A 72,089-nucleotide genomic window follows, 5' to 3' on the forward strand; every position below is an offset into this window, starting at 1 on the left:
TATGGTTGAAAGGACCATGTATGGCATGGTGCACAGTGAATGTAGGAGAGGTCGCATGTAGCACAAACACTGTGCTTTGCTCACATATACAGTAAAATGCCAAGTATAGCAAACTGGGACACATGCTGTTGCTGGATGGGAGCCAATGAATTCCATCTGATATTCTGACGAAGGGCTCTGCGTATGAAATATTTCTGTACATAGCCAGGGGAGTTAGTGGGAGACACAAAGTTACGACATACAAGACAATGGATATTCTATAGGTATGATCCCAGAGAGAAATACAAATATTTGTATATGCAACATTTTATTCAAGAATACAGAATCACCTATCGAACTTAATAAATACAACTGTACAGGAACCAATAGTTCAACACTTTACAAAAAATGAACATAAAATTAATGGCTGACAATCTGTAGTTTTTAATAGAAATAAAATTAGTTAATGTAAGTTACAGAAGAATAAAGGACAATAAATGGATAAATAGATTCAATACCATGATACCTGAAGGTGTACATAGAAAGGAGTGATTGTTACTTCATTAACTGAGCAGCTCAGAGCCTGAATTTTTCAGCTCCTTTAGATCACCAATGAAATCCTCTCTGCAGCGCTCAGAGCTGCTCGGGGAGCGGAACTGAACGTGCCGTTAAGTGTGTTCTTTCACAGAGCTCCTCGCTTATAAATTACAGCACAAGCACATTAATATATTGAAATAGAAATGTAGTTGTAGTTACCATGGCATCAAAAGCCAATAAGTACTTCCACTGTTTATTTTCAAACACACTTTCTCTTAATAATGGTATGCTAAACATAGTTTAAGTTGGGTCTTTTGAGCAAAAACATTTTTGTATATACAAAGATTTGAGGACATGCAAGGTTGAAAGTAATGGTTCTCTGGTAGAATTCTAACTCTGGGAATTATAAGTATAGTATAAATGCAATGTCCTCACTACAAAATTGTATGAGTGTTATGTTTTAGTGTGGGCGTGTATTAACTGCCCACATATTGCTTTTCTGTGTTTTTCTTGTTTTATTTTTCAGTTTTGGAATTGTCTTCATTATATTTGCAGCTCATTAGATGAGCACAGTGTAATCCATGGAAACAAGAAGTGTTGTCTGTAAAGCATATTTTAATGCTTGTTACAGCTTGTTCTTTTGTTCGTGATACAGATCAATGAGTATCCTGCCAAGAGAAATGCAATGACATACAGCACAACAATCAAAGACTAACTTAACAGTGAACCATCCATAAAATTGGGATGTCGACATCACTGGTGCATTAAAGATTGTGTAAGAGTGTAAGAGTTGCTGCTGAAAAATAGATGATGTGACATCAAGACACAAAAACTAATTTAAACTCTGCTGCTACTTTTGTGATTTTGCACCTTACTCAAATGAAAAAGACAAACAACAAGTGTTGAAACAATATGATAAACTGCTAAATAGAATATGCTAAATGTGATCATATATCTGCCTATTCTGAAACACCTTCAAAATGCTGTTTACACTGGGTATAGAAGGCAGATCATTCTGATTTTATGGTCCCTTCAGTTCTGCAAAGTACTTTCCATAAATTAAGCAAAGCAAAGCTCTGCATTCATAAATTAAGCAAAGAGAAGGTTCTGGCAATCGTCCCTACTACTCTATGCAACTCCTCGTCCAGGCCCTTGTACTCTCCCGTCTAGACTACTGCAACTTCCTCCTGGGTGACCTTCCTCCGTCCGCCACCCATCCGCTCCAGCTCATCCAGAACTCCGCTACTCGCGTGGTGTTGAATCTTCCTTGCTTCTCCCACGCTACTCCACTGCTCTGCTCACTCCACTGGCTCCCGATCACTGCTCGCATCCAGTTCAAGACTCTTGTACTCGCCTACCGATGCCTTGACCAGACTGTACCCAGCTACCTTCAGACCCTCATTTTTCCTTACACCCCCACCCGACCTCTCCGCTTCGCCTGCTCTAGAAGACTGGCTGTACCTCCACTACGCTCCCCTGCCTCTAGAGCCTGCTTCTTCTCACCCTTGCCCTGCAGTGGTGGAACGACCTTCCTACGGATGTCAGGACTTCCCTGTCCCTGACCACCTTCCGACACCTGCTCAAGACACACCTATTCAGACAACACCTGTAAAACTCAACTCTTCCCTTCTGGACAATATAACACTCTGCCTTTAATGCACTCCCTATTTTAATAATAATAATAATAATAATAATAATAATAATAATAATAATAATAATAATAAACAGTATGTCCAAGGATCGACAAGGACTTATATTTTACCTCAATTCGCTAAGTTCATGGTGTGCACCCGAGTTTGCCTCCTCCCCAGCCTCTTCCTGCTTTTTTGACTTTATCTAACATGGGAGGGCAGCTATCCTGCCCCCCTGTCCATGCCTCCCCCAAAACCAGCATCTCAACTTATTGGCAAGTGAATTTATGGGTAGGGGTACCTTGAAAGGCGTAAAACTGAAAAGGTTTGTTTTATGAGGATCTTGCCTTTTTCCAAAATTTATAATGTATGCAGTAGTAGATTTTCATTTTTTTTCTTTCTCTTATACTGTACTGTTTTATAAAACAATCTCACATACAGTACAATCACATGTGCTTATCTTGCAACTCAGTGTATTCCATACACACACCTGTTTGTGTACTTATACATACAGTAGCTGTTCAGAAAAATCTTACGACTTGAACTAGAATCATAACAATTATTTTCAATAATAATTCTTATATTGCTGTAATTCACATAAGTGGCTCATTAAGGACATGGTTAAGAATACAAATCAAAAAAGTGTTATGCCATGTTTCTGAGATCATTTACCTTGTGATCTTGACAGAACACATTTAAAATGATTTTTTCCACTGTCCTTCTTAATGAGCCAGAGTAAGAAAATGCAAGTAAATGCAATAAGCAAGTTCAGAAAGTCTAGCCTAGGTCATTTCAACATGAGCAGAAGACTTATTAGAAGGAGAACAATTTCAATTAGGATCACCACGGCACACGTACAAAGCATTAATGGAACAACTTCAACACTAGATACAGCAGAATTTGGCCAAAAAAACAAAAAAACATAACAAAAAACCTATCACGCTATTTCAGGCTCTGTGTGACCTGAAACTAACATAACTCTCCACAGCTTTATTAGTGGGAGGAGAGCAGACAAAGTGCTTTTTTTTTTATTTGGAAATCTCTAGTCTAGAAACTTAAGAGCTTTTTAAGGCAGCATAATGCTGAACACTTCTTGCAGTCAGGCAATGATCAACAGCTTTTAAGAGCTGCTGGGTAGAGAAAACTGGCTTCTAACACTTGGATTGCTGGAATCCCATCATGAATGATATAAAACTTGCGCTCCTTGGAAGTGAGGGAGTTGGAAAATCAGGTATGTATTATTTATGGTTACTGGGTCCAATATATATATATATATATATATATACAGGACCAGTGTAACCATATAGGCGGCCACCCAGGGCGGCAAATTGAAGGGGGTGGCAAAAACGGTACATAATTACATTTTATACTTCACATTTCTTTAGTCATAAAATGTTCAATATCTTAGATCACTGTTTCATCTTCTGCGAAACTTATTGCTGATGTTATGGAACCATATCATGAATAGGTGTAGTCCTAAATCTGGAAGTACGGGAACGCTGGGGGTGCGGGCGGGGTGATCATGCTGGTGCGGTGTCATGTGAAATCTGGTCTCCACTGGGAAAAGGGTCATGGTTGTTGAGCCGTTGCTAAGCAAAGGACGCTTTGAAGTTTCTTGCGTATTCAAATGGGGTGGGGCATTATTGGATTTCATTTAATTACCCTGACAATGATTCTTATAAAAGGACGTTGCTAATACAGGATAATCAAAACATTTTACCAATTTTATATCTTATAAAATATTAGAAATCACAAGATTTGTAGCTAGTTGATTTTGACAACAAATCTCACCAAGTCAGCCCTTAAGTCACTAGATTTGGCGAGAAATTTACTAAATTGGCAACACTACTTGAAGGCACAGAAAAAAAAAAAAAAGATTTCCAAATGGCTTATTATTGTCTTGACATAAGAAGTAAAAGAGATCGCTTCATCGGTGCCCAGGCACTGAAATTAGAGCGGTTGTTGCCATTTAAGCATTTTTACAACACATCGGTAAAGACTGTTTAATTCTTTAAAGTTAATTCTTAAGTCAAGGATCTGTCTATAGAAAAAAGTACCGGATGATTTGCTGTGCATGATCGTATGATCACTAACCTACACGTTGGATACCAGTTTTGTAGTAGTTAAAATAAGGTACAATGAAGTTTAAAGTTAGCTGCGTATCCTGTATGAATTGTTATTTATAACTCTAAGCTCATGCATGGTGGTAGAATCCACTGATCATAAGTATTGTCACTGTAGAGCTCACAGTAGATGTCACTACCGTTTGTAACTAATGTTACAATTATATATATAAGGGTGGAAAAAATCCTTGCACTGGCCCTGTATATATATGAGAGGGAGAGAGAGACAGATAGATTGAACTTATCTCCAGTTTATTCAACTAAATTTGTTTTAAATTATTATAAACAATAGTGCATTATAAAATGGCTTATATAGACCTTTTTTTTACACATCTGTTTTTACTTTGTCTCTTACAAGGCATACAAATACTGTAGACAAGGAAGAATAATACTCTCTAACAGTACAACAGGCTTTCTTAAAGATGTGTAGACAGACACATTAGCCTGGAGGCTCTGTGTCTGTTTTTCCTCTCAGGGGAGGCCAATTACATATAAAAGTAAAACAATAGGAAATTAAGATAAATGGTACCACGATACTGTGACTGGAAACTGCTTTAGTAAGAAACCGTTCAGAACAAACCAAAAATCTTGGAAACTACTGTATGCAACAGAATGCAATAAAAGTCACTCATTGAAATGTTGGTACTGCAAGCTGAAGTCATTATTAAGAAAGCACATTCTTTAAGATACTTAGAAAAAAGAAATACCCCCTACACACAACTAGCTTTGAGTAGACTGGTAAATAAAACTGCAGGCTATCTCGTTTGTCTTGACGTATTTTGTGTGGGCACCTTGGAAGTCTACAAATGCCTTCATAAACATCCTTTCACAGAATATACTGTAAATTGCATTTTATGAGGCAATGGTTAAATCTGAAGGGGGCTGACATCATATCATTTATGACATTTTTTTTTTATCACATACAGTTTAGAGCATGTTTAGAAATGTAAAAAATGTAGGTCCAAGCTCTGGGTTGCAGAGAACAATGGGATGGTAATTGGAAACATTAAATACAATATTTCCTTTTTGACATCTATATAGTAAACTACACTAACAATATCCCACCTTTTTAATGATACTGCATTGAGTGTTACAGTACAGGCACAATGCTTGGGAGCTGTTGATTTTTTTAAGTATAGAACAAGCATGGAGAAGAATAGAGAATTATGGTGAAACTTGGCAAAAACATGGCAAATTGTGGTAAATACAAAGTATATATGCAAACTGTGGTAAATACAAAGAATAACTGCTTATATGGTGTAATAATGTTTTATTTTCTCTTGTACAAATGTTACATTCTGTGGAGAAATATGATTGCAGTAGTATTTTCTTATATTTATATTAGCTTCTGTACCACAAACTTCAAATAATTAAATAAATAACCATAAAAACCTGAAATGCACTGTAGGCCACCAATTTTGCTGAAAGAAATGTCATAGGTTTATAACTACCTCTCACTCATCTCATTGGACACTACCTTAAAGGGCATTAATTTTAAATATCCGCAGCACAACTGTCAACACAACTTCAGTTCATCTGAAAAAGGAATCTTTTAATTTATTATCAACTTCTATGCACCAGAAACTGAATCTGAATACTCTAACACTAAACTATGTTTCACCTTTCTAGCTGTCCTGGTAAGGTTCCTAACAAAAAGATTTATTGGAGAATATGCCTCAAATTCAAGTGAGTATTTGTATACAACTTAATAATAATAATAATAATAATAATAATAATAATAATAATAATAATAATAACAAAATGAAGGAATTCAAAATGCAACATTATATTAATAATTTAACAGAATTATAAAACAAACCACATTATTATTATTATTATTATTATTATTATTATTATTATTATTATTATTATTATTGTATTGCTCTGTAAATAACTGTTCATTTTAACTGGCCTTGCCAAAGGATTAAAATGCATAAACTAGTTTGGAATTTCTTTAGCATTTTAAATCTGCTTTGTATGTTCTGTTGAATGTCAAAAAGACAACCTTTAAAACCGAGAAACTCTGCTTTTATTTCTTTCATCTTTTTTTTATAAAGGTCCTTTGTTTGCCTGCTATTATTTAAGTCAAGCGGATTAAGCTTTACAATAAGAAGACGTCATCATTTGAAATTACAGACCATAGCGAGCTTGTCAGTGCAGAATGGCAGTCACTGTACCTCAGAAACATGTTCAGTGGGATTAACATTCCTGTCAGCAGAATCAACCCTTTATAAATTCAAAAGTGTGTGTTCCGTTACAAGTTTTCCATGAATCCACTGCTTTTCATTTCTAATAGTAATTGTTTTATAAAACAGCTGTCCTCGACATGCTTCCTTTATAAATTCGCTCTGCCACACTCTTCAACACTCGTGATTCATTGGTTTAGCTTCCAGTGGGTGCAGATACAGGGTTAAAGCATATCATGGGAATTAATTTATATATGAAGGGACTATGAGCCATGTACTTTCACTGTACTCTACTGGATACCGTGTACATTGCAAAATATAAATCTCAAGTACTTTTCAGATAATAATATTAACCACGGGAAATACCCATTGATTTAAAGAAGTAGGAAGCTAGCTGTAATGCAGTTTTTTTTCATGACACTATAAATTGTGTTTGAACCATTGCAGATTCCTTATATCATAAAAGGCTGTCGATTGATGGAAGACAGTTGAATCTGGAAATATTTGATCCATGCTCCCAGGTGTGTAAAAATAAGGATCAATATCAATGCTAATTATTTAAATAACATTTTTAAAAGTATGTGGTGTTGCTGTTAACAAGGCGCCCTATTCCCAAAACTTTAATCAACAGTTTAGTGGGGCCTAATAGGCCTTAAGGTAGACCATTGGCCTGATCCACAAAAGAATGGAGTACATCTTGGTAACTGCAAAATTGAAAAATGAAATAACCTTTTCATTTTAAACATCCAAACTACAAACTGAAAGGTATTAGAATTAAACACTAGCCATTTGTATTTGTTTTTAATCTCTTACTTATGGCTATGTTTCATATTTAAAAAAACACCAACAGCACGTTGTTTGATTTCATTTAGCTTTATGACTTCTCAGAGCAGTTAGATAATGGGATACACACAAAATTTGATTTCAACAAACACCACAGATAGGAAATCACAGTTTACCGTGCAACAGCATCGTAATAAAGTATTCAAAAAGTATTATTTCCTAAAATGAATATCTTTGCAGTTCAACTAATGCATAACACATATCTATAGCTTGACACCCTGCAATGGAAATGTGTGTTATTCTTTACCAGAGCAGTGCAAGTCGATGTATATTGGAGGAACCTGTGGAATGGGCAGATGGTTTTATTGTGGTTTATAACATCAGTGACCGTGCATCTTTTCTCAATGCCCAAACCATTATGCGCCAGATCAAAGAAGCACGCATCGAAAACAGCAAAGGGTAAGCAACATAATTAGTCAAGTTATTAGCAGGGTGTAAATGACAAATTGAGCTTTAATGCATTCATGGATGGCATCCCTAAGACAGTAACTGGAAACCATCCATTAAAATCTTGGCTTCATACTGAAAAAATACCATTAATAAAGAAATAAATATGTTTTTGTATAAAAGTAAATTAATAAGGCAGCTGTCTGCACTTGAGCTGTTGCCTTAAAAGTCTAATAAACTGATTTGTAGGATTTAGTTGCTCTGGGCACTCTAAGTTAATTAAATGTTTAAATGGAGTCTTCTACTTAATTAAGTCTTGTGAAACACTCTTCTCACTGCTCGTATCCCATTCTCCAGCTAGTATTAATGAACATATTTTCAAATGTAATGAGCTAATCAATTTAAACCCTGAAAAAGATACAAATGCTACAAATGTCTGGCATTGTTTTGGAACATTATTAATATCCCTAAACACACACACACACACACACACACACACAAAAATCTTACATAATAATTCTTACTTAATTTTAATGTATACAGAGCATCCAAATAAACTTATCACTATTATAACACATTTATTTTTGATATATATAAATGATGTATAATATAAAAGGTATATAAATGATGGACATTGACAAAATATGTTTGGTTTCTTTTTAATTACGCGATCATCCATGACATGCTTGAGTAACTATAACTGAAATGTATGCACTTAATCACCTAATTAGTAATTGATTGGAAACTGGATATAGAGTGATTTCAGCTGTTGAATTGCAAACTTGAATAAAAGCAATAAAGAAAATCATAGAAAGAAACCAATATGCCATGTCTGTCAAGAGAGCAGCGCCTTCGTGCAATTGGCATGTTGGAGGCTGGACTAGGGCAGCGTACTGTGGCTCACCATCTTGCGCGCTCACAACCAGCAATTTCAAACCTTGCATAACAGACACACTCTGTCAATGAAGGAACCAGGAGACCAAAAGTCACAACACCTGCCTGAGATCGACATATCATTTTGCAGCATCTTCGTGATGTCAATTGTTAATCAGCACAATTAAATGTCACTGCACCTGGTCTAAAACAGAGTTTGTCATTTTTCGATCACATCTAGTGAATTTTATCCAAATATAAGTGATATGTTTCTTTTGATGCTCAAATGTAAGTGATACGTTTCTTTTGATACTCAAATATAAGTGATAAGTTTCTTTTGATGCTCAGTATATGTTCTTTGTCTGTTTTTATACAACACAGTGAAGTGGAAGTCCCCATCTGCCTGGTTGGAAACAAACAGGACCTGTGCCACGCCCGGCAGGTCTATGAAGAAGAAGCTCACTCGCTTGCAGTGGAAAACAAATGCCATTTCCAAGAAGTGTCTGCAGCAGAGCACTATCAGGAAATTCTGACCATTTTCATCAAGCTGATCCGGAACGTGATGGACCATCTGAAATACAGAGCGGACTGCCGGAGGTACAGCGGGTCCAAGTCCATGGCGAAGCTCATAAATAATGTCTTTGGCAAGAGAAGAAAGTCTGTGTGAAGAATGGCGACCGCAAAGGTCACTAGAAAAATTCAGCCTCTGCTTATGTTCTTACAGGGGCCGTGGAAAACAGTTGTAGTCAAAAGTTTACTTACCCCAATGGAAATTTATAATTGCTAGAAACTTCACGAAAACAAAAAAAATATAGGAAAAATCTTTTGTAGAAAAAAGTTTTGCCTTTGTGGATAAGGAAAAAATTACAGAAAATTTAAAAGTTACGAGAAATTATTGGAATAGAAAACCTTTCTGCAGTATCACACTAACTAGAAGATAACCACAAATAAGCCCTTTGTACATAAGTTTTCTTTTTACATGCCCATCAGCAGGATTGAATGCTCCATATTAGATTACTCAAACAACAGAGCCCTGATTGGAAGGCATTACCGTCTGTTAGTTGGCTGTGTCAGGAAGTAGAAAGTCAATAATCAGGGTTGTGTTTAGAAATCAGTAATCAGCACAGTTATTGGTAGTTTAAACATTGATTAAATTAAAGATCTGTTTACCTTTTAAATGTTTGCTTTCCTTTTCTGATTCCATGTTTTAAGCTTAACATGTATTCTATCTAAATGTTCCATGGTCACCCACCTTGTGATGGAATTGTGAGGTTTCTAATAATTAGTTTTTTTTTTTTTTATCATCAGTTTGGCAACTGTTTGTGAAATGTGTTGGGTGCAAGAATCTACCAACCATATACAAGTTTGGCACTGGTATGGTGGCCAACAATAAAATGTGCCAGACAGTGCTGTCAAAGATGTCCACATTATACAATCCTGTTGGCCAATTTGGTTGCTACAGTGCTGTCCATCAGAATCATCTCAGATGGAGGTGGCTTCAGAATCTTAGTTCAGTTTTCAGATTGCATCATTGTGGTACCTGTCTCAGCCTAAGAGTATAGACATACAGGCAGGTTGACATACTAACATATTCATATGGAATAGGACTGCAATATATGTTATACATATTGTTTCTAAACCTAGATCTATCCAAATGACATGCTAAATGGAACACTTATCTAATCCCCTTCCCAGGTACAATGTAGCAAGATGGATGTATTCCTTGTTTGTAACACTGCCGTACAGTAGACACACACTACAACATTTTCTCTCTGTAAACTGTAAATATACCACTATGTTATGTTTATAATTCATACAGAAAAAAAGCTAAAGGAATAGCCCAGGTATGGTACATTCAAGCTATTCTGTTAATTAGTATTCACAACATTTGAATGAAAAATATTGCTTTTCGCTAATATTGTTACATTATATAATTGGTATTTGTTTTTTGTTTTGTAACTGTTTTGTTTTTTTTTCCTCGTAACCATCCAAAGTGTTGTTAAATCTGTATTAAAGCCTTTTTATACCAAGTGTTTTTCATTTGTTGGGAATACCGCTAGGAATTATTGTGTTATGTATTGTGTTTGTGTATAAGCTGAACTCAGACCCATGAATATGGAACAGAATGTTACTTCCAAAAATATTGTAATTGTACCCAGATGGTACACCTAAAAAAAAAATGCATTTTTTTTTTTTTGCGCAGCATCTAAATTTGTCCCTTCAAAAACATATTTGGACTCTATTTTAATGATCTAAACTAGGACATATCTAAATACTATGAATCTCTATATTAATCTGGATGGTGGTGCCCCCCCTCAGCGGTGACTTATTGACCCCCGCTTTATTATACCACTAAAGATCATAAAGCACTACAGTACATTAGAACAGATTTACTAGTTGAGGTATTTGCGATATTAAGATCCCCCACTGTTCAGACTAGTTATTAGCTTCAGCAAAATACCCTCCTGTACACAATATTTCATTATTCACATGATGTCACCAGCTTCCTCTGGAGATGATTATCCAACTAATAGAAGAGGCTTAGGGTAACAACCTGGCTTTCTCTGTCTGTAGGGCAGCCAACATGGACTGCAGCTAAGGTGAAGCATTTTGACAGAGACATATCTCCAGTATAAAAAGATCAGATGGTGAGAACTAATGCTCTGGGCCAACAACACAACTCAATAGTTGGTTGTTAAATTAGTTATGACAAAAAGAGCTTCAAAATAAAAACCTGTCAAAAATGACAACATTTTCTAGTTATCAGCTCCCTTACTAGTATCTGGAAGTATCCAGTATTTGAGAAAATGTAGAAACTGCTCTCATACAAAAACCTGCCTTGATCACGTGGCTTACACGTTTCTGTACTGCTGAATGCATCCTCATTTCAAGAAGTCTGATTCTCAGCTGACATTGCCAAATTTACTGCAGAAAGTGCAGATTTGCTTTGCTTATGAAGTAGGCCTTGCAATGAGTATCAATCGCCTGAATTTGTATAATACCAGATAGAGTTTGAAACAAAATTCATTACCTATAGAAACAAGGGCAAGCACTGCTCTTTATGTTTACAGACATGGGGGGGCTTTTGTGTGCTGAAACTGTTCAGTCTGCCAGAGTTATGCTAACTGAAGCTATATGTGAATACAATTCAATTCTAGTTTTATGTAAGGTAAGATTTCTAATCACGATAATGAACGATATCTTAATAATACTTAGCTATGAACTGAACACTAGGGGAATCCAGAATCCAAACAGTACAGTTGTGTGTTTTTTTCTTCTTATAAATAAAAAGTAATTTGTACAAAAACTTATTGAGCAAAGAACTGCCAATTTAAAGGGTTTTGTTTGGACCCAAAAATTCCTTTATGTATTCATTGCGTTCAACACAATGTGAAAAAAAGAAAATCTAAATGTGGGTTTTAAGCAACAATAAAAGATATACATGACAGTGAACGCTTGAACTTTTCTCTTTATAAACATGTGTTTTTTTATCTATACCTTCTGTTGTCTGACTAGTCAATATTTTAGAACACAGTTCCATTAGCTGGGGGACGGGACGGGACGGGACTATTGTCTGAAACCATTCCCATTTTTTTTTTGTCAGGCATTAACCACTACAGCTACTACACCGCTTGTAGTTTATTGCATTCAGAAATGCAGAACAATGAACTGAGTAATCATTCCCAGATCCTCACCAATCTCTATTTTTATTCATAAAATAGCATCTGAATCTGCAAGAAATTCTAATAAACGCTGAAGTGCTGTCTTCATTAATTCAGTTTAACGAGATAAACCAGATGGATAATATACAGGAAGTTCTTTGTTTTCTTTGGCCCTTAGCCCCTCACGATCATTAACATAAAGACAACTAGTAAGAAATAAAACAGAAAACTAAAATAATCGCTGTTCTCAAAGGTAATTGACATTATTTATTCAAAAATGGATTGCATACTTACATCACATGTGCTTTTATTTAAGAAATAGTTTGTTTTTTTATACTGTATATATATATTATATATATAATATATATATATATATATATATATATATGTATATATATATATTTGTATATGTTACTATCATTTGAAAATACCTCTGTGTCAGCTCATTTGAGCTGTTATTTATTTAGTCATTTGTATTTTAAAATATGTAACAGTGCAGATATGTAACATTTTTTGTGTCCATCTGTGCAGTGTTTCTTTAATAGTTCTTTCACATTGCTGAGCAATGTTATAAGGCTTTTTTTTAAATAATGTTTACAGTACAAAACATTTCTATAAGACAATTAACCTGTATGTAAGTTCCCTTTCAATTCGAAGATGACCACCAATGTATACTTTTGGGACATCGCCTGCCTTTGGTAGGTGCTTCTGAGCAATTTGTGTCAAAGCTGCTGATAGGCCCTTCTGTGGAATGACACCGTGGATAAGCTATGGCATAACTAACCTTTAGTGTTGTGTTGAGTCTTTTTCAAAAAGAGCTCTCACTCTGAGTTGGCCTGTATCTCCCCTGCGATAAACTTGCTGGAGGTTGGCATAGCCACTTCCGTGGAATCAGCCACTCCACTATCTGAGCTTCTTCCTTCTTACTTCTTGGTCTGCTTTGCTTGTGTCGCAGACATATATTTACAACTTAACTGTATTTCTCACTATCTGTATTCCGCTATTTGAAAAAAAAAAATAGAGAGAAGGTATCTATGTTGATCCTCTATCAGGGCTCAACTTGCCATGTCCCCGCTGTAGAGCTAGTCCGCCAGCTGCTCGCAATTAGTGTACAGCCAAAAAAAAAAGAAAAAAGGGGGGGGGGGTTAATATTGTTGTCTTGTCCACTGTACAGTACTCTTATTGTTACCAGCTTGTGTTGACCTAGTTCGTCTACCCTGTTATGTGTTTTTTTTGTAACTGCACTGCAGTAAAAAAAAATAATAATAAAAAAAAAAGACAACCATATATGCAGCTTGCTCTTAAAGTGGCCCTGCTGTTGAGCTGACCACGCTGGCTGCCCCAGCTCAACCACCTTGATGCTTTGGGTCTAAAAAAACAAAACAAAACAAAAAAACAACACTTTTTTTCTTGTATGCCCCATCTCTGTTACTGCATTACTGTTGCACAAGCATTCTCGCCCACCGTGGCTTACAAGTCTGTGTGTCTCCTTGGTGTAGGCTGCACGCTGTCAATCGTTAGATCACACGCGATCAGGGCTGCACCTGCCTGCTCACCCTCGATGCTTGGCCTGCCCATGCACGGGGTACTTAGGTGCCTTGGTGCAATTGGTGCTTGGTGCTCCCAGTGCCCTCGATACTCAGGTACCTCAGTGCACACAGTGACCTCAGTGCACACGATGCCCTCAGGGCATACATGCTCCCTGTGCCCTTGGTGCAAACAATGACCTTGGTGCTCCTGTGCATGCACTCTGTGCAGTGCTTCAGAGGCCCAGTGCTCCTTTTCGAGGGGTCACAAAAACATTGTGACAGACCCTCTCCAGGCTTCGGTACCGAGCAAGCAGGCCATCCATCTCGTGGACCCACATCTCCCACAGCACTCCCTCCACCGCTCAGGCGGTCCACCCAGCGTCGACACCTTAGCCCACAGGTGGCCCAGAGCGCTGCTTACACATTCCTGCCATGACCACTGCTCCTGGCCTTCCTAGAGAAGGTCCAATTCGAGAAGACGACGGTTTTCCTGGTTGCCCCTCGGTGGCACAGGAGAATCTGGTTTTTAACCTTGTGCCAGCTCCTCCAAAGCCAGCCCTGTTACATTTGTAGCTTTAATACAGTCACACACTACATATCTACAGTACGTACAGTAGCTACCAATTCAGATTTGATCTACACAAAAACACAAACACACGCATGCATGTTCGACCAATGAAGTTGTTATATATGATTGGTCTACGATAAATCGCCCATTCCTTTTAGAACTTAGTGAATATTTAGATTTTTGGCAGTTCTCCAAATATATCATCGATATAAGTCAGAAGATTCAGTAATAAAGTATATTATCACTTTTTTTTCACAGTATCTTTATTATCATTATTTAAGCAGTAATAGTTTTTCTTCCTTATATTTGGCTGATGTAGCCTTAAGTTCGTACAGAGCTACATCAAGGTCTATGAAGTTAAAAAAAAGTTGGCCACTGTTTCATAATATATATATATATATATATATATATATATATATATATATATATATATATATATATATATATATATATATATTGTTTTTGCTATATCACATCAGTTTCGCTTTCGACTCGAAAGAAAGTTTGTCCCCCTGCAGAACCCGTTGCACAGCGCTTTCATTCTCTCCAGTGCGAAAAGTTTTTGAAGTCTGAGACTTGGGAGAGAAGCAGTGGGTGAGTTAACAAACGGCAGTTTGAAATTATTAATTGAAATTAATAAACTGGACAAGTGGAAAATGTAACGGTAATGTTATATATCAATTTAATTTAGAATATATGTTTGTGTTTGGAGCGATAGGGAATTCAGTGAGAGCGACTTCACTTGTTGCCATAGCAACGACACACGCTGTAGACCGATACATTACCTTTACATCCAACTACAATTAAATATTGACAAAAATATACATTATTTGTGAGATGAAGTTGAAGCCAGATATACTATTTCTGTGATTTTTTTTTTTTTTTTTAATTATTATATAGTGCAAGTATTTTGGGTTTATTTTTTGTTTTGTACCCGTCAGTTCAACGAACCTCATACCTACCTACTTATGCAAGTTGCTATTGTTTTTTTAATTTTTGTTTGGACACGAAGATCCTTTTATTTTGTACTAATGTAATTAACCGACCAACAGTAAAATATATGTACTGACAGTTATTGATTTAATTTTGTACACTGTGCATGCAGCAGCAAACTAAATTGCAGTAATTAATTACTGTAATTAATATGTACAGTTGAGACTCTCAAGTTTCATATCATGGCCTTGTTACAGAAGCACCACATGGATGTAGTTTATTTTAGTTTTGAAAGTATTTTCTCATTTGATATATTAGAGTATATAAATGTGGAACATGTTGGTGACAGTGAAAGACCCCTGGCGATCTGTGTTGCATGAGGCGTTGGAAGTTATGAGGAAGAGGTGAAATTGTAAAAGAGTCACCCGTTTCACGTGAAACACATGGGGCAAAAAAAAAAAAAAACAATTTAAATTTGTTCAAAACGTTATTGCAAAAGCCACCACAAGGTTACATTTTATCAGTGATTAAACCAATCCGGTCTGTTAGGCTAATAGGCTCCTTGAAACTCCTGCTGATTGCAGACTTACTTACAGTATTGTCTAAACCATTATTGTCTGTTTAGCCTTCATCATTAAAACATATTTGACACTACATTTCTTTGTGAATTAATGTGATGTTATGCTTGAATTTGGTTGCATTACATTAGTTATTGAGATCATTAATCTCAGTTATAAGTAGCAACTTTTAAAACATATTTTACACGTATCTACATAGCTGGTATTTTCAAAATAGTCTTATAAGGTAACAACATCTTGAAAACTAAAACCTATGAAACACTAAAATACAAATGTAAATTAAAAACTAAACTGACTGCATATTGTATTTCAAGTTATCTTTGTAGAAAAATGAAATGAAAGTTGCTGTCTTACTTTTGTTAATGGTTTGTTTCCACTCCAGCACTGTTACTGTATGGTCCCCCCACTATCGAATCAAACACAGAGCCCCTCTGCTCTTTCTAAATCTGGTCTAAAAATGTTTTTGGCTTGTTTTAGCGTGAGGTTCTGCCAGATGCATATTCTATAAAGAGCAAAACTACTATTTTGTTTGATTTCAGTTAATTGAGTCCTTAATCTGGGAAACCCAATTGCCATGCACGCACTAAAGACAGAGGGCTGCTCTCCATCTCTCTAGCTAAGCACTTGAGGGTTGTACATAATGTGTGTTCTCAAGCGGAACTTGTAGGCACAATCTCTTTTGGACTTACTCCATTCTATGCAGTTCAGGGCCTCCTTTAGGTGAAGAAGAAATGTCAGATGGCCACATAAATTTGATTGTCATGTAGGCAACACATCTTATCCCTGACTGATTAGACATCCTCAGCTTTTCAACCTGTGATTCATGGACAAAACACCTACAATCCAGTAGTAAATTAAGTACCGTAGCTTTCATTTCCACTGTATTGGTTCTGCATTACGTATCAATTCATACTGCTAGGAAACCATGTGGACTGTAATACAACAAGTTGTAAAGAACTAGGCTACTATGTACAATGATACTTGTGTTGAGGAAAAAAACTAACAAATATGTCTTTGAATTATGCTGGTAAATACTTGCAGCTTTCTCTGTTTTTATTGAGGACATTTCATTGCTAAGGTTTTTAAAGGTGATTGATACCACAATTAAGCCTGCCGTTGCTATAGTACTTTATATCCCTTCAACACATCTCTAAATGGTGGTACTGGATAGCTGTTGTTTATAGATTCTCATTTGGGAAAAGGCATTCAAGTTGTCAAAACGCTAATAACCATCTGTTGAAAAATGTAGCATTTTAAACAACTGTGTGTTACAGAATTAATGCAATTATTTGAAAAGCTAATACACTGCTCAAGTGGAACATTAGTCAAAGTTATTGAAATAATCACGTAGTGTGGTGCTGGAGTACGATTTCATATACCATTTGTTTGTAGTGAGGTATTTTTATTTATTTATTTATTTTTTAAATAGGCTTGTGCTGTATAGCAATGAAACTATTTTTGTTATCAGAATTCCAAGGCCTATACAATACTGTATTATTTTCCTGTACTTACTGAATTGGGTCCATATGTTACCTAATTTAACTAGAGTAATTGGATGTTCTACTAGGGCCCCTTCTTTCTTTCTTTCTTTCTTTCTTTCTTTCTTTTTCTTCAGAGCAGTCCGAAACGACTCTTTCTATCAATCCAAAACTACTGATACCATCTTTTGTTCTGGTAAACTAATTTAGAAACTAATCATTTTAATGTCTTATCTTTTGGCTGCATAAAAAATGTTTTAAATACTGTAAAAGCATATTATGAGAACATTAAGTGCAACCATTTTATTTTTAAAATATTGTTGTTTTTACATTTTTTTTAAATGTATTTGCTTAATTTAATAATAAGTAAAAAATTGGCAAAACTTCTTATTAAAGAGCTTGAGTGTTTTTTGGTTACCTTCTTGGACAGCTTCCATTTACTAAATTAAAACAAATGAAGCCACAAAACTGTAAAACCCATAATGCCAAGCATTATTTGATAACTTTGTGTGTGTGGGGTTATAGTACCAGGTTCATTATGTGTTAAAGTAAAATAACTTCTAAAGTAAAGACATGTATTTTATGATAAAGGAACCCACCACTGTTTAGATTGAGATAATTAAAGTCATTTCAAGCGTTATGATGTACTGTAGTGTCTTACTGTCCCTTACTATACCTGCTCCAGGATTTAAACCAGATTCCTTTTTGTCCCTTTTTTCCGGTAATGCACTTTTAATTATAAAGAAAAGCACAGTAGAATTTGGAGTTACAGTATGTTTACTTGTAAAACCTTGTTTATTACTGTGTAATAAATTTTGCTATTATGGTTCTATGTTATCCATTGTGCATTTTTGTAAAAAGCTGCGATTTTGAGGAACTCGTTAAAAATAAAGACTTTAGATGATGTTATAAAAATGTATTTCATCCTCATCTGTTCTGCATTTTAAGATGTGTGAAGTTAGTTAGTGTATTATGTTTTGGATTGGCAAATTAAAAACAATGCCATTTACTACTGTAGAGCTAGAATTGTATCACTATGCTTAGCTATCGTCTAAATTGTGAACTATTGTACATATTCACAAAAAGGGTAAAACTACAACTATTAGAACTATATTATAGGTTGTCATACCTTAAAGAGTAAGTAGCGAGATTCCAAAAAATATAGTTACATGTCCACATGTGTTACTTCAGCTGTTTAAATAATGTACTGTACATGTAATTTTTCTTTTCATTGTTAATATCCTGACAGCTTTTTACCAATGTATAACACTATATTTTTCGGAATCCCACTACTTACTCTTTAATATTTGTTTAAATAATTGATATAGACCTTGGAGCCACAGTAGTGGAAAATGCAAGTACTATACTTTATTTTTCTAATGTCATTTCAGTAGGACCACAATTACATGAGATGTGTCTTGATGCAGAGGAGATGTACAATATCATGAGTTAAGTACTATAGAGCTAGTAGCATGTACAGTAGCATGTACAGGGTTCTTAAATGATGAATAATATAATTAATTGAGATACAGGAACATGTCCCACCATATCTTATTAAAGCCTATTACCACACAATCTGTCATTAGCAATCATGTTATCTGAGTACTAAAAAGTAGTTCCGTACGTCTCTTTATACATTATGTGGACAGCCTGTCTACCCGCCTCACCAAAGTTATAGGAAAACTCATGAACTAATTTACAGTGTTTGTTTGTTTTTTTAATTGCTGTAAAAACCATACACAAAATGTATAAGAAGGCTACAAAAAATATTGTAAGGAAAGGAGAATTTGTATAGGATCCAAACGTGAGGTACTGCAGAATGCCGTATCAGACGTGTGTTGTTGCCCCCTGTCTTGATTTAAGTGTAAACTGATGTCTCAGATGGTAAGAATCTTTTAACGAAACCTAAGCAAGCACTATATGTGTTTTAATGATAGGTGGGTTAGTAATAGTTTATGTAACCCACCGTGGAGGGTGGGTAAATCAGTCGGTGCTGAGTGGGATTGTTTAAAATGGTGTCAAACAGAACAAGACACTATGAAGTCAAAAAACCTCAAAGTTCTTAAAAAAAAAAAAAAAAAAAAAAACTAAACAAAACAAAACAAAAAAGTACTCAAAGTTTATAACGTATTTATTCGAAAACACACCCCTGTATAATTGGTGTGAAAAGTAAGCCTTGCTGCGCAAAAAGCCCATGGAAGTGAGTGCAAGAGGCATGTAGAGGTGCTTAAGAGTAACCTGACAATTGATAGTATACTGTAGCTTCAAGCTGTAACATTTCCTGTATAGTACATTGTGATATTACTGTAACTGTATTGCACCATGAGAAAATTATATCCATAGAGTGCTATTATGATTTAATGTATCAGTTCTCCTGTGTACAGTGAAAAAAATCAGGTTATGAGAATAAGCATTGATAACACAGGCAACCCTAGGCAGTATAGAAAAGCTAGCAAACTAATGACATGGTATTAACTGCTTACTGTCTAATTCACACCATAAACCTGATCTGTTTTAAAAGTAGATCTGCTGCCTGTGTAATCTATGAAGGTGTGTCAAGCGTTTCATCATCAAGCCTGGTTAATGCCTGACTGGTCTGCAAAACATACGGTACGCTTGATACGTTTGTGGTACATATAAATTGGCCATTTTGTTATCATACTTCAACTCTGAGAGCATACTGCATTTCAAACATCACCAAGCATTAAAACACCTATTATTATGCATGGGTCATGCCAGATAATTATATTGAGCTGGGGCAGGTCAAGGCAAGTTAATTGCTGCTTGTACAAGGCTTAAATAATATTATAAAAGAGTGTCAAGGCAACAGTGTGTTTTGCAGTTTTTTTAAAAGCCAACAAAAATGATTACTATGGCTTGAACAGCCACATACATGGACTGTGCTGTGACAGTCACATCATTATACAGGCCTAGGAATAACTGTAAATAAGTTGCCATGTCTTCTAAGGTTTTCACCACTACAGTATGGTATCTCTAATAAATTCCTTGATCTCTACAGATATACCCTCGTTTGAGGTTTGTGGGATGCATTTGCTTTGATCATTTTGAAGCCTAATTGTCTGTTTACAAACCAGGAAACTAACTTTATCCGTTGTGGTGTTATTTTGCCCAGGCATGCGCCAATGATTTTAACTCAGAAAACGGACACAACCATCTGAAAGGGGTACTTTGTACTGAGTTCTGAAGTTCTTTTTATCATTTTTTTTCACAATTCAGCAAATGTATGTAACTTTAACTGATGAGCAACAAATGGGGTTATCTAAAACTGTAAACATATACGATTTTGTAGGAGAACTACAGTTTGTCTTGCTTGTAGTCATTGGTACAATAGTCAATCACAGCATTTTTGGTGTTAAACAGGGACGCGTACCACATTCTGACGATGCACCACTTTCCTGGCCTACTCCAGTAATGTTTTAGTTTTACAGTAAAAGGTAATACCAGATACAGCATTCAGATTTCACTCGTTCAGTGCTGTAATCCAATTTTTATCTGGACAGTCTGACCGGCTATTTTTGAGGGAGGGTGTTGTTTGGATCCAGTCGATGACAGAATTGTGGACCGGTCGTGTCTTCCCTGTTGGTTTGATGTCCAGTAGCTGCGAATTGAGCCTTTGTTACGGTGTCCTATCACAGACATGATTTCCCTTGTCTCTAGACCAGCGTCAGAAAGTATGTTTAAGTAGTTTTTAATGTTATCAGATTAGTTGTAGATTAGAATGTTAAGGGAAAAAACAGTATTTGTGCGTGGATTGATTTTAAAATATAATTCACAGTTAAACACTTCAACATTCCAGCGGGCATCTATGCAAAATAGAAGCCCGCCAGATCTGGAAGTTGATTGGCTGTTTGCACTCAATCGTTTTCTAATTCAATTTTTATTTTCAGCCCAATTTAACTGTGTCACATGAAACATAGCCCATTTGCCTGTGTCTCGATTACAACACTATAACAAACAAACATGAGTGACGAGTTTTTAAAAACATCTTAAATACATTTTGTTGGTTTCACCAAAGGTAAGAATGTTTTTAGTTAATTAAAATTGACTTGAAGGAATTATCGAAACAATTGTGAGATAACAAACAGCAGCGAGTTAGTTACTTTAGGTGTTACCAGAAACCTGCATAAAAAATAGTCATAACTGCTGCGGTAAAGTTCATGGTTTTGTGAGAGTGCTTTAGTTAGGTGGATAACAATAGGAAAATGATGTACAGTAGTCTTTGAATAATATTAGTATTTCCACTGAGTATTTCTTTGGCTTCTGATAATAAGTGCTTGCTGGGGTGTATATTTTTCTGAAGATCTTACATATTGAGTAAACTAATACAAATGCTTTCCAATTTGTTAAGATGTGTTTCTTAGCAACAGTTTGAGACCTTTTGTGCTGTACATGACATTCATTCTGTGTTTGTCAGTATTTCCCCATACATACCAAGGCACTGATTGTTAAACGTGTAGTTTGCTTAAGATTTTCTTAAACATAATGCTTCCTTTGTCTACACCTGCTTTTCAATTTTAGCAAACAAAAAATGAAATAGCTGCAAAGGTTATTGAAACAACTTACAAAAGTGTTACAGAAAGTACAATATGGGGCCATTTGTTGTTCTGTATTTATAAATGTAACAGAAAAATATTTTTTTTTTAGTAGGAGCATGATGAGAACTATGTTTTAATTTAATAGCAAGCAACACTAATCTTTACACTTTGTACAGTATGTTGTACATGTATTCTGATAGTTGTTTTAGACAATCTGGTTGGTTTTGCAGTATACTGTAGTGGTGCACAATCAGAATATTTCCAGATGCAAGCGTTAAGACCTGCAGTTACTGTGTAGTATTTGTGCTACATGTCAGAAAGTATCGTCAGTTCAGTCAATGGCAGAGTTACAACACCTGAAAACGTCACTTGCTGCCTCCTCCAGCCATGCTGACAAACACCTGGAGATGACATCACACTTGCAATATCCATCAACAACTAGAACACAATTATTTAACATTGTTACAGATTGTTAACTAGCATTGCATCCACTAGTGTTGTCAGATTGTTGTGAATGGTGAAATGGGTTTAAAGGGCCAGATTAGTCATAGGGTATGCAGAGTTTGTACAAAGATTTATTTGAGAGCACTGTGGGTTGGAGTCTGGGTCTATTCATACCCAGGCAGATTGATACCATCTGTTGTGTCTCAATGAAACCTTACTTGATTTAAGCTCTTTTCCTGACAGTGGTAGTGTTTGAATTGGAATCGAGTCTGGCAAGTGCACAGTAGAAATCAAAGGCAGACGTTTAACTGAAGTAATCACACTGACCTTGTAGTGGTATGTCGTTAAACTACATTTTTAGTTATTATCAAACTTTAGCCTTGCTGTAAAGTGTTTTCTTTTTTATACGTGTGAATAAGAAACAGAGCTTATTAAGGCTAAACTCAAAGGCAAATTAGCTGTTGGATTATTGATTATAACATTCATTACAACATTTAATCACAGTCTTTTTATCTCCACTTTAGGTGATAACGTAATTTATCACATAAATTGGACAGCACAAATCTTGCTGTAGAATAACAATTGCCCTCTGGTGGTAATTTAACAAAAGTAACACAGCTACAGTACAGTACACCCCATAAAGACAAAGACTAGATACTAGACCAATTTATGAAACATGGCATATACGGAAACAAAAAAAAAAGTCTTATTAAACTGTAGCATCTACAGTGACTGGAGCACTGCATTCATAGATGAATGATTTTTACTCCTGGCCCTGAAGAAGTTAAAATAATTCCACAAAGCCCTGATAAGTACATTTGCTTTGTTGAGATTATTTGTTAGTTTTTCATAAGGAAATTGTAATGCACTTCTACTTTGCAAAATGATAACAAGGATCCATACATTTCCAATTTCTGTGGCGCTACCGAGCTTGTTTGTGGTCCCAAACCTTACTCTCCATTACATATCAGAGTAAAACAATTACAGTGCTCTGCTCCTTTACTTTAATTGGCACTTAACAATTTAAATCTATAAGTGCACCCTGTTCTGCTAGTTGGAAAACGATATAACTCTTACTGTTTTATTATGCGCAAGGAAAATAATGGAAGTTGTAAAGTTAATGTTCCACATGGCAGAAAGCATTGTTTACAGTTCACTGTTGCTACATAGAGAGACAGCCAGTATCAGAGCCACGCACTGAAAAAGGAACTACCGATAGCTGGGATTATCTCTGTCTGCCCAGACCTCATTCCAGCGTCACATTTAATTTGTGTCACCACTGAAACACAGCATCTCTTTTGCTGTCTAGGAAGACAATTGGTGCTTCCCTTTTTGCAAACAACAGTATGTATAAATCATTAATGGGGTTTTGACAATTTTGTTGCTGAAGTGAAAAATCTGAGGGATCGATTGCTGACATTCTATCTGCTATAATTACTTACTGCTAGGTGCTTAACCGAGATCTGGAAAGCCAGAGGACATACAGTATGATGGAGTTTACGTGGCTGTGAAATGGATCCATTTATTTTGCTTTCATTTGTTACCTAATCTACGGTGCTGATATGGTCTGATGTTACTCAATTTTCTGTACAGTAGGATGAATGATTTCATTCTTTACTTGCTTTTTTGAAAGTGGAAATGTAGTCCATATATCAGATTACAAAAATACATTTTTATGTTTTTTTTTTATGGTTGTGCATTTTCAATAAATCTTAAGCGAGCAGTAGAGTAGTAGTACAGTATTTAAAATAATTTTAAATAAAAAATTACTTTAACATGCAGGTTTAACTATTACAAGTCTCTTAGGAGTTTTCCGGGATGTTTTATTTTTTAAAAGATTTATTTCATCTTTCATAATGGCATCCCATAATGAAATTTGCAGACATTTTGAAGTACTGTGCTTTGTTGCTCTTTAACTAATAACTCCTTTTTATGTATTACAAAGTTGCTTTAAATAATAACTTCATATGTGAATTATTAATGTAAGAACTCAAATACAATTTCTAACAAAGTACTGTAGTACAATACAGTTAATCAAATGATTTCTCTTTTCACTTGCTCAATAAAGGAACCCTCAGTAACTACAATACTTTTAAAACAGCGAGATCACTTTTGAGATCATTTAAAATTTGTAGTGATCCATACATATTTAAGAAGGCTGCAACTTTGTAGCACTTGTTGAGTATAAACTCCATACAATAGGTGTTTCTTGTAAAAAAAAATAGGCTATACCACTTTAAGAAAATAAGCCCCTATTTAAATTGCTTTCTCATTAAAGCACAGAAGATGCAGAGCGTGCATATTCGGTTCACAGAGTAATGTAATGGTAAGCAGGTTAAGCTAAAGAAAGGGACTATCCATGCCTGCTTTTCAGTATACATTGTAAAACAGTTTGTGTTACTATTAGCAACAGAAGCCAGAGGGATAAACACAAGGATTAGAAGAGTAAAGAGTTCACTGTATGGTGAAATCTGGTACTACTGCATGCTACTGTTTACTTACAGAATTAAATGGCACAGCTACAGTGGGGTGGCATCATTTAGCAGGGTAATATGACTTGCTATCTTTTCTGAACAAATAGCCCTAGATAAAAGACTGCTTCATTATACCATGAGACAGAAGCACTGCTGTAGCACTGTTGTGATTACTCTGTCAAGGATGTACACAGATAATACCGTAGCCGTTCCACCCATTTAGTTTTTAATTACATATTATTTTAATAACCCATTCAACTTTGTTCCTTTTTAACAGTTATATGTTTGTGTAATCTGATTTAATTTTAGTTTAAAACATTAGATTTTTTCTGTGCAGGTTTTATTGCAATTACCGGTATTATTGTTGCAGAAGCCCTTCTTCTGAAGAACCATTGCAACTCACATTAAGCACATGAAGGTAAGATTATTTGTCTAAGGCTACACTGTGACACACCCTAAGGATTTTGAGTCTTTGCACCAATACAAAACCATAGTAAGCAAACTACTGCAAAAGCTTGCAGACTATATTTTAAAACCAGAATTGATTTAACATGCTTGTACACTATGTGCATGTGTACCACTGGTAGTGACATAGATATTTGATTAAAAACTGAGGGTTATTTAATGTTCCATATGGTTCGTATTGGTACAGTTAGACATCGTAAACGATCAGAGGATTTTGTTTACCCTCTTTATTAGAAGCAGTGTGCAATTTAAAAAAAAAAATGTCAAAGCCTGTTACTTTGTTGAGTTAATGTATTAAACTATGCTAGTTCTCTTTTAGCAGGTCATTCAAAGTACTTTTCTTTCATTCTTTGCAGATTTTAAAAGCAGAAGGGAAAATGTTTTGATATGGAAGGATCTTCAGTTCTTTTAAAAACATTACAGGTAAGTCTGTATCCTACTTTAAGTAACAATAGAACATATATAAGTACTTTCTTGCAGCACTGACCATCTCTGTTCTTTGTAGTACAGTAGAACACCTAATACCTGTATCGCCTATTTAAAATGAATCCTCATTTAAATAGGTTGTGATTCAGGAATGACTCGCTTACAGTTGGGGCATCGAATGAACATTTATTATTAAACACACAGAAAGTGGAGAAGTAGGATTGTAGAAACAAGATTGATACTGGGTAGTCTATTTCTGTTATCGCCGTGAATGTCATTATAACTGTCTTAAACTGTTAAAGCCTCCATAAATACAGTTGGATATACTGTACTGGGATATCCTCACTAAGTGGTTATAGAGATATATACATTTCATTTCATTTGCATTTATTTGATCAGTTTTCATAGTTGGGTTATAATATTTAATAACACCGTGTAAAAATGTTTTATTTTTTTTTTTGTTCCTGGGTAGTAAGTGTTATTTCCTAATTGCTTATGCCTCAAAAGTATAGAAAATGGCTATTATTCCCCACAAACTTTGCTTTTGTGACCAGGACAGTGATATTTCAAAATATCACTATTTCCAATGGGAAAACAGGCAAATGTGTGTCTTTTCGTTCACATAAAGTCAGAAAAAAACAACATATGAATCCAAATTAACATGTATTTATACTAAAGTAATACAAAAATGACTACAAAAGATTTAGAAATGAGTAGTTTTTCGAGATTTACGATTATACTGTAAATACACTTCTAAATCTTTTGTAGTCATTTTTGTATTACTTTAGTATAAATACATGTTAATTTGGATTCATATGTTGTTTTTTTCTGACTTTATGTGAACGAAAAGACACACATTTGCCCGTTTTCCCATTGGAAATAGTGATATTTTGAAATATCACTGTCCTGGTCACAAAAGCAAAGTTTGTGGGGAATAATAGCCATTTTCTATACTTTTGAGGCATAAGCAATTAGGAAATAACACTTACTACCCAGGAACAAAAATTGTGTTACATAGTGATAATGAAAGCATATGTATTAATTTGATTACGTCATTCATGCAGCGTCCAAAATAAACACCACCTTAGTTGTAAAAGTTTAAACAGGCTTCCCACAATGGGCTTATATAGCCATTCACCATTTGTTTACACAGGTCAAGTTATACATAGTTTCATACTAGCCAACAGCATTACATTCAGCACTATCGGATGTGTAATGCAATTAAAATTGAACATTAGGGCAGGTTAACTGGGTGGCAAATTTAATTACTTCTCATGTGGCTATAGATCTACAATATGGTATTAAGAATGATGAATCGAGGAATTTGGCATGTGTTGGTTGAGTTCACATGGCTGTTCTTGGTTTTATCTCAGGCCCTTTAAAGAGCTGAACTGTGCAAGCACTGGAGCTTCTACAGTAAACCGGCTGCAAATCTGGAACACACAGGCTGAAGGGTGGTAACATGAAGCTGATTTCCTGCACCTATTAGCTGTGATTGAGGATATTTAGATTTTCATACTGTCACAATAATTTTGATTAGCAAATAGATCTGAGGTAATTTAAATGACAGGCATGTTATTAAAGGCCTGCCTGTGATAAGATAATCTGCCAGAGTGGAGGGTAAAGACACTGTTTCCTTGTTAATAATTAATTGTGCTTTCCATGTGGTAGATTCACTCTAGTGCTTTAAGTCAACACCTGTTCATTGCTTTACATTTAAGTTGGCTTTCATAGTACTTTTCAGGTTGACAAGCTTGCACTTAGTAGCAGGTTTGATGTGTGTTCTGTAGGTGCCAGGGTTTAATTCTGCCAGGTTAGATATGTAAAGGGGTTTAGAAACTACTAAAGTGGGTGAAGCAGGAAGCTGTGAAATGACTCAAAGAAGGTGCAGTATATGAAACTTTTCTGGAGCATATCTGTATGGTGTGCCATTTGTTAAGTTAGATCTGTTGTATCCTGAGTCATCAGATTGTATGCTATTACTATATTTAATAAGATGTTCTGTTGGCTTAGTTTATAGAATGTTTCATTTTAAATGTAATTCATGTTGTTATAACAAAGTCAGACTGTATATAAGGTAGCAGAGAACAGAGCCAAGGTCAAATGTGAACTGGCGTGCCTTTTGTTTTCCTTTATAAAATGATCGTTGTTGGGTTGAAAATGCTGATTTGTTTGTTTCATTTTTTTTTTTTTTAAGTTGGAAATAACCATTGTTTCGAGTTTTCTTTAGTAATCAAGCTGAAAAAGTGCAACAAAAATATCATAAAACAATTGTTTACATAACAATTACAAACAATTCACTCAATCCGCCTTTGACTTCTTACCTGCTTTTACTGATATAGTACATATGTCCTTGCATCAAAGATTTTATGTTGTGTCATAAGTCTTTTTAATATCACTGGTAAAATGTTAAGTTACCAGGGTACAATACTATATGCTTATATACAAAGAAATAGGGTTTTAAAAGTAACTTGCTTTGAAACTGTGCTAATGCACAGTATGTTACACATTGCAGGGATCTGGGATCATTGAAGAACAAATAAAACACAATGTTATACTGTATACAGTTATCAAAGTTATGTTCAGTAATGTTATGCATACAGTACTTTTTTTTGTTGCCAGGCATCTTAATTATGACGTATTTAACAGCTCTGTAATAAAGCAGTACACTCTGCCAAGTGTTGGAAAGGGAGTTTTTCCTTGTGTCTTGTAACAATTTATAGATGAACCGCATGGGTGAAACTGCTGTATGTTGATTCGTTATCGACAGGTTTATCAATATGGTGGTTTCCTAGCTACTAATCCCTTAGCTACAGTGTCTGAACCAGGCAACGGCATGCTGCACTCATTTTAATTGTAGGGCTAGTTGCACGCAAGCTTGTTGCAGTTTACAGTACTCTAGGTATATGTTTGTGTTTGGTGGCATTTCAATGTGGATGCCACCCAGACTAAACTATTACAAATATTTGTCTTATTCCTTGTACAGTGAGGGCTTGATTCTCATATATTTGAGTTTTTTTTCACAAATTTTAGGAACATAAATTCTTATTGTCAAACAACTGTTGTGTGTTTATACAAATTAACAAATGATACAAGCCTGTATTGATTTACAATATGTTAATCATCTAATTAAGCATTTAGGTTTACTCAATTCTGTCCTGATAGAAATTACATATTGCCATAATGTTGTCGTAATAAGGGTCAATCCTCTCAATATGTTTGTAGGTGTGAGATACATTTTAAAATAAGCAAGTAAGGGAGAGGAAAAGTTTAATACACTTCAGACGCAAAGTGGGCAAACATAACTTGCTAATAGTTTGGGAATGAAGCCCTACGTGCATATGCAGTAATACAACACATAACAATGCAGTATAGAATTATCACTTACTCTACCACCAATGGGCAAAAAGCATTGAACCTCTTGTTTTAATGCATGGTGACCCTTTAGGCATCTCCCACAAATGCTTTCTTTTGCAATTCCTAATGTTTAGATGCTGAAGGGAGAAGTTTCAGAAGCTGGTAAGAAAATGGCCTGCCAGTGGATTCGTTCAAGCAGTGCAGAAAACAAGGTGCCACATACTAGGATGGAAGATGAAGCTGCTATCCAGGTATAAGACATCACCAGTAGTGGCCCAAGCTGAATCAAAACACATTTCATGGATTGTCTTGACAACATGCAACCTCTTGTCTTAATCGTTAGTATAATGTGAAAATTATCTGCACGTGTCAATTCAGATTGGCATGGAATCTGTAACTTGTTGAAAGTTCTCGCCCAGAAACTTTCACTTCCAAAACCTCAGACAAAAGTGTAGAATATTGCAGATTTATGTTAAAATATGATGCATGTAGCTTACATTAATCCTATTTCATGTTCTAACACTGACATTCCATTTCAGCAAATCTACATATTTGGAAAGAAATTAGGTCAAGGCAGCTTTGGGGTAGTTTACGAAGCCACACATAAAGAAACTGGAAATAAATGGGCAATTAAAAAAGTGAACAGAGAAAAGGTAATTACTTTCATACTTTTGTGAATAATACCTAAAAGAATAATTTTATATCCACTGGATTGTCATTTTTGTGTTAAAATACTGAACTTAAATGTTTCTTTGCCAAAGTGTTTACTCTTGTTACTAAATTGCATTTTAGAGGAAAAAAATCTAAAGACAATTTTCTTGAATGTTTCTTTAATTTAAACAACAGAAGCAAGCAGTTATGGTGCCGCCACACTCCTGAATTGCTCTGTTGCTTGTGTTCTTCAATTTAGGCAGGAAGCTCTGCTGTAAAGTTGCTGGAACGGGAAGTCAGCATATTAAAGCGTGTTAACCAAGAGCATATAATACACTTAGAGGAAGTGTTTGAAACACCAAAGGTGAGGGGTCAAAAATCAATTACATGTAATTAGTTGGTTAAAACATATGTCTTTCTTTCTTTCTTTCTACCTTTTATTTTTACTCTTTAAAATGCAAAATCAGATATTCTAATCATAGTTTTCTATATCACTGATTGAAATGTAACTTTTCTCTGGAATTAAATTGAACTTTTTTCTTCACTTTTAAAGTTGCTTTGATTTGATTAAGTTCCTGTTCACACTGGGACTTTTTCCCGTACTCAGTATGGTTTGGTTTGATTTGAAAAACAGTGTGAACAACAAAGTTCGATTGGTAAACGAACTGAACCGAACTGAACTGAACTGAGACCACCTCTTCAGTATTTACTTAGTTACTTTGCCTTGTCTGTAAGTCTGACATCTTTGGGGCGGAGTCTTTGCAGGTCTGCAGTGTTGAAAGAGCTAATAATATCAATAATAATCCAGAAGCGGCACAGCTGCCAAACTGTTAGGTATACCTTTCCCCAAGTGAATATATAACATTTAGTTCACTTTTTTTTTACATTTAAAAAAAAAAAAAAAAAAAAATATATATATATATATATATATATATATATAAACATATATATATATATATATATATATATATATATATATATATACATAGAGAGACACTATGGATCTTTTTTTGTTTTTTATGTTTCCAGCGGATGTACCTGGTGACAGAACTATGTGAGGGCGGAGAACTGAAAGAAATTCTTCAGAGAAATAAACGCTTCACAGAGAATGAGACCAGGCACATAATTAGCAGTTTAGCAACAGCTATTGCATATCTACACAAAAAAGGTAATGCCATAATATGTAGAAGTCTTATTAAAAACAATTTTTGCTGTAGAAAATTCTCTCTTTAAACAACAAAATACTTTATAAGCATTGATCATTACATTATCTAAGTCTTGTGAGGTGAGAGTCAAATTGAGGCTTTTACTGTTTCAAAATCAAGTTCCACTGTATAGCGTTCTACCTTGTACAAATCTAGTCCAGGTAAATGTTTTTAAAATGTGGATGTTATAGTTGCAGACAGTGGTTTCAGTAGTTTTATAAATTGGGTTGAAACTAAAAACCTGGACTGTGGTATCCCTAGGATAAGATTTGTAGAAGGCAGATTGATTTGGGATGCTCACTGAGTACTATGTTGCAGCCTGATACTAAATATTTTCATAAATATAAATATTTCACCTTGCAAATACAGCACTCAGAGTCTCTTAAATAGTATAGCATCAAAGGTGATTGCACTTTGAGCATCAGATTTAAAAAATAAATGTAGAAAAATAATCTTGGATTGTTAAGGATACCCAAGGAGTACTGTTGAATTAAATACCGTTGAATGCTGTGTATTTTTGCAGGCATGTGATACTATGACTGGTCTTTGCAGACTCTTTGTGCTGTTTTTAATAAAGAGTTAAACATGTGCATGAGTTAGCCAACCAGTTTTAATTAAAGTAGTAATTTGTTTAACAATCGCTTTTATAGCTGTAATTAATAAGTTAGTTCATTACAACTGCATATACATTAGTACTTTAAGATAATTTAAGATAAAAACTGATAAAGTGCCTTGTTTGTAGATTATAAGCAAATTAAATCACCAACATATATACATTTTTTTTTTATTAAAAAAATTATCTTTATTAACACTTTTTTGTATTTTGAGAAACCCTGTCTGTGCAACTCAAAATAACCACAGTAGATGAGTGAACATGAATGCTCCGTGTCATTTTCCAGCCAATTGTGTTCTTCTTAACGTAGTGCTGCCTGCCGAGACTAAAACTGCTTCTGCACTTAAGAGATAATACCCACTTAAAAGCTTTATTGACTATTCTATATGTTTAGAATACTGCCTTTTAAACCATTACCATATTACTACCTATACTGTACGTATTTAATTCTTAAAAAAATAGACTTCATGCACAATTCCCAGTTAGTTTATGTATAAAGATGGGGGAATTACACTTATGGTGTGTCTCCTTACTTAGCAACTTCCTGTCCTCTTGTTAAAATCTATGGCAATAAAGTGACTCCTTCTTTCATTTTATCACTTTTTACTGTAGACGAATCCCCAGAAAAGCTGTTAGTCCAGATTGCATACTTAAGCATTTGCCTTAAGTTCGTTTTGAAACTATTGTCTTGACTACATGGTAAAACAGTCCCATGATGGACATAATTTGAGTGCCTGAGTTATAAAAAATATTGAGTTATAAAAAATAGTTTTAAAGGATTTTTTTTTTTCATGCAGCGTTCCTTTTACATCTGCTCTCACAGATGCTAATGGCATCAGAGAAGAGATTGAAAGACTGCCATTTTTCAATCTGAGGCATCTGGCTTTCCTCCTTCACTTACAGATCATCTAAATGTATACTATTCTCTGTGGTTCAGATGTCTTATCTGTATGATTGATTGTGTTCCTAGCAAGTTTCTGTTACATACTGTTGTGTTCTGTATTTTTGTGTTTTCTGTTATATGCTTAGATATTATTCCTATTTGTGTGAAGTCATGCAAAGTATAATGTTTACTTAAGTTTGAATCCATTTATGAGCTTGCCTGTTCATACATATGCTGACTATGAATTTATTATATTGGAAAAGTACATTTTGATGCGGCTTCTGTGCTGTATATCATGTTTTGTTCATTTTGCAAAAATAAAATGTTTGAAGAAGTACATTTATTTTATTCTTTAGTCAGCAAACTGTTCTTCTCTTTCAGACATTGTACACCGGGACCTAAAACTAGAGAACATCTTAGTTAAAAGTGATCATAGTAATCAAGGAAATGAGATGATCCTTAATATCAAGGTGAGAAAAAAAAAAACACTTGCAAACATATTTAAGAAGCATCGATTAGCACGTAATAGAAATCAACCACATAGAATTAGTCTGTGTAAAAATATATAGAACATGTGGCACAATTGTAAAGTTTAAAAAAAAAAAAAAAAACGATTAATATTCTTTGCACGAGGTAATAAAACATATTCTTAAAAGTAATTTTGTGTGTAGAACAATTGTTTAAAATCCCAAATTAAATTGACACCTTTTAGTTTTCTTTAGTTTTTTTTTGTTAGTCTGGTTTTGTTCATTTTACAATTTATTTTTCCAGGTGACAGATTTTGGTTTAGCAGTGCAGAAAGGTGGCGTTGGTAGTGAAAATATGCTTCAGGCAACTTGTGGAACACCCATTTACATGGGTAAGCAAAGCTTTATGGACCAAGTGCAATTTTTTGTGACTGTTAAAATAACTATTCTTTATTTAAGGACTCAGAAGTGTGTCTACTTTGTTTGTTATCCATCCTATCCTGTAACATTATTTGTTTTATTTTCCGTTCAAAAAATAGTTATTGAAAAGGTTTACAATTGTAAATAATAATAAGCATTGCTATCAGGAGTTGACTATGCTTGGCTGTGGAATCAAGTTGAGATATAATTTTCTGCCAAATGTTGCTTTTCTAAAGCCTTTAAAGTCTGTTTTCTGTCTTGGAATGAATACACGAATACCTTCTATAGATATTTTAAATGAATTGTAATCTTTGTTTCTCTGGCAGCTCCAGAAGTCATCAACGCTCATGACTACAGTCAGCAGTGTGACATTTGGAGTATAGGGGTTATCATGTACATGTTGTAAGTACACTGTGATTAAAGCATTAATGAAATGCATTTCATTTTTTAAAGTTGTCTTGGTAATAGTAAGTGATCACCTTGCTTTACATTGTTATCCATCATTAATGTGCCGCAGCTATTACTGTACAATAGTCCCTTCTTGTGAGCAGGTTGGCAAGCGCGCTTTGATATAGCAGTAAAACTACAAAGAAACAACACAGGTTAAAGTTTCCCAGGTGGGACTACTGCCAACTCAGAGAGCAGGGTTGTCTTGTGTAATTTAGATCTGCAGTATTACTAACAGTAATATTGTTAAGCAGTGTATGTTTGAATTTTCCTGTTTGATTCAGTCAAAGCTTGCTGTACATGTAAAGCAAGAAAAATAAACACATTAAAAGGTTTCTCATTTTATGCTCTCAGATTATGTGGCGAGCCCCCCTTTATTGCAAGTTCTGAAGAAAGACTTTTTGAGCTGATCAGAAAGGGAGACCTGCACTTCACAGATCCAGTCTGGCACACCATTAGTAATGCTGGTATGTTTTAGAAAGAAATAAGTCATAAAAACTTATGTTCAAATTGTAAAGGTATGCAACCTAACCTCTTTTTTGTTTTATGTTTTTTACAGCAAAAAATGTGTTAAATTGCCTTTTGAAGGTAGATCCAGCGCACCGCATTACAGCCAATGAGTTACTTGATAATCCTTGGATCACTGTAAGTTACCCTTTTTATGTGCAAACTTGTTGAAAGCTAGGTAAGAATGCTAAATAAGTGGTAACATTTTGATTTGTTTTTTCTTGCCACTTGCTTGCTAGTAACCTGTTGCCCTTTTTCCTTCAAGCCTCTTTTTTTTTAAGGTTAGAAAGAACACTTTCCTTTTATTAGAAGGCAGCCATTGTAAAAATGACAATATTGCATCTCTCTGTGCTTCAAGTTGAATTACACATCCCATTTGCTCTGGGTTCAGTTTTTTTTAAAATAAAGAGTTCATAAATTGATCTGTAAAGTAAGGTAATATTATCCCATATGGTCACAACATTCTTTACCAGAAGCTGTTGAGAGTATCAGAATAATGGGATATATGGAGGATTATGACCATATATGCGATACTTCCCATTTTACATCCTGATGACTCTGAATTTGTATTTACAGCTGCGACGGGGGCTGTATGTTACTATTATTCTTGTTTGTAGTTTACAGCCCTTGTATTTATTAAATAAAATAAACACATACATATTTTATTAATTTAATGATTTATTTTAGGGTGACACATCCACACCAGCAAGACCTTCAAATGTGTTGGAGATGATGAAGCAGTTTAGAGATGATCCAGATGATACGGAGTGTGGAGAGCTGGAAACTGATCTGAATGGCTTATCACTGAAGTCGCCCGAGGACAAACCTGTTGGATCTCTGGAGGTGGCAGAGCAGAGGGCAAGCTCAGCAAGCAGCAATGGCACCTTAGAGCTTGGTCTTGAAGCAGAGACAGACAGCGGTATCAGCAAACCTTCCACTCCAAATAAACAGGTCAACTATAACAACCGAGGAGCTGAAAACTAAAGTCCAGAGAGTGGAACATCAGAATAACCAATGCACAAAAGCTAGTCTATGCATTTTCCATCGTGGACTACAGAGGTTTATTTCTGAAAAGGGATTACATACACCGATTAGTCTATTTAAACCATAACCAATTATGGGTTTAAAAAAACAAAAACAAAAACAAAAAAACCCCACAAGATTTCTCCAGATATGCCAGTATAAAAAACAATTTAAAATTAAGAGCAATATATTGCAAAAATATAGATATTCAAAAATGTGAACATGTAGAATATGATATTTTTAGAATGTTGGCAAATAGATAAGGGTTATATTTCCAGTTCTGGCATTTGCTTGTAAACATACAAATATTGTAACATTCACTGTCAACTCATGATAAACAAATGTCTGAAAATATGTAGCTACAGTCAAACCTGGTTAATCGCTTCAAAGGGACTGGGTAGAAATGGTGGTAGTAAGTGAAGTTGACATTATCAGGAGTTCACTAATAATATTTAAAAATAAGCATTTATGGCTGCTAATAAAAAAATAAAAAATCAGCAGTCCTAATATAACTTGTACTTAATTTTACTGTGGTTAAACTCAACGGACTATGTGTTATTTTGTATTAATATAAAATTACAGTGAATTCATTTTAATGTTTTAGCTTTCCAAAACAACTTTTAAGCAACTAGAACTTTACATATAATCCTAACAAAAAAAAAAAAAGAAAAAAGAAAGGCAGTAAAAGCAACTACTGAAACATTAAATGTAGACAGCCGAGTCTGTGTTTTATTTCCCAAAGGTGAGTTTATATTTGTGAAGTAAAAATGTTATGAAAAGGGAATCTTTTAAATGTTCATACTCTCTGGTCATTTCCAAAATGCAATTTGTCCGTTTTTTTATTTATTTTTTCCTTTGGGGTTATGTGTAAACTTTTTCTTTCCAAGACTTTTCTATTTGAATTTCAATTCTTACAAAACCCAATACTGAAGGTAGAACAGACACTGCACAGCCAGCAGTTGTTGCGTCCAGAAAGGTGATCATTTAGCATGCAGTATGCAAAAAGTGTCCCTGTACATGCACGCAGTTTCAAATGAAATCAGTTACATGCCATACATTTGATTGACATTAAGCAGAGAATGATAAGGTGATATTAACAGGAGCTTGGTTTCATTGATTCCCATTATACTGTGGCTGGAACATTTCAATGCAGTGATAATGATGCAGAGTGTGACATTAACAGGAGTGACATTAAGTGGGTTTCATTGTATTTCCAGAACTGCTTTTGCTAGAACATCTGAAATAGAAAATGCTAATTCCACAGCTATGTTCCTGTCTCTTGCTTTTCTGACACCTGCACCAGTGCTTCAGCATTGATGTTTCTAGTAAAGGCATTCCTATTAACTACATGTGCTATTTTGAAAAACCTATTTTTTCTTGCTGTTTAGATAAACAAAAAGAAGACTCTTACAAGTTCCTTATCAAATGGTTCAGTAAAAAAGAATGGTTCGACTCTAAAGCCCTGTTGCACTGTAAGTATCCATAATTCATTATTTTAACAAGCAAACAAACTGAAAGTTTGGTTAGTTGTTAATTCTCACTTTCGTTAAAGCTCCATATCTCAACTTTTTATACTTTTATTGACAGTTTTGAGATCCTTGAGAAGAAAAAAATTGGGAAATACAATTAAAACAGCTTTGAGACATGAATCTGTGACTGCAGTTACTGCCACAGGGAACTAGAGTACAGTATGTGTGACAAAGCTTTCTATTGATGTATAATTAACTTGAGACTGAATGTCCCACAAGGGCACAATTATTGGTAAACTTATTTGATTCAATGACTCCCAAGAAGTTTAATTCTTCTCTTGCTGCTGTTCTCATGATGTTGGCTTGTGCCCAGTTAGATGATTGGGTGTATTTAGAAGAGTATCTTAGAACCTTGTGTCTGTACAATGGGATTATAAACATTGTACTTTATTTAACCAGGTATAACCAATCGAGAACAGGTTCTTAATGGGAGACGTGGGAGGGACCTTACTCAGGGTAGGGCAAATTTAGCCAGGATGATGATAATACAGCTTTTGTTTCATGAGGTGCACAGAGTTTTTTTTAGTTTGTGAGGAGGATGACTTTTAATTACAATATTGAATAGTTCTTACAAAGGCTAGCAGCTATTTTACATATTTCCAATAGCACTTCAAGTGGTCAAATACACTGATAAACATACTTATACTAAATGTGTATGCCTTACAGAATGCTGAACTGAAATAACTAATGTAATTAAGTAATGTATCTCTATATCTCCTCACAAAAAAAGTCACAGATCTCTAGGCAAAACTGTTATGAACAACAAGAAAACACCCCTCCTAAACTATACAGTGACTGTTGGTTGTATAGTAATTTTATTATTCTACCACTAGGTGGAGCCAACATGATCCATAAATGTGTGTGTGTGTATGTGTGTGTGTGTGTAAGTATGTGTGAGTGTATATACACACACACACACATATATATATATATATATATATATATATATATATATATATATATATATATATAACATTTAGGTAAATGTATAACATTTAGGTAAATGTAAGTTAAATGATTGATTATTTTTCCTTTTTCTAGCCTCCTTTAGGTGGCAAGTCTTCCCCAATATCAAGCATAAAGCGAACAGGGCAGCAGGATAAATCTGAATCCTGTTCCCAAAACCTTGCACCTTCAGTAAGGCAATCTTCCTTTTCTGTAAAAGGAGAAGTCCGCAAGTCTCCTATCCTTCCTAGAAGCAGCTCTGGACAGAAAAACATAAAGTCAGCTGGCAATTCTAAGACCAAAAAAAGTGTATAGGGAATACAGTGGAAAAACTACTGACAGACCAACTTAAGTGCCAATGGAGAGGGCTGTACAAATCAAAGCAACAGTGGGGTTCAGGGGAACGACACGGTTTGTCATTATGCACTTTACAGTTGGGAATTAGATTGCTTGGACTTGCTTTAAATTGATTCTGCAGTGCTTAGAGAAATATATAGGACAATATTAGAGGAACCCTTGCTGTAAATGTATATGTCGTGCGCTTTTCCATGGATGATATTTTTAAATCTTTGTGTAAAAAATGTTTTACATAATGTATTTCTTTTACAGACTAGAGGCATATTGGCAGGTCTCTGCTGCAAATTTCCTTAAAGGTATTTGCTTAGTTTGCACATGGGACACACTTGTACCAACTTTTGTGTAACAGGGTCGCTACCAAAAGACAGAGGAACTATGCTATTCTGTACAAAAGTTCTGGATACAATCACAAAGTTAGTTCACATTGCACTGAGAGACTAACTTGAAAACAGTTAAGGTGGTTTGAGCACTCTTGTTGTGATACATGGGTTCATGTCGACTATATTTGTGTTGTTTTTAAGTGTGCTTAACATTTTAACAACTTTACAAATTAGTATTTGTCTACATCACTTTTTTATTGGTTTTAAATGTAGAGATTGCTAATTCCTGAAGAATAAGGGATTTTTAAAACATATCCTCATTCATTCCAATGCAAAGTTCACCTCATTAAACTATCCATCTATAAATTCAAAAACACATCAAATTTAAATCTTAGATGTTTCTTTTAAGTTTACAATACATACACCTATAAGCAGTATTTAATCATTATTATTAAGGTAAAGATAACTTCAAAAAGACTATAAGGATGTTGTTGTATTATAATGAAGATAACCTCCTTTTTACAAAGTATTTAGTATAGATACTGGAACATATGAGCACAATTTAGAAATTACTGCTGACACAAGTACTTTTTAAAAATACATATTTTTAAAGAATTTAATATATTGGCTGGAATTCAAAATGCCTTTACCTAGGGACAGTTCTGGTACAACTTTCTTATCTAAAACAACAAACACGTCCATACGCATCTCCCAAGTGTGGGATGGCAAAATCCAGAATGCAGAAGTATTACAAAATTGTATTTTTTCAATCACTTTGATATTGCTTTATTAAAAACAATACAAAATAAATATGACAGCTAAGTTTCCACGATAAGCCTATTTGCAGGTGTTTTATTTTCAATATATCAGCCTGAAAATGCTGATCAGTAACAGATCATTTCCAAACATCATGAGAAAGAATTTAGTAATACAGGCATTGCTGTGATTTTCTTTCTTTTTTTTTTTTGTCTTGCTTCTGAAATAATCATTTTAAGAATTAATGTTGCATTCATTTCATACACAGTGTGCTATCTTTCAATGTATTTTGGGGTGAAAAAACCTGGGAATAATGTTTGTATCATAACTGTGTTCTGTTCTGTACATTAACATACCTTAAAATTAAACTTGGTTTCTTTTAGGGTCTAATAACAGGTCTTTTAAAACTCTTAATTAAGGATGTACTTCACAAAACCATTTGAGATTGAGTGTTCCTGGTTTTATGTCTTCTAGTATCAATAAAACAAACCGATTTAGAATAGTTTCACAAAACAATAGCACTAAATTTACTGTGTGTTGGATAATGCACACTATTCAAGTGAAAGGGCACGTTTTTAACTTCAACAAAAGACAAGTGCTGCTGTCGCCTTAAAAACTTGGGTGCAGTGGCCAAAACGTGCCAGCCAAGTGTGTTTACTTTAGTGAGATGACAAAATTCTGGCAAAGTACTAAGTAGCTTAAATAGTATATGTAAATAGCAGCTAGGCCATGCAAGACCTTAAAATTCAATGTAAAAATCTTAAAATCCACCCTCTGCAACTGGGAGAAAAGCAAAGGCAGATCAAATTGGAGTTATATGCCACTACACGCTGGTACTTGGAAAAAAACAGAAGCAGAATAAGGCAAGCCAACAGGTTGTAATAGTTGTTTAAAGCAAATTGCACACTTCATTTTCCATCTGGGGGATTCAATCCATCATTTGAAAACTGTAATTTGGCCCATAATAACTTCAAAGGTAGGCAGTGTGGCACTTATACAATTTTAGTTGTCCATGGTGTTTTCAGCAGTACAGTGTAACAGTCCTTCTGAAAGATGAAAGAGAAACATCTTATCATGCATGCATGAGATGCCCAGAATATTTAGTATTGTGCACTAAAAGTAGATACAACAAATGTTCCCTGATAGATAAAATGATGATCAAAAGATACATTTTCAGTAAATTAATGAGATGGCTTGGACTAGGTTTTTCATGCAGTCGTTTTGTTGATATTTTAAGTTATTGTTAAGCAGGTTTTGTGTGAACATTGCTTGTTTTATTGTAAAGCAGTGAAGAAAAGCAACACTACCTTCCTCAATTATTTGAATCCAATGCTAAAATCTTTCTTTTGTTCCATTTAACAACTGCTTGTTATGGGAGATGACAATGTATTTAATCTCCTGAGAATGTTCTCTTTTCCCTGAGTGGGATGAATATCTCCAGTATGTGTTGAAACATTTTAATAATACACAAGTAATAACACATACCATAAAATTGTCTAGTTTATAGAGGCATTGATAAGGCAAACTATTTTTTACAAGATTACTTCTTTAACTTCTTGCCACATGCTATTATTTGCTAAAAATTTCCATCATTTCCTTTCATTTTTAGTCTTGAAAGGTACACAGTAAAATATCTCTAAACATATAATTTGGAAAGATAATGGAAAGCAGTTGATTCACTGAAACACTAGATGGAGATAAAGTTGATGTCTTCTCATGCTACTGAAGTGAAAAGAACAACAATAAGTTTGAAACAAACGACAAATAATTGTGATGCTGAAATTTAACAACAACCCCTTTTCTTATAATAATTTAATAGAAATATTCAGTAATTACTGGGGTAATATACTAATCGTATTAAAAAAAAATTATTATTAGTTCAGTGTTTACCATCTTCCATTAAATAACGAAGATGCAAAATAAAAGATGTATTGCTCACTAGATAAACTACCTTTATACAGTGCACCCCCTTTATAAGGCAGCCCTTTATACTGCAGAACAGGTTTTAAGGTGGTACGGTCATGGCTCCCATTTGCCCCATAATGCCATTACACAAACATTGGTATTCTTGTTAAAAGGCAGAACACAAATAGCATGGTCTCTTAACTATGGCTCCTGACTACAGTGTTATAAAGGGGGACGACTGTATATCGTTGTTCAATTTTCAAAGGCTGACCAATACCAATTTACTGTTTGTGCAGCATCTGGTGTCATTGCAGACTAAACTTGAGATCCTTTCTCTGGCAGCTGCTGGTATACTCATGGAATGGCAACATGACAATTTTAAGCAAAACAACACGTAGCCCATGGGAGAGTGGTAGCAACACAGGGAAAACAGCACATTTTACTGACCAAAAATCCAAGAACGTATAAAACAACCCCTAATAAATATATAATTACTTACAGCCTAAGATATTACATAGTAATAATTTATAGAAATGAGTTTTGTTATATTGACAGGAGATACAATGTTAATATTCAAAATAACATTGGACTTTATGTTTCATTAAATATAAATATTGTATCTTTGATACAGAATACAGATAATTTCATGTTTGGGCTGTGGCTTTGCACTTTGGGGAAGAAAACATCAACCATTACCTTTTGATAGAGGAATGCACCAAACTACTTGGAGGATATTGCCAAACACAACATGGTCACTGCACAAGGGGACTTGGTTGGTTGGGAAACAGGAATCAAGGCAAAGTAAATGAAAAAGGTGCTGAGCTGGAACTCGGGGTAGCCCCCTTCCTTCACAAGCTGTGGCCCTGCCTGGCAGATGGAGGTAAGAGGTCCGTGAAACAGCAGGACCAGAAGAAGCATTAACATGCAACCGGCGAGTCACGATGGAGATGGAGATGATGATAGAGGATGTGATGCTGTGAGGCTTAGGGAAATTAGCTAAAGCACGACACCAGGATACTAAAGATAAATTGGTAGGTGAAGATAAAAATGATAATTAGAGGCAGTCTTGGCACAGAGTGTACAATATGTACACAGAGGGGCAATTTTAACAGGCCCACATGCAGTGCCCCTATATGTAGTAGAATGGTGCTGCCTTAATTAATTATTGCACATAGAGATAGTTACAGTTATTAGTCTTAATCTGGTGATCAGCACCTGAGGCATCAAGTGCAGTCATTTTTACTGTGTTCCACAATGGTTCGTTAGAAGAAAAACAAGGTTGCTTTAGTTATGCAGGCATATTCGCCTAAAAAAAAATAAATAAAAAAAAAAAAAAATTAAAATAAATCCTGCTGCAAGTAAACATTAGAAACAGATGGCATTTTCAAAGCAAGCCTCATCAATCTTGGTTGACACCATTCCCTTTTTTTTTTAAACTACTCTTACTTAGGATATTTGCAATTATAATACATCAGCTCATTTAAATATCAAATTAATTAGTGAGTACACTAGAGTAAATGCTTTTTTTTTACAAGTCCTTGTTAAAAGTGAAAAGTTCTCCTATGGTCTGATGGCATGTTAATTTACAGAGATATCTAATCCCAAGTTGCACCACATAAAAGGCATTACTATACATGTTTTAATGGGGAGGTGGTTGTTTTCCAAGCAATTTTCTGCTAGAGTACATTTTTAATTTATTCATATTTAATTTATTGAGCTCTGCTTACTCTCTCTGTAAAACAAATCAACATCATATATAGAATTCTTAAAGTAACAATACCTTTTTCAAAGAATGGAAAATTGGGACCTGCTGAAAATTCCCTTTGCCTGTAAGGGAAACAATGACATTCTCTTTAAAAAAATAAATGCACAATTATTGTCATTAACAGTATTAACCAATATTGATGGCAACACTCAAGAAATTAGCACTATTACTATATGGCCTCATACTCTACATTATTTAAAGCCAACAACTAGGTACAGGGCACCTTGTGGACACTTAACATACTCCAGGTCCAATTGGAGAACTACTTGCAACAGGTGGCGAGCTGTTAAGGAGGTTCCTGTAATGAAAGAAACTATTTACAATATGCACGTGTCAGCTTTGAAGTAATTTTAGCAAAGTAAATGCATTTTCTTAGCTACAACCACTTTATTGCTCACTAGGCAGAATGCTTTTATACGGCTGTTGTACACATGTTAACTGTGACCTACACTATTTGAATATATGAATCGAATTAAACAATATAACTATATATATATATATATATATATATATATATATATATATATATATATATATATATATAATTCTTCAATACTCCCTGTTTCACTGCTACAACCACTGTGAACAGTGACTGGAGTTTTTCTCCTAAAAGTCTGCTGTATGCTTCAAATATGTATCGACCCCTTTACACAACACATGAGGCAATTGAAACTACCTTACACATGGAAATGATTTGAATTAATTATTTGCTGTAGTGAAGAAAAAAAACAATACAAAAAAAAAAAAACCAAGAAGAGCATTCTTGCCGTGTGATGTACACAGTGTGTAATGAGCTTTGTAAAGGTCATTTGACACATTCCTACTGGTATGAATCAATTTATTTCAAGCACTTAATACTGTTGTCAGCTTGGTAATAACAGAGTCCAGCAATGCATTTAGAGACTGCATTACCAAAGTAGCTGTAGGTCAGGTAGTCACAGTCGCTAGAGCTGTCCACGCAGGAGAATAACAAAATCAAGTGTGTAAAACCTAATCAGCTGCACTATCTTAGGAAAATAGCTTCCATCACATTCATAGTAATTGAGACATAAATTACAATGTCCTGAAAACATGAATGCCATTAAGCTGAAAAGAGAATGGCAAACAAAGACTTATTACAGCTATGGCCAAAAGTTTTGCATCACCCAATAGAATTAAGAAATGTTGCTTTATAAAGTAGAATGAAACCTGCTGAATAATGTTACAGTAACATATAGAATTATATACCGCTTTGTAGTTTTCCATATACTTAACAAAAAATTGAGAAAAATGAAAAATATGACTCTAAATTTGAAATCTAACATGAAATACTGTACTACTGTACTACTATGGCTTTCTGTAGACTTTTGTAGTTTCTGTAATTACATGATGTTAAATGAACGACCTAAATTATGTACATATAGTTTATTTTTATTATCTCAATGCTACAATTCTAGGCGATGCAAATCTTTTGGCCATAGCCTTAGATACAGTTACAGGCCACAGAGATAAAACTACTGCAAAGCTAGAAAGTATGGAAACTGTACTGGGACAGTGGCCAGAAGGAACACCATTAAACTTGTGGAATGTCATTCAGTGAACACAGGCTCCACTGTGCAGCTGGTCAAGTAAGTATTTCTGTAGGTTAACAATGTCCTAAATAAAAGTTCTGTTTTATAAAGGTTTAAGATCAAATATTTTTTATGTTTATTCAATAGCCACCTGATCAAATACATTGTCACACTTTACAACAGAGTACAATAAATGATCAATCTGTGAATTAAATAACCAATTAATTTAACATCTCGGTTTTAATGACTTTTCCCTGTAAATGACATTGTATTCTAGCTGGTGTACTGTGTATCTGTTTCCACAAGAGGTCCCCAATAAACCCACATGAGCAGCCAGATCAATTTGTTTTATACTGAACTCCAGCCCTCGTGCGGAAACAGCCTAAAGTAAAATATGCTATGATTTACTCCTCCTTTATCACTGACAGCGTTGATGGAACATGATATAATATAATTTGTTCTAATTTTTAAATTTGTAATAATTTATACCAGTCCGTTTATTATTTAAAGATTGCACATTGGCTATATACATTTTTATTTTTCAAAAATCTTTATATCCTGATTTTGAAAACATATAGCAAGAGGTCCATAAGTGATAAACTCATTGAAAAAGATTCCCAGTTGAAATGTTGCTGTCATTGAATTTAGTAAGTTTCTGTAAGTGTTTCTAAATTCAGCACAATTGAGTATTTAATACTGTAATTATTATGTTTCATTATAAAATGAAATGCTGGTAAAATATTTCAGACCAATCCTAACAAACTGGAAAAAAATACCATGTGAAAAAGTAACCTTTTACTATCACACATATGTTGCTGACAGATTCTTGCGACTTAAAAACCTTACAGATTAGCAAATGGTAGCAATAGGATCGTCTTGGTTTTATCATTATTTTTAGTCTTCATACATTCGATATTTTGTATACCATGTGGTGCGAAAGACACTTGAACTGGTTCACGGATATGCCAGGCAAAACGGTGGCATTGAGCAATGTAACTTGGCAGGTAACGTCAATAGACCACAGAAGAGATAATGATCCAGTTGGGGTTGTGGTGGCATGCTATATCTACCCGGTGTGACCACCCTTTGTTTACACAATGACAGTACTTCATGGTGAATGTCATACCGCAATGGTTCTCGTTGGCCTCTGCTATTAAGCGTGTGCCTTCAGAAACCTTCACAACCAGTAGCCACACGAGGTCAGACCGGGGAATCGTTCAAGCCATGACTGTGGAGTAATGCCAGCTAATTCACATGATCCCTGAAGGATGTTGATAATAGTCTATTTGATTTTACAGGAGATGTGTTGCATGGCCACTATGTGCTCCATCTATACTTGGTAGACATCATGACTCAGCCCCTTGTGATACAAGGAGACAATCATATCTCTCCCAGGGTCTGTACTATTGCTATCTACCAAGTTTCAATGCTATACGACGCATACTTTCCCTCCACGCAATACAGATACAGGGCAATAGCAACCAACTACCAAGGCTTATTTTAAAACTATCAGCAGTGAATTCTGATGACGTCTAAAACAAAAGCCAATTCGTTAAAGGGTTACAATTATTATGGCTTTAATATTCTACTCCATGTCATTCTGTTTAATCGCAGATTTTCTTACTCCAGTCTTCGATGTTTCCTGTTGGAAAATGCTAAAACGTCAGTCATCCAGAAATTGTTAAGATCTGCTGTAATCAATTGTATTGATGATTCAAAGAGCAACCCAGTCAACAAGGCTGACATGATTAGGATGAAATAAATGTATGGGAAAGTCAACATTAAAATGTCATTATATCTGGACAAAATGAATAATGTATAATCAATATCGCAATCAGGATTATTATTGACCATGGAAAAAGAAAATTCGAAATATTCAAGGTCTAAAGAGAATATTGTGTAATATGCTTTCCAGATTACTGTTATTGTGGTTTTGTAGATTCTTTTCGAATAAAGAATTAAATTAATAAGTTTTCCATTAGGGATGTAATATAACTACCCTGTGGCTGATTCCAGGGACTAGTCAATTTGACCTTCAGTGCTAATTAATGACAATTTAGTAATGTAATGTAATATGCAAAATAAAATCACTGACACCCGCTTTGATACTGCAAAGATCTAAATCTGTTTCCACATTAGTTGGCTTTACAAAAACATAAATCATGTTGTTAGTTAGTCCTGTATACCATAGTACTCGTACAGTAAAAAACCACACAAATGAAGCTTTACTTTTGCAAACTCATGATGTATATTGTCCAGCAGTACTACCATGGTACCTTCAGGTTGTACTATGGCATTACATGCTTTACCATGATACTTACATCTTGTCCAGTAGTTAATACCATGGAACCCAAAAGTACATAATTCTTTGTCTTGGTATTACCATTGTAATCCTATGGTAGCTTTTTCCAAGAGAATTTACAGCAAAAGTGGACTTTGACAATAAGGTTTCAGCGATCTGTATAGGTATACCATCCCTCAGATAAATAGAAGTGTTTCATGGCTAGCTGGTCATACAGAAGCATCAGGATAATGGTTCTAACCAGCTTGAATGAGAACAAGGCATTTTCCTTCTCCATGGTGCTCCATCTAATGCATTCGCTCTCAAACTCACCTTGTGTTAGTTCACAAGAGGGAGGCATGAGGCTGGATGTGGAGGAAAGTACTTGTGACAGCAGGTATTGCTTGTGTTAGATGTGAGGAGTCCTTGATAGAAAGAAAGATTACCAAAAAATGTACAATGAGGATCTTGCTCAATGTATTAGCAATTATCTTCTGAAGGTCTTAGTTTTATTTCAGGGCCACATGGCAATGTCATCTCCCAGTCAGGCACTTCTATGAACATCTTTCTGCAAAATAATAGTAAAGTACATTGAGAGACAAACAGATCTGTTTTTTATAAATGTGCGCCAACCCTCTCAATGAGAGAGCCTTCATTCTAAATCTTTCAACCCTGGATGTACTTAAAAGGTTTTATGTAGTCACTGAATTAAAAATTGATCAACAAGTTAAAAAGTATGCGTTATTGAACCAACTGCAGATGAGTTATCTGGGTCTTTGCAGGTTCAAATATTAGCTTAAACAAACCTGATGGATCGTAAACCTGACAAGCTTTAATATTAAACTTGTGCATGTTATCATGAAGAAATATATGTGTAAATGAGGAAAATATGCCATCAGTCAAAAAAACTGAACAAATGTTGTTGGCTGAATGCATTTAAACAGCCCACTTTTCGTTTAATTTGCTGTATCTCTGGGCTGTGTTGAGAGGTAAAACGTGTGCTGGCACGAAGATTGTGGAAGCTTTACATTTTTTAATTCTTAACGATCTTTCTGGAGATGGGCCCTTGTGTCACATTTTAAGGGACGCCCCGAAGTGCTTGATGAGAGCTCCCTCCATTTTATTTTACCTCAGTGGTATTTGTCAGCATTAATGGCACTATTCAATACCACTGAGTGCCATATGCTGCTATCATTTATAATTAAAATGCCATTGAACTGGAGGAGGGCAGCCTCAGCTTGGCATTGATCCAACCACATCTGAACCCTGGGTGCTCAGATCCTTTCGAATGAAACCATATTTTCTGGCAGCGGTGCCTGTGTAAGGACAGGACTTTAAAAACAAAAAATACTGGGGAGCTATACCATACCAGTGCAAGAATGTATGTTTCATTGAACACTGTTTAATTGATAATTAATCTGTACAGCTGTTGATGGGGGAATTGATATTAACAGCCTATTTATAACCGGTCACAATTCCAGAATACAGTCTCTTCTGTTTTTTGCAGTGGTCTTAAGTCATGTTTTTTTTATTTTAATTTTTAATTCAGAAAAAAATACGTTTTTAGAAGATCCTAAAAATCTAGTCTTGCTTTGATGAGTTACTGGTTAATTGGTTTGATAATTACTTTGACATGAAACTGCCATTCTATGCCACTTAATTACAACACATAACTCAAGACTGGGTTCAGTTCATAAAATAGCCAAGAACAGAACAGGGGTCTGGTTGCCAATACTGTGTAACACAAATATATCAATATTTTGAATTTGTTTTTGTTTCGAAGTGAAATTAATACTAAAGACAATATTTGTCCACCAGTTGGTTATATCATATTCTAAAAAGAAACAAAAAATGCCTCTATCAAAGGGAAACAGACACACCTAAAAGGAAGTGTTTTTGCCCACTGTCTGGCATTTGACCTCATCTGGCTATTCTGCTGTCGTGCAATTGGCTATATAAACACGCTACTCTCGTCTGGTCCTCAGACCTGCCATCATTCCTGTCAGAGCCCTTTTCCCCTCAGGGCACTCAATTTAAAAACTAATACAAATGTTTAGGCATTCATATGCCCCTCCAGTGAAGAGCTACTGTAACAAACTGCATACACCCTTTTGCAATACGGAATGCACATTTACTGCTCTGTGAAGGGCTGTTCTCAAACTTCTGAGCAGCTGGCTTTAAATCAGCTCAATATTTTTTAACCTTTAACTCTTTTGCTTCATTGAATAGACAGAGAGGCTTTCTTGATATATAATTAAGCCTAATCAAAAATCCAAGGCCGGCTTCTTTTTTGCATCACAAGAACAAAGCCAACCTATTAGTATGTAGATGCAGGGGTCAGTGCGAATCAGATCACAGAGCTTCATTGTGCCTGCGAGCAGACACTTTCAAATGTTAATGGCTCGAGCACACAAAGAAAAAAAATTGGTCTGTAAATGCTAATTTCATGTAATTCATGTAAATAGGTTTTGATAATGGGTGAATTAAGCGTTTAAATAGGGTAGCAAAGTAATCACTCATTCCATTTACAGCACTGTACAGGTGCAGAAGATTCAATTCAATTTTTTTTTTTTTTACATGCATATCTCATTTGTCACCTCAGTGCTGCAAGAATAGATATATTAGACACATTGCCCTGCCAGACATTGGCACAAGCTCCTGTATGGTCATCAAGAGCAGTACATTGGGTGGTAACAGCAATAACAGTTTCTTCGTGCCATTCCTGAGATATCTTTGTTTTTTCTTGTTATGTTAATGTTGTTCTTATGAAACTTAATGGGGCAGGCAGGCTATTCAGTCCCAAGCCTCTGTCAAGCAAAGACTGCAAGTTCTGTGAAATGGAGTGTTGTTGGTTTTGTGGTATGGATTCAACTGGGGGCCAGAATCACCAAATCAATTTATTGGTAAATGAACCAGGCATCCAGGGGTGAAAGGCATAAAAAGCTACAGAACTAGCCATTGTACCCCATAGCCCAGCCAGGCCTTCAGTCTTCTCAACACCGTTACATTATGTGCCATGTTGTAGGGTAATGTTTCCTTCACAGGTTCTCAAGCAGATTGAAGTCTAGCAACTGATCAGACCAAAGTTAGAATAAGGAAGGAAGGCTGAGTGGTGATGTACCCAGACCAGACCTGGAAGCTAACACAGAGACACAGATGCAAGCACTTGCAGGGTGAATGCACTGGGGAGCATTTTTATTCAAATTAAAAATATATAAAAAGGTTTTACAAAAACAAAAGCTTTAAACAAAACAAATCCCGAACACATAATCTAAAAAGCCTCGAGGCGTCAAAGCGCTGTGGCGTGTAGCTCTCGAGGCATTGAGGATCCCACAGCACCGAGGCACGAAGCCACCAATGTCGGGAAGCGCTTGAGCATCGAGGTGTCAAGGCTTTTGAGCACGGAGAACTCAGCCTTCAGTTGCTGAGTTTCTGATTCCGGGGAAGTGGCAAGCCTACTTCCAGCAATTAATTGCAAGGGAACTCCAGAAAAACTCAAATAAGGAGCTCTAAAAGAGTTAATCACAACTGGGAAAAAAGGTTAGAGTTATACTCACCTTACTCACGTTACCTACCTGTCTGTGAAAGGCAAAAAAGACTGATGTCTCTCCGCAGTGACTATTTATTTCCTCGGTGAGGTGGGACTGGGGACGTCACTCCGCGGAGGGGCCTATTGGCAGCTTTGATATGAAATGGTCAGCGAATACCTGACAAGCAGGCATATCCCAAAAGTATCATTGGTGGTCATCTTCGAATTGAAAGGGAACTACGTACAGAGATCAGCTGTCAAGGAAAAGGTCAGAACTGATTTAAAACCTATACGTCTATTTTATTTAACTTTTTCATTTTTTTCTCTTCAGCTCAATTTCATTTTTAATGTAGCCCGGGACCAGGTAGCGTTCCAAGAAAAGAATCAATACTTAAGAAACTGTTCTGTTGCAAATCTCCCAGCCGGGATAATCAGTTCATGTTTGTAGTTTTCTTTTGGGAGAGATGGGTTTTAAAACAGAAATCAGACAAGTTGAAGGAAAGTTTGATAACTCTAAAGGATCCAAACCTAACTTCATTTTTTTGCAGTGGCTTAAGTCAACCACCCGTTTACCAATGAGACATGTCTTATCCAGTATCTCATTTCAAAAGTAAAACCAGGATCCTAGGGGTTAGTGTAGGAGTTAAATACCTCATTAGCCTGAAGATACAATGGGGACACATGTCTGTCCATAAATACCTCAATCCATGCAATCCATCACATCAATGGCTTAATATGTCTTTAAGCTTTCTAAGAGTTCTTACTGTATGTCTTCTCAGTGTCACCTTGTCTAAACGTATGAATAACTTAACATGCATTGTAGCCTGTCTGTAATAACTCAAAAACTGGGCTTTAGCAAAACCAAATTGGGAGTAATAAAGAGTTTTGTTGTATGTGAAATTGTCACATTGAAGGAATAATACAGTTCTTGCTTTAGTGTGTTGTCCTGAACAGTTTCAACTTCTTTGAATATATTGAGGGCATGAAAACAGCCCTTATAAAAACGTTCCACGCTGTTTTTGCTTTTTCCATAGTTTCCAAGATTTGCCATGTTTGTTAATATGCTTTGCCATACCTTGCTATTCTTTACAATGCTATGCTTTTCTACGGTTTCACTACGCTTAATCACATTTTGCTATGCTTTTACTATGGTACACTTTTCTAAGGGAGCTGGCGGTTTAACATTCTGAAAAAGAAAAATGTTCATGTACTTCCCCCTGATTACTACAGTGTTTCCCTAGCACAGTGACACGCATTTCACTGATTATTTATTAAGAACAAATTAACCTTTACTTTACAAGTCACTTGAGATGGGGGTTGCAAGAGAATATTGTAGCACTATAACGACTAGAGTATGTTATTGCAAATCTGTTGAATATGAGGTGGTTATCGCTGTTTGATACCTGCACATATGTCTAGAGCTGAGCAAAGGAAAGGAGAGGACTGTGTCAATGAATAAAGCAAGCAATCTTATATTTTAAAGGACAAACCAGATCATAAGATTTCAAGACTATGACCATTAGTTTAAACTCATTAGGAATAAAACTGATGTGGTTTGATCCCTTTGTAGGAAAAGGGTGTAGTTTTGAGAAAGGCTTCCCCAGAGGCAATTCAAAGAGCAGTTCATTTTCACTGTAACCTTCAGAGTTTGAGGCAGGCGGACGAGGGTACAAACAGATTGAGAATTAATTGGTGCAATTAACATTTTGTGATTATAAAGGCCCCAGATCAATACGCTATGCAAATAGCAGTATTGATGTGCAGCAAAAACCTTGTTACCTGTGTTTGGAGAACAAACAGCTATGTGCTTCTGTTCTATAATGGGAAACAGGATGCTCAAAATGCTGACCATTTTATATATTAGAAAGGACTGACATACAGTGATGCTTTTTCAAAATGGTTTCAAGGAAATCTGTATAGTTTGATGGTCTTGTTTTGCTTTTAACTGGTTGGACTAAAATAGCTACAGCTTTGAAACTGCCTGCTTTGACAGCCATACAATTGACTGAATAAGAGTTGCAATGATGCCGTTGTTTTAAAAATGACATGACACTGGGCTTCAGTTTGCTGTAGATTGCTTGACTCAGTTCATTTTGTATACAAGTGTCACTGAGCTCCAGTTTCTGCAGTGCTATATAATGGTAAAGCATGGATTATTTAATTTATAAACATCAAAAGGATAATAGTCAAAAACGACAGGGAGTTTGCCTACAATTGATGGCAAACAATAACAATATTGGAAGTTGTTTCTCCTTTAATGGAGCTACCATAGGGTAGTTTTGCAGAAATGAACTTGTCTATTGCCACATTCTTATTTTACCAGGTCTATGCTATACTGTAGCACAGTACGTTCCTGATAGGGTCCCCAGCTCTAACTACAAGACCACAGGGCCTCCTCAGTGTAGGTGAACTGTCTGCAAAGAATCTGACAACAAGGTGAAAGAAAAGTTAAGTCTCCTGTGACAATTGTGCTGGGCTGTGATAAAAAGGTGCAACTATTAAAACGGCAAAGCATGATATTAACCAGGACCTTCGGAAATAGGAATTATGAATATCACTAGGGTGTTACCTTGTAATGTTTTAATACTTTGTTTTTTTATGTTCTTAATGGTGGGACACATGCAATGCACAGATCACAGGTAATAACATGAAACAGAGAAAATGGCATGTTTTTACTAATTTCTTACCATGATAATTGCTCATAATTCCTGTTAGTTATGGGCTGTGCCAATGTAAGCATTAGCCTTAATCCTCATGATAATAGAGGTTGGTATTACAATGGAGAACCTCATGACACCTTGTGGGAGGGTAGTGAGCGACGCTTAGGGAAGGACCAGAAATGACGACAAACAGGAGCCGGATTTGTCGTTTAGTCCTGGAGCCTTGTACCAACAATGGTATCTGGGCAGGATTTTATTTTGCTACACGACAAAAATAAACAGTCCAATATTGCAGAAAACAAACAGGAATACTACCTGGAATACCAGCAATGGTAAACTCAGGTTTTAAATAAAAAGGCTAAACAAAAACATTGAGGTTACAAAAAAACAACAATAAAGGAAGCACAGGGTTTCTTCGTGCTGCTGCAGTGGGTTTCCTCTCACTGTCTCTCGGCTCCCTTCCGAGGAATAACGAATAGTCCTGAGTTTTTTCTACTGTGGTAATCCACCAGGGTTTTCCAAAGCTTCAGGATTCTGTGAATTACAGCAGGTTTGTAAAAGCAAAACAACAAAGCACAGCGTGTCTCTTCTGTGTTTTCAGTTCAGGACAGGGAGACCGAATGGCAAAACCATGCTACCTAAATACTGCCAAGATGGCCACCCGACCTGGAACTTCCTGTCTGGTCAGTTTAGCCTCATGGCCCAATCACGGTTAGCCCTTCACAGCACTGCTTGTGGTCAGGAGGGAGAATTATAACAGAGACTCCTTTCAATCCTGTCACACTCCTGAAATACTACAGTATATTGTAGTCCTGGGAAAAGTACTCCCAACTATGGGGTCTACACAATATTTTTGAGTACTACTATACTGCTAACAATTTTGTTGCTGTGCATTTAACTATTTTCCCATTTTCATAAACATACCCTGGCTAAATGTCCTTATCTAACTTTATTTTATGGACAGAATCTATACATTTGATTACCTTAACTTAGGGTTCAGATGATTCATTGTAACTGATTAGCAAACATGCAAATAAATAAATAAATAAAATTGAACATGTAATTTGAACTTATTTACTCTTTTAAGTGCTGGTAAATGCACTCTAGAAGTTGTATCAAAAGTCATTTTTATTACGTTTTTCGGTTTGGCGTTTTGAAGATTTTTGAATTGCTTAATGTCAGCAAAAGGGTTCAATTTAAGGGGAGAGTTTGTAAAATACTCTACACATTCTTCCATATCAATGGGAAGTAATTGCATTCTGACATTACCAAGCTCACAGAACCTTTATCCTGTTTGCACTGGACCAGGGCTTTTTTTTTTAACTGTTCTCAAACCTTTGGGATCTTATCTGTTTTCATATGCAAATATGACCTGACTTCTTCCAAAGGGGTCTTGAGTTTGTATCAGTGGTCTTATAATGCATTATCCTAAAGAAAGGCATCCACTTTTATACAGAGCGACTTTGCGTACTTTGAATCTCCCATTACACACTTTCACAGCACTGATGCCATTGCCTACTGTATAGAGGTCCTAATGATCTTTGTTTTTGAACTGCTTAGACTCTCTTTGTATGTACAAAGTCTTTACAGACAGCAGGGCAGTGGTAGAATCCACTGTTCTATACATTAGTGTGCACACTTGGGATCTGGCAAAAATCAATTTGTAAATGTTTGTGTCTGAGTCTGTAATGACCTTTTGAAAAACATGTTGCCGCTTTGAAGGCTGCTGTAATGGGGAGGAACATCCTTGAGAGAGAAAATCTGCTGGGATTGTTTTCAGTTTTCCAGAAGTGACTGCTTTTGGGATATTTAGAGTTCAATGTCTATGTAAAGGGCAAGTTTGCCCAGCAGTTCTACAATTTTTCATGCTTATTATTATTTTTTTTTTACTAGAAGAGCTTATGTTCTTACCGTGAATCAATAAGAAGGAAGGTTTTGTATTACTTGATAATATGGAAATGAGTATCCAGTTCAATCACACCTAATTATTTACTTATTTCACCACTATTATTTAAGGGTATACAAGGACCTTTTTATTTTATTGTTACATGTTCCCATGTGTTGCTACAACTGTTTACATAAGGTGGGCATATTGTTTCATTTTTTTTTTTTTTTTTTTTTACATTTTGACCACTTTTAAACTTTTAAATTGCATTCCCTGCCTCAAGATGGCTTCCCATGTATCCGCATGGACCTCTCAGAACTACATTTCCCATCATCCTCCTCCTCACATATGTAACACACAGACCTTACATAAACAGTTGTAGCAACACATGGGAACATGTAACACAATAAAATAAGAAGGTCCTTATGTACCCTTCAACACCCTTGTTCAGATGCAGTGCCATGGGATCTTTAATTTATGGCACACATGGTAGGCCGGATGTCAATTCAATATCTCATCTGAAGAACCATGCTAGAGAAATGGTTGACCTTTGGCTCCGAGGAAAGTGTGCCCTTTGCTAAGCCACCAACATCACATCATGCAGAAACTGATTTTCCTAGATTTCTCCACCTACAGCTCCACCTTGCTTGCCTTTAAGGTTAAGGTTATTGCAAATGGCTTGGCATGGTCATCTTATGGCTGTGATCCTGGCCCCAATGTGTTCTTTCTTTGCACACAAAATGGCCACTGGGATGCTAAACTCAGAAAAAAGCATCAAAGGATGGGAGGGGGGGGATAAAGTATGGAGGAACTGTTCATACACATTTCCCTCTATAATGCTTTCTTTTCATTCTGCCAGATTTTGAGTGCCTTTTAGTCATTTCCCCAACTGACTGGGTCAAGTTACTTATTGCACTGTATATCAAGAGAGAGACAAGCCTTTTAAACCGAGTTCAACACAGAGAAGCTGGTGTATGGCACATCATTCACAGAGAAAGAACCCAATAATTACTGAATACAAAGCAATGACATTTGGACTAAACAAACACAATGAGCACAGAAGCTATGAAAAAAAAAAAAAAAACCCAGGTAGACAATGCATAGTGACTTGGACTGGTTTAAAAATGTATCTTAAAAAGACCTTGTCAAGATTGATGTCTTCTCTCTAGCACTCCAGTTAATAGTAGGGGATGTGGGTGGAGGGGCTCTTGAAATTAGAATCCACCTCTTGTACTAAAAGCACCACCCGTGAATTGAGGGTGTTTAAAAAGACAATGTAATTTCTATAGGTGGTGCGACACAAATAGAACAGAGAAGCCAATCTGTGCAGTGTAATGGATATGTCAAGAGCTGCTAAATCACAGGTGTCTAGGGCATGAAAGACAAGAAAGCCACGCATGATGTCATCTTTTGAAGGAGTAAAAAGGGATTTTAAAAACGCACTGCAAGTGTGAAATAAATGCATCCACACTAATATTGGAAGATAAAAATTTGGGATTGAGTAGATGCAGTTTGGCCCGTAGAGGCTCTTCCCCTTACTAGCACATCATTGCCCAAAGCAATCATGGTTCTTATATATATATATCCTAATTGCAGTCTTCGGAAGTGTCAAATTTTGCATTAATGGAGCAAATAAAAGTTGTGATTCAATGTAAAACCTAAAACTGGGATATATATATATATATATCCCAGTTTTAGGTTTTACATTGAATCACAACTTTTATTTGCTCCATTAATGCAAAATTTGACACTTCCGAAGACTGCAATTAGGATGCACTTGAATGCAAAAACAAAAGATTCATCTTGCAGGCATACTGGTAAAACCCTTTCAAACACAGTACTAAAGTATAATAATAGCACTTTTTGTTTCTCGTTGTCCTGAAATCAAGCAACAACAGTTTGCTAAATGACAAATAACAGTAGCTATTGACTTTGGGTCCCATAGCTTAAGGTTTGATGACTACTTGGCGATAGTTTTAAATTAATTGTGTTCAGATGTGATAAAGAGCTTATTGTCAAGAATAAATGCCCAATGCAATGAAGGAAGCTACACATGGAGTGTCCACACGATACAAGCAATTGCAGCGAGGGAGTGGTGTCCTTGAATGCCAGAACTGCTTTCTATTCTATTTCATCTTGTTTTGCTAGTGCAGACAACAATACATAACAGACACACTGAATACACTATCAAACAAAGAGCTTGAATAAGGGAAAATATTCAAGTTTTTATGAAGCCAATGTAGTACTCACTATACTGTACTGCTAGACATGATGATCCATTTAATGTGAGTATATCATTTTGTGGAATATTTAAACACATTATTATAATTTTTTTTTTTTTTACTGGTACAGGATAATTTAGAGATAAAAAGGGCTTTAAAAAAGGAAAAGAAAAAAAAAAGTTATTTGAAAACAGCTCAGAAAACAACTATATCGCCGGGAACAGTATTATAATGAATAGGACTGGGAGTGCAAATGTAAGTGCAAGGGGTCTAGATGCCACACGAGAAGACAAATTCCAACCACCATTATATTGTAAGCAAAGTGGGAGTCTATATCTAATAATTAGGTCATGTAGTACTGAGTGCTGCACAGCAGTACTGTAGAAATAATGATGCTTTGCCGAAAGGTACTTACACCAAATGTATAAGTGAAACAATTTGTTCTGAAGGCAAATGATCTTTTTGACATTTTTGAAAACACATTATAAGAACAGAGTTTGCATTTTACGCAATTGGTCTAGTAAACACTTCAAAATATATAGCAATATAGAATGAGCAATTGACAGTTCACAGGAAAAAATTTCGTACCGGTATAGTATAGCCTCAGAAGAATTGTTTCAGGGTTAAGAAATCAGTGCTCAGGTGCAAAATATATCTTATATTTTGTTTTTTTAAACAAAAGACACCTAACCTTTTCCTTTCAGCCAAAACTTTATTTAACGATTGGAGTTTTGGGGCAGAAATGCTTGGCGTAGCAGAGGAAACCTTTCATAAAACATTGCTAACAAATGGGATTTAACACACAAGAGGCTTTGATGGCCTATTAATTCCGGTCTGGCTTTCTTCCAAAATGATACAGCTTCTCTCTAATTCATGGTTAATTTCTATCAGTAGTACCAGGAGACTTTTTTTTCAGACAGGATGCAGCCGCATAACTTTAATGGATTCATTCAAGGGCTGCAGCACGAAGACATTGATTGGCTTGCCTCTGAGACCTGACTGCTAGAAGCTTGACATAGGCAGCAAATGAAATGTGACCTCTGGTAAACAGGCCTGAGCTTCCAGACCCCTTTGTAATCCATTAGCTCAGAACCTTTTCCAATCACATTTAATTAATGAAGTGATTTGAAAAGGCATGCAATTACCAATGAAAAATGGAGGGTAAAATGGTAAGGATAAAAAAGCTAATTATACATAAAAGAAAGATGACATAATATATATGTATAAAAACATAAATAACTTTTAAATGTTCTTACATCAAATATTATGATTCATGTTCAAGTATATATATATATATATATATATATATATATATATATATATATATATATATATATATATATATATGTGTGTGTGTGTGTGTGTGTGTGAAGATATAATAAAATATTATCAGTTCTTTATCCTTAATGGAAAGGCATCCAGAGATGAGAAAGACCACTATGACAGCCATTACCACACTAACTACCTGGTCCCTGAAAGCAATGGCTTCTTAACAGCGCCAACCCATTACCTCAGCATTAATAGTGCAATTTACAGTTTCTAGTAAGTTCTATTTCATTAAAATGGTTTAATTCAACTCATAAAATGATTCCTTACCTTTGCACAAACTTCCCACCCCCATGTCTCTTCCTATTGGGGTTATTTGGGCCAGCATTTCACAACCCATGTATCACTCTAAGAAAACTGTGTGAGATATTATATTATAAAACACAGCATTAACTGTATTCTGTAACATTTATTAGCGGGCAAATTGTATTATAGCAAAACATTCTGAAGCTGCCACTGTCCTTGTGCATGGAGTTTATACATTCATAGTGTTTGTGATTGATTGAACAGATTAAACCCATATTAAATAATTTGATTTGAGAATTATGATTTAAAAGATACAGTTTCAATGGATTTAATGTCTAAGATTTCAAAACAAAAGGTCAGTTGGGCCCAACCAAGAGGCAATAGTGTAACTGGTAATGTTACAAAACGGTTCTGTCTTGACCTGTTCATGACCAATTAGTGCCCCAGAAAAAATTGGATGAGGCTTGACTTCACTGTCCACAGACTGATGCATTGATTACTGAAGTGGTGTTAAGATAAAAGAAAAACATCTTAAAAGCCCAACACGAGTTTTCTATTTGCAGGCAGATCAATACAATATCCAGTGGGATTTTCTGAACACAATAGCTGGGCAATAAGTTACTTGGTGTATTAGCAGTGTATTTATTGGGCTTATTTGTCCTTTATAGTAGTCTATCCTGCTGCTTGGTTATAGGAATCCTGCACAGAACTAGCGTACTGTCAATAATAAACTCATTACTTCTCCTTGCTAGAGCTTGCATCTTCCTATTGCTTCTGTGTTGTTTTATCAATCATCAAGATTGTTTGATATTTTTACATAACTGAGTCATTAACCCACCAGCCATAACAGATAAGTAGAGTATTTCTTGTTTCTTTCTTTTTTCCCCAAAAATGTATTTTGGGGGATCAAGAAACACAGCCGAGCATTTGGAGGAGGACTGAGTTGGACAGTCCCCATTGAAACTGTCATCAAAAGCCACAAGTGGAGCAGGAAAGAGAGATGGAATGCATTTTTAGGAGCCATAGACAACCATACCTGTATTCTGATTCTGATAATGTGAATAAATGAGAAGCAAGATGTCCAGGTATTTACACCAGTTCTGTGCCACACAGGTTGTTTTTAGTGTTTGTGGGACCTCCAATTTTTTTTTTTACTGGAAGTATAAATACATCAATTGTAGATGCTGTTACCACACCTAAGAACTATAGACCTAATTCATCCATCAATTCTAATACTTAGCAGAGACGAGAAACCTATTTTGCAGTCCTCAATTTAAAAGTACATATATATGGATTCAGAAAGAAGACATCCACTTAGTAGTAAAAATAACAGCTTATTGTTTGAGAAAGACATGCCTGATGGCACAAGAACAACTGGCAAACAGATATGCCCGACATGAACATGATAGCCAACAGATACATAATACATTCACATTACAATTTGGCCCATGGCCTTATCCATTGGAGCTCGATAGCCGCCCCTATGCTGGCCGAGCTGAGATGAATGCAATATAGTGATTAAGAATGGCTCGGCCAGCGGGCAGGACAAGTGGCACATGGGGCCACCTTCCCCCTAGACAAGGCACACTGCATGGTGGAGGCAGGGAGGAGGAGGACCAAATAAAGAAACGACAGGGGTTTGTGGGCAAATAAACTTATTTAACTGGTCAAACTGGTAACATATGAGATTGATTTCCAATTTATATTGCACATTGATGTGTAGTGCACTTAGCTTGTAGTTGTGTTGTTAATGTTGATAGGGAAGTCTTGGTCATGCATTTTTCTTGGAATGTCAATGAGATGCTCATTACTATGTGCCTAACAGTTGGCTCCTGCAGCTGTTTTTATGTGAGCAAATTCTTAATAATTGATGAGAAAACTCCCTGTTCAACAAATCTCCTGTACGGACAAGCAGAGCATGTGGAATATAGGTGACCCCGTGCAGTAGGGTGTTAAAATAAAACAGAGGGTGTCCCTTTAAAATGATTAGAAACAATGCTTTTGTAACAATAAAAACCTTACTCAACATGTCCTACACACTCTAATGATTTCGAGCTTCTCATTGTTGGACCCAAATGGTATTTTGTAATGACTTTTTTTTTTTTAGCAGACCCAAAAGACATTGTTAAGATTTACATTTTCAAATATATGCTGACCTTTTTATTTCCTCCTCTCTTCAGTTCACTTGTCATCAGTGTGTAATTGAATCAATATATTTCCTGATCAGCCCCAAGATTGAATAAGGTCACAGGAAGCCATGTGTGGACATTAAAAATCATTATTCTACTCAAATTGAGCAGAGATGGCATAGACCATTCAGAGTTCGAAATGAAATTCTATTAAAGTCTATTACACTTTTACAATTATAGAGACGTTCCAATATTATAACGGGAAATGAAGTCATAATAAAAAAGCCCAGGGGTGTATTACAATGAAATGGCCTTACTATTTTTCTACTTTGAATCCTTGAAGGAAGGAAACTTGGGGGACTTTCCGGTCACTGAAAAGTAACCTTGTTCATAAAAAATACATTGACTCTTTTATGCATCTTATACACTTCTATGGACGCTCTGTCTAAAGGAAAGCATCCAAAACTTCCTTACATATTTTGTTTAATACTACTTTGAAATCAATGCCACGTTTAAGTGAAATTGTTATTCCCCTAAAAATTATTATATTTTTTAATGAAACGTAATTAATGTCTTTTTTTCTGAAAATTTCTCACAAGTGTTCCATACTATATATATAGTTTTTTTTTTTTTTAATTTTGAAACTAGAATACATCCGAATAATATTTTTTTAACTTGAGCGCCAAGGGTTAAACTCAAGTAAATTATGAGTATCAACGTTTGAATCTGATTAAGCTCAAATATGAATTAGTATAGTTATTAAATATAATAATACATATCTGGAATGGTTATAACATTTTGCAAATAGTGGAGAAAAAAAGATGTTATGAGAATAAAGTTATGTTTCTTGTTTAGAATCTTTCATTGGGCAAACTGGAGCTGACTTCTCATTCCTGTTTTATGATCGCCCATTCCGAATACTTACAAAAACTCCAAGGTTTTTTCAAGCCCATTATATACTTCTATTTCACAGAATCTCAACTGAGCACATTGGAAAGCTGGGAGACCTATTTGTAGAGCAACAAAAGCTACACTAGTGTAATGTCTCCTAAATCAAAGTAAATTACAGCAAGCAAGGAAATATGACGGAGGCAATTTTAAACTATCAGCAGTGGCTGAATTGGGATTTTATAGCAGGTGTAGAACTGCTTTTGTAGCTAATATACCATCAACTATCCCATTTTGACTCTGCATTAAAAAAAAAATAATGAAATGAACATTTATATCCTACATATTGCACTTGTTTTTTTTTTCTTTTTTTCCTGTTTTACTCTGAAGCATAAAATGTCAATCTGAAACATATAATGGCAATCTGAATCAAGGCTTGTAACAGTCTGGGAGGGTTAGTGGGAGCTGAAGGGCTGGTTCTCTAGTGTAATTAGGGAATGCTATGTGTATTACTGAGGAGTTTTATATATATCCTTTAACAAATCAACCACAAAATAAAAGGGAAATGATGACAAAAAACCCATAAGGATACTATTATAATACTTCTATATTACAGTGAAGAAAGCCTAGCAGAATGCACATGGAAACATTACAACTGTGGTACCTTTCTGGCAATGGTCCACACCATTGGAAAATATAATCAGAAACAGGAAAAAGATACAGGAAACAAGAAAAAAAACATACATGGTTGAACGAATAATAAATGAATATTTCAACTATTTTAACATTTTCATCTTCATGTAGCACATTAAATATATTATTAGTAGAAGACCTTTACCATATAGAGCTAGATTCTTAAAGCCATTTGCTTCAAATTGTCATCAGCATGATTTTTTTTTTTTCTGAAATTCGAAACACACTATACAGTTACCAACCCTGAAATAAACAACTCAGCTGTGTAACAAAAATGTACTAGTGATGATTTTGAATAAAAAACTTTGAGAATTTAGCCCATATTAGCTAAGCAGTCTGTATTAGTATCTGTACTGGGGCTACGCTGTGCAGCGGGTTGCTTTCACCTGGGGAGTGGCAGAAATTACCAGCACACAATTTGACCCAGTTGGCAATATCTGCTTGAAGTACCTGCAGGCCCTGTATTGAACGAGAGGGAATGCTGTTCAGGTCAATTGCATTGGCACAGCTTTGAGGGTACCTTATATACACTGGCCTGGACTGTACCCCACATTTCATTAGTGCTAAAAAAGAAAAAAAAAAAAAAGAGAGAAAAAGTGAAAAGTAGTGCTGATTATTAAAGCAATGTTGATTTGTTATCTCCTGTTTAATTTCTTTGAACTTTTTTGTTGAAAGGGATCTGACTTATTGAGCGTGGGGGCGACTGTGATAAAAGTTTTTGAGATCTTCTGCATACAGAATTGAGCAGAGCGAAAAACAAATTGTGATCCCAGCAATGCTTGTATTAGCAAGATATTTGGCTGCCGGCTATTGAGTTATTGGGTCTTTCACAACATTTTGAAACAACATTTAGCATTGTGGCTTGTTGCATCACCCGAGTCACTTAACTGCATATTGAAAGCGCCACAGTTTGGTTTAATTAAAAAGGTGAATGGAACTTTAGAAGAGGAGGGAGAAAAATATATTGAGCTCCAGCAGCTCACAACTACGAAGAACAATGTGGGAAAGATTTTGCAATTTCTAAAAAGTACAAGAAGAGTCGCTGTAGCGAGTAATATGTATGTGGTTAACAAGGTACCTGCTGAGGAATGTCTCATGCTCAATCAGATGTACACACTTCTCCTGAAATGGACACCTCACTAACCCCCTTTAGTTCTCCAAAGCAGTTCTCATTCTGTACGACTGGAGAAAAACTATTAATAGGACAGCGATGATCCTCATGTGCAGTATGCACTTAAGAAAGAAAGTATTCATGTGTTGCAAGTTATTTTGTAACACTTTACATTACGGGCTAGATTCTGAAATCTACTTATTGCAGATTGTCATTAGAACATTATTTTCAGACTGAAATAAACCTACCACAAGCAAAAAGCTAAACTTGTTATTGGTGTGTTTTTCCTTTGAGAATTGTTTTTGCGCATGATGAGTAAATAGCTTTGAGAAATTGGTACTAGGTGTCTAATTGTACTGTAACTAATGTACACTGTAGCAATTAAACATGTGTAGTTACAATGCAACCTGTTTAATTGCAAAATCAAATATGTTGGCACTTTCTAGCATCTTTTGTAATTACACTGCATTTACACATATGATTGTGTAGTTACAGTGGAATTACGTTGAAATATATTAATATAGTATATTAATATAATGTAGAACATTCTGTGGTATAGAAATGACAATATATACTTGTACATGCATTAACTTCCAACTATAAGAGTGTGATAGCTTCACCCATTAACTAAGCCAATAGTCTAAATCTTACTGCTTTAATTTAATTGTCCATTCTTGCAAATTAAATTCTTAATTGACTTTAAACTGCAAAACGTCCCTTATTCCCCCCAGATGCAGCAAATATTGCATTAATTATCATTAAACAGGAGCAGAATGTGGTGATCCCAAAAGTAGGGCCGCAGTGCGAAAAATGAAATGCATTTTTTTCCCCCGTTTTGAATCCCTGAATAGTTTTGTTTAAATGTGGTATGTGAAACAAAAATGTCAGTGGTTAAAGTTACTATGTTTTGCAGTTTAAAGTCAATTAAGAATTTAATTTGCACTGATAGATAATTAAATGTAAGTATTGTATTGCTCTGTAGATATGTAAATATCTTTATTCACAAGATATTTAAAGATATTTAAATATCTTTAACAATTTAAATGTATAAAACAACACTATAGTTTTAAAAAGTGTGTGTGTGTATATATATATATATATACAGTGCCTTGCAAAAATATTCAGACCCCTGACCAATTTTCTCATATTACTGAACTCAAAATCAATTATTGTAAAGTGACATTGGTTTTATGTTGGGAAATATTTTTAAGAAAAATAAAAAACTGAAATATCTTGCTTGCATAAGTATTCAACCCCCACACATTAATATTTGGTAGAGCCACCTTTTGCTGCAATAACAGCTTTAAATCTTTTGGGGTAAGTATGTACCAGCTTTGCACACAGTGTCGGAGTGATTTTGGCCCATTCTTCTTGGCAGATTTGCTCCAGGTTGTTCAGGTTGGTTGGACGACGCTTGTGGACTGCAATTTTCAAATAGTGCCACAGATTCTCAATGGGATTGAGATCAGGACTTTGACTGGGCCACTGTAGGACATTCACCTTTTTGTTCTTGAGTCACTCCAATGTTGCTTTGGCCTTATGCTTGGGATCATTGTCCTGCTGAAAGGTAAATTTCCTCCCAAGCTTCAGTTTTTTAGCAGACTGAAGCAGATTCTCTTGCAGTATTTTCCTGTATTTTGCTCCATCCATTCTTCCTTCAATTGTAACAAGATGCCCAGTCCCTGCTGATGAGAAGCATCCCCACAGCATACTCCACTGTAGGGATGGTGTGTCTTGAGGCATGGGCAGTGTTAGGTTTGCGCCACACATAGCGCTTTGAGTTTTGGCCAAAAAGCTCTATCTTGGTCTCATCTGACCACAAATCCTTTTCCCACATCGCAGCTGGGTCACTCTCATGCTTTCTGGCAAACGTCAGACGTGCTTTCAGATGGTACTTTTTGAGTAACGGCTTCTTTCTTGCCACCCTCCCATAGAGGCCAGTGTTATGCAGAGCTCTTGATATGGTTGACTGGTGCACCATTACTCCACTCCCAGCCACTGAACTCTGTAGCTCCTTCAAAGTGATTGTTGACCTCTCTGTGGCTTCTCTCACAAGTCTCCTTCTTGTCTAAGTTTTGAGGGACAGTCTTTTCTTGGCAGTGCCTGGGTTGTGTGTTGCAGCTCCCACTTCCTGATTATTGATCCAACTGTGCTCACTGGGATGTCCAAACACTTGGATATTATTTTTTACCCTTTCCCTAATCTATGCATTTGTATTACTTTATCTCTAACTTCTGTAGAACGCTCTTTGGTCTTCATTTTCCTTCAGATTCACAGCCTTACCAATGATCCTTCAGCAGTGGGGTTTTTATCCAGAAAACGTGACAGCAACTTTAATGGTTCACAGGTGGAGGCCAATGGTAATGTAATTGTGTCTTCGTTAGGGCAATTTCTTTCATTGATGCAAACTGGGAGCTTCCACAGCACAGGGGTTGAATACTTATGCAAGCAAGATTTTTCAGTTTTTTATTTTTCTTAAAAATATTTCCCAACATAAAACCAATGTCACCTTACAATAATTGATTCTGAGTTTCAGTGTTTAAAAATAAAATATCAAACAGAACGAAATTTCAATGTACCATTTGTAATTCGGTAATATGAGAGAATTGGTCAGGGGTCTGAATACTTTTGCAAGCCACTGTATATATATATATATATATATATATATATATATATATATATATATATATATATATATATATATATGTGGAAGACTTGTGAAATTAATTGAAATTAATACTGAAGTTGATGAGAAGCAATTATCCTCCGCTGTACGAATTAAAACGGTGCGCTGCTTTTTACACGAAAAATAAGAAAAAGCAGGTTGCGTAGAGGATTTATACTGGACCCTGATGCCCCGGATAAAACAAGGGAGTGGATGTACAGTATTTATTTGTTGGCCTACTTATTTTTCTATGGATCTCTCGTTATATCGCAGACCTTGATATATAGTGGTTTTATAGTGGCCCCCGACACCTGCGATATATCGAGTGGGCGGTATTTTGCTTCCTCTCACATATTCGGTATGTCTCTTTAAGGAATAGTTTGGTGGCAATGGAGTTAAGTATACCAAGATCTTATCAGTGTCTTTTGTACTGTATCCGCATAATATGAGACATTCACTCCTCTGTTTATTTCAACAATAGACAAATAGCTACTAACAACAACAACAATATGTCCTTTTAGGTGTAGAATGCCCTCCGCTCAGGTGTTCCAGGACTAAAAATAACACATTCTCAAGAGACCGTCTCCTTTAAACAGGAATATTACCAGCAAGGCGTCTCATTATCTGTGCCCCTGTTTATTGAGAAAAGCTACCCACTTTCCATTTTGTAATTAATCAAAATTGCTTTTCTTTCGACAAGCTTTTAAACATCACCTTCCTTTTACTTTATTAAGTTACTGTTTTTTTTTGTATTTTTGTTGTTGTTTTGTTTACATTTTTTTTTTTTTTAATAGCAACATGACTGTACAGAGAACTGGCAAATCACTGTGTATTTATTTTTTTAAAGGAGCCACTAAGCTACCTAAAGAATACAGTTGCAAAATAATTAGAAAGTCCCAATAACGGTTTTGAATACAGAACATAGTTGTTGTTTGCCACTAAAGTTTAAAATACAATACTTGTCAAGTTGCATTACCAGCTGTTGCAGTTGCAGCTAATCTCTATATATCTGAGAAAGGTGAATCAATTAAAATGTTAATTTCCCACCACGGCTTTGTAACAAAATTCTTATTTATCAAAATCTCTGCATCTTGCTTAACTGCACACATTGAATTCCTTTATCCTTTAGAGTGAGCTGACCCCAGCTTCCTTTATTTCCAATTGTGCTTCATAAAACTCTCAATTTCTTTCACTGCCCTTTTCCTTTTTTCTTTTTTTAAATTTCAAGTTGGAAAAAAAAAAAAAATCACAAAAGGTAAGTTTCCTATGTGCACTGTTCTCCATGGAGTGGATGACCCCAACTTTCTGAGAAAGAACAGGAGCATAATTGCGAATGAATGTATCAGAAGCCACATTATGCGAGACACACTGAATAAGTTCTGAAACGTTTAACTAACAGACATGTATATTAATAATCAGCACTTATTGAACTAAATATGAATATTCATCCTCATTTATATTTCAAGGCACTAACATTCCTTAAGGAGCAGAGTGATTTTGACCAATTTCCATCCCCATTACAGAAATGACAGCTTTCACTCCTGGGCCCTGACTGAGGTCTACTGAATCCACTGGAGGTCCTGTGAGAGGGAGCCAGCCCCTGCTCCCAGCTGTCCACAAACACTCATTAAAACAGGCAAATATCCATTGGAATGTCTGTGAGAATTTTTAATCACACAAAGGCTCTGCTAATTAGGCAGCTGATGGGGCATGGAGAGCACAAGGACAAATTCTTTAAACAAAGGACTGGAAACTTTAGGTGCTTTAATTACTTGGGCAAAGAGTTCATTCCAGAACTTGAGAGCACATTATTCTGGTAATGAAACCAAGTGGCAGCACATATTAGTGAGAAATAATGTGGAAAGTTCAATTATATTGTGCTTTTAGCTTCTCATGCACATGCATGTTAAGAGACTGGGCTGGGGGAACTGGCACCAACGTCTTTCTCTTCATGTAGTTTGGCAGGCTTGATCGTCTTAACTGCCAATTAATATGGTCTCATGTTTGAAAATGAATTTCATTAGAACTTTTTTTTTTTGGTTGCCTTAATTGTATGTCTTAATGCGGATTTATCATTCTCTTTGTACAGTTAGCGTGCTGTAAAATGAGTTACCAAGCACAGGTTGCAAAAAGGTGCCTTTTCTCAAACTGAAGTTCTATGCCAATCTGCCTCACATGTTAAACACAAATCAGACAAGTATTCTAAATAAAATACAATAAACAGAAAGCGGGTAATAGGAATAAAATGCCATAAAAAAATGCTCATTAAAAAAAAAAAAAAAAAAAAAAAAAAAAAAATATATATATATATATATATATATATATATATATATATATATATATATATATATATATATATATATATATATATAGTCTGTAGAGACTCATCAAATGTGGTTAACTGAAATAAAGTTGTTAGCATTTTGATTAGAACTTATATTTTTCCAATATCTAAAACTCTGGCAGGCAATATTCAACCTATAATTGCAGTTAATGAAATAATGTTATTCATGTTTGTAAAGATGATAATGAAAACATGTTTTGTAAAGAAATTAAACTAAAGCCAGGTGCTTCACTTTAGAAATCCAAATACTTTCAAAATAATTAGAGCTTTTATACAGGCAATTAAAGTCTGGCTTCAGCACGCATTGCCATTTCATGCCATGTCTGGAATGATTATTTACCTCATTAGGATATTTCTGCCATTTTCATTTTTACCCTATAACTAAATAATGCATGATCAATGCCTCCCCTCCTCCACTACCTAAATAATGTGCACCATTTCATAACATAATTATAAAGAAAGTGAATGGAAATCAGCTGGTCTCAAAGGATGTTGAAAGTATCTTAATATAAGTAGTATGGAAAAGGTAAAATTATTGGAGAGTTTGATTGTTGTGAGACGTATATTTACATCATATTCAATTTCATATACAATAAAATCCTACGATAACTATACAGGTACTTCTCTGTCGTACCTTACTCTTTAGTAGTGTCTAAATGGAACTCCTGCAGGAAAGCTAGTTCAGGTATCCATCTAATGAAATTAGTTACAATCTCTGGTTCTAAAGGCAATCAAGTGTTACACAAAATGCCTAGAGTAAATATTAGGCAATTTCAATCAAATAATATGTGGTTTAAAGGGTAATTTATGAGTATTTTCCCCCATAAAGCTACTAATGAAATACAGCATTAAAAGGTGCATACATTTGCAATTACACCATGCAGTGAGCAAATTCTTCATGAAATAAAGGCTTAATGAAAGAGGAGGGCAGTGAATGAATTCCCTGTAGCTTGTTACAGCTATAAAAGAGTAAAATGCTGAACTTCTTCCCAAAACCTGTTTCATATCTAAATTAATTTGATCATAAGTAAAAGGTGGCTGTTAACCCTATTTGAACAGATCAATTCATCATTGTGCCAAAGTGGTTTGCAATGAGCAGGTGAAGTAGTGATGAGATTACCAAACAGAAGACAGACAACAAAGTTCACGGTCCAAACAATATCTGTATTTATAATCCTGGTCTGGTGACCACAAAGAATAATCCCAGGCAATACACAGCTATATGTATTGTCTCTAAACAACGGGTTGCCGTCCAGAAATAATAATACATGGTTCCAAAAGAATAAACATAGTAGAACATACACGTGATCACAAGTCCCGAGTGAGTGCTAAAGTGCTTGTGGTGAAATACAATTTATTCGTGCACAGTTCTGAAGTGTTGTCTGGGTTTAGTGTTGGCTTTTAGTGACAGCTCCAGATCGTGTTAGCCATCTAATAAGAACAAACAAGTAGATTTTAGACACGACAATAACAAACAAAACACTCACGGTAACTCTAGTACTCCTTTCTAGTACAGCTTGCTAAATAAAGGGGGTTGCATGAGCAGGTTTGACTATTTTATATATATATATATATATATATATATATATATATATATATATATATATATATATATATATATATATTTTTTTTTTTTTATCCCTGGCTTTGTGGTTTCCTACACAATAAGCAAAGTGGCAAAAGACTCATTTTAATGAAGTAATATCATTACTGTGGTTTATTTATGCCTTTTTTTCAGATGTACACACAAGGGAAAACTCTAATGTAACTTAAATAAACTCTCCCAAATTTGTACCTCCTCCACCTCCACCTTTTTTTTTTTTTTTTTTTTTTTTTTACAGTCAGGGTTGTCAACTGGCCCCACAAATGAATCGATTTTAAACCAACAAGTAAAGTGGGTGTGAATTTCGTGAGCGGCTTCAGTGAATGTGTTGAATTGTTTCAAATTGTATCAATATGGTGCAATTCCTTAGTTAGAGAATTTTGCGTTCACCCACACTCTTTCTCGTTTAACCTTGTGGTTAAGGTTCTATTTATTTAACAATTCTTCCTGCTTCACACAGTCCAATCAGACAAATACAACAAATCAGCAAGCTGTGGAGGTCTGATTAATGGAAACGATCTTCACAGGAATTTTCATCCCCGGGCAGGTGTTTGTTTTTGGTAACTAGTAAGCAAAGCAATGAAATCCCTTTAGTGACAGTTCACGCAATTCACACTCTCTTTACATGTGCAATAAAATAAATTAATTTGTCATTTAGAGAGGTGAGCTGAAAAACCTGACTTGTCTTCAAGTGTCCTGGAACTATGGGGACAGTTGGCAACCCTAATTACAGTCCTCATAACAGAAAGTACTAGGATCACAAAACCGAACAAAACTTTGATCACTATACTTAACATTTACCTTGCAAGTTGGGCCTTTGTTTGGAGAACATAAAGCACACCTGCATCTGTATCCTCGACTCAATATTTGTTGATCCTGTATTTCTAAATGTTAGTCCCTACTGTCCCACACATCACTTGCCATTCTGCCAAGGAAATCTGTGCAAGGCAAAACACGCTGCGATAATTATTTCTAATATTTATCAACTATATAATTTATGACATTAATTTTTGCTTTCAAATTAATGTGCAGCAATGTTCCTTATAATATTCAAATAGTTTCTCTGTACTTAAGAAAATAATTACTTCACAACACTGTTTTCACATCGCACTGCTAAAGTCTTCTCTCGTTGATCACCCAATGAGCACTGACACAAAGCGAAATGGGCGGAGATTTGTGATGCATGCCAAAATGATCTGATCAGAATGAAAGCTCGGCCAATCAACATGCAGTGATTATATTGACGTTAATGGTGGCCAATAGCAGCTAACAGAAACAGAAGCAGTGTGAGGAAACAGAATGCAAGCAGCATGAACTGTGCTTAATGAGAGTGCGTTTGAGAAACATTGCGCTAGTGGACTGTATGAGTGTTTGAATGCATCCGCATTGGATGAAAAGCAGATTAAGTAAGTCCCTGTACCCAGTACCGGCATCAAAATAAGTCCTGGTAGTGAGTACTGGAAGAATTTCACCCCTCCGTTAACATGTTGAATTACACACTGCTTTGTAGTTTTCCATTTACTTAATGAAAAACTGACAAAAAATAAAAAATTGTGACATTTTGAAATCTAACATGAAAAACATGACTATTATGGATTTCGTACGGTAGACTTTAGCGATATCATTTTGTAGTTTCTTTTATTAAATAAAAGATCTAAATTATGTTCACATACCGGTAGTATTTATTTATTTTTTAAACATGTCTCAATCCTAAAATTTTAGGTGATACAAAACTTGACTATAGCTGTATATTATGTGTTAAATATCTTTTTGTATAACATGCTATAATCAATTTTAAATGAGTTACCATAATGAAAAATACTGGCGTATCACATTAAGCTTATCCCAGAAAATAGTGGTGACTTTCAGTGGTAAAGAATATTTCGTTTTGCTATGGTAGTATAATACACAATGCTAACATTTATTGGATTCAGATGGATGGTCATTTTAGTCTTTCTTCCATTTCCATGCATCCCAATGACCAATAATAAATTAATAAGTAATCACATATGCCATTCCAGTGTTACTGCAAACTGTCAATTTATCTGCATACCCAGTGTTTATATACTATATATATATATATATATATATATATATATATATATATATATATATATATATATATATATACTATA

At 35.3% G+C, this 72,089-nt stretch overlaps 2 protein-coding genes across 5 annotated transcripts; both read left to right on the top strand.

The window, feature by feature from the left end:
* The first annotated feature begins 3,261 nt into the window (after nucleotides 1–3,261).
* Nucleotides 3,262–9,369, top strand: LOC121330303 (ras-related and estrogen-regulated growth inhibitor-like protein). Its single transcript, XM_041276721.1, has 5 exons — nucleotides 3,262–3,378; nucleotides 5,900–5,956; nucleotides 6,904–6,977; nucleotides 7,550–7,698; nucleotides 8,941–9,369. The coding sequence occupies exons 1-5, from the start codon at nucleotides 3,327–3,329 to the stop codon at nucleotides 9,224–9,226; spliced, it is 618 nt and encodes a 205-aa protein (XP_041132655.1). The 5' UTR covers nucleotides 3,262–3,326; the 3' UTR covers nucleotides 9,227–9,369.
* Nucleotides 9,370–14,847: 5,478 nt separating this feature from the next.
* LOC121329639 (serine/threonine-protein kinase 33-like) lies at nucleotides 14,848–39,542 on the top strand. Of its 4 annotated transcripts, XM_041275336.1 has the most exons (16): nucleotides 14,870–14,912; nucleotides 25,119–25,199; nucleotides 25,603–25,669; nucleotides 27,046–27,129; nucleotides 29,164–29,280; nucleotides 29,569–29,682; nucleotides 29,940–30,044; nucleotides 30,710–30,848; nucleotides 32,763–32,851; nucleotides 33,153–33,240; nucleotides 33,595–33,670; nucleotides 34,070–34,182; nucleotides 34,275–34,360; nucleotides 34,910–35,173; nucleotides 36,634–36,717; nucleotides 37,816–39,542. In XM_041275336.1, exons 5-16 carry the CDS (start codon nucleotides 29,164–29,166, stop codon nucleotides 38,032–38,034), a joined length of 1,494 nt encoding a protein of 497 aa, XP_041131270.1. In that variant the 5' UTR covers nucleotides 14,870–14,912; nucleotides 25,119–25,199; nucleotides 25,603–25,669; nucleotides 27,046–27,129; the 3' UTR covers nucleotides 38,035–39,542. The 4 variants fall into 4 exon arrangements, with proteins under 4 accessions (XP_041131269.1, XP_041131270.1, XP_041131268.1 ...); XM_041275335.1 differs by lacking the exon at nucleotides 27,046–27,129 and having other exon boundaries at nucleotides 14,848–14,912; nucleotides 25,152–25,199; XM_041275334.1 differs by lacking the exon at nucleotides 27,046–27,129.
* Nucleotides 39,543–72,089: the final 32,547 nt, after the last annotated feature.

This window comes from Polyodon spathula, chromosome 17, assembly GCF_017654505.1.
Source record: "Polyodon spathula isolate WHYD16114869_AA chromosome 17, ASM1765450v1, whole genome shotgun sequence".
NCBI lineage: Eukaryota > Metazoa > Chordata > Actinopteri > Acipenseriformes > Polyodontidae > Polyodon > Polyodon spathula.

What these genes read in the sequence shown, in the direction of transcription:
- LOC121330303 (XM_041276721.1), top strand. Translation starts at nt 3,327, where the DNA reads ATGAATGATATAAAACTTGCGCTCCTTGGAAGTGAGGGAGTTGGAAAA. An exon ending in TGAGGGAGTTGGAAAATCAG is followed by an intron (nt 3,379 to 5,899) that starts GTATGTATTATT and finishes TCACCTTTCTAG; the next exon opens with CTGTCCTGGTAAGGTTCCTA. An exon ending in AGAATATGCCTCAAATTCAA is followed by an intron (nt 5,957 to 6,903) that starts GTGAGTATTTGT and finishes GAACCATTGCAG; the next exon opens with ATTCCTTATATCATAAAAGG.
- LOC121329639 (XM_041275335.1), top strand. Translation starts at nt 25,634, where the DNA reads ATGGAAGGATCTTCAGTTCTTTTAAAAACATTACAG. An exon ending in TGCATATCTACACAAAAAAG is followed by an intron (nt 30,849 to 32,762) that starts GTAATGCCATAA and finishes CTTCTCTTTCAG; the next exon opens with ACATTGTACACCGGGACCTA. An exon ending in CTTCCACTCCAAATAAACAG is followed by an intron (nt 35,174 to 36,633) that starts GTCAACTATAAC and finishes CTTGCTGTTTAG; the next exon opens with ATAAACAAAAAGAAGACTCT.